At 34.8% G+C, this 67,443-nt stretch overlaps 8 protein-coding genes across 8 annotated transcripts; 1 reads left to right on the plus strand and 7 right to left on the minus strand.

The window, feature by feature from the left end:
- Window positions 1-3,937: 3,937 nt before the first annotated feature.
- LOC143615597 (pentatricopeptide repeat-containing protein At5g62370-like) lies at window positions 3,938-6,953 on the minus strand. The gene has a single exon (XM_077088698.1). The coding sequence runs from the start codon at window positions 6,951-6,953 to the stop codon at window positions 3,957-3,959; it is 2,997 nt and encodes a 998-aa protein (XP_076944813.1). The 3' UTR covers window positions 3,938-3,956.
- Window positions 6,954-12,452: 5,499 nt separating this feature from the next.
- On the minus strand, window positions 12,453-17,488 carry LOC143615618 (uncharacterized). Its single transcript, XM_077088707.1, has 15 exons — window positions 17,279-17,488; window positions 17,042-17,125; window positions 15,530-15,603; window positions 15,410-15,443; window positions 15,150-15,208; window positions 14,935-15,049; window positions 14,828-14,865; window positions 14,621-14,718; window positions 14,040-14,095; window positions 13,728-13,968; window positions 13,528-13,646; window positions 13,238-13,294; window positions 13,086-13,151; window positions 12,714-12,788; window positions 12,453-12,629 (listed from the first exon to the last, which is right to left on the minus strand). Exons 1-15 carry the CDS (start codon window positions 17,447-17,449, stop codon window positions 12,567-12,569), a joined length of 1,350 nt encoding a protein of 449 aa, XP_076944822.1. The 5' UTR covers window positions 17,450-17,488; the 3' UTR covers window positions 12,453-12,566.
- Window positions 17,489-21,881: 4,393 nt separating this feature from the next.
- Window positions 21,882-26,213, minus strand: LOC143614917 (uncharacterized). Its single transcript, XM_077088214.1, has 15 exons — window positions 26,114-26,213; window positions 25,917-25,996; window positions 25,217-25,311; window positions 24,816-24,976; window positions 24,571-24,722; window positions 24,372-24,490; window positions 24,083-24,237; window positions 23,859-23,933; window positions 23,683-23,754; window positions 23,444-23,581; window positions 23,199-23,354; window positions 22,989-23,041; window positions 22,740-22,921; window positions 22,534-22,616; window positions 21,882-22,202 (listed from the first exon to the last, which is right to left on the minus strand). The coding sequence occupies exons 1-14, from the start codon at window positions 26,211-26,213 to the stop codon at window positions 22,556-22,558; spliced, it is 1,599 nt and encodes a 532-aa protein (XP_076944329.1). The 3' UTR covers window positions 21,882-22,202; window positions 22,534-22,555.
- Window positions 26,214-28,604: 2,391 nt separating this feature from the next.
- On the minus strand, window positions 28,605-30,320 carry LOC143615627 (large ribosomal subunit protein eL15-like). The gene is made up of 4 exons (XM_077088713.1): window positions 30,232-30,320; window positions 29,944-30,110; window positions 29,042-29,239; window positions 28,605-28,966 (listed from the first exon to the last, which is right to left on the minus strand). Exons 1-4 carry the CDS (start codon window positions 30,233-30,235, stop codon window positions 28,721-28,723), a joined length of 615 nt encoding a protein of 204 aa, XP_076944828.1. The 5' UTR covers window positions 30,236-30,320; the 3' UTR covers window positions 28,605-28,720.
- A 4,882-nt stretch (window positions 30,321-35,202) lies between these two features.
- Window positions 35,203-38,485, plus strand: LOC143614926 (uncharacterized). The gene is made up of 4 exons (XM_077088222.1): window positions 35,203-35,600; window positions 37,541-37,778; window positions 37,988-38,081; window positions 38,165-38,485. The coding sequence occupies exons 1-4, from the start codon at window positions 35,203-35,205 to the stop codon at window positions 38,446-38,448; spliced, it is 1,014 nt and encodes a 337-aa protein (XP_076944337.1). The 3' UTR covers window positions 38,449-38,485.
- A 2,227-nt stretch (window positions 38,486-40,712) lies between these two features.
- Window positions 40,713-44,671, minus strand: LOC143614935 (protein DYAD-like). Its single transcript, XM_077088230.1, has 8 exons — window positions 44,618-44,671; window positions 44,196-44,295; window positions 43,938-44,044; window positions 43,193-43,821; window positions 42,674-43,090; window positions 42,435-42,579; window positions 42,308-42,352; window positions 40,713-41,246 (listed from the first exon to the last, which is right to left on the minus strand). Exons 1-8 carry the CDS (start codon window positions 44,669-44,671, stop codon window positions 40,713-40,715), a joined length of 2,031 nt encoding a protein of 676 aa, XP_076944345.1.
- Window positions 44,672-49,619: 4,948 nt separating this feature from the next.
- Window positions 49,620-52,631, minus strand: LOC143615638 (uncharacterized). Its single transcript, XM_077088719.1, has 5 exons — window positions 52,501-52,631; window positions 51,741-51,882; window positions 51,053-51,279; window positions 50,720-50,977; window positions 49,620-50,085 (listed from the first exon to the last, which is right to left on the minus strand). Exons 1-5 carry the CDS (start codon window positions 52,540-52,542, stop codon window positions 49,765-49,767), a joined length of 990 nt encoding a protein of 329 aa, XP_076944834.1. The 5' UTR covers window positions 52,543-52,631; the 3' UTR covers window positions 49,620-49,764.
- A 1,997-nt stretch (window positions 52,632-54,628) lies between these two features.
- On the minus strand, window positions 54,629-59,691 carry LOC143616359 (putative Rho GTPase-activating protein At5g61530). Its single transcript, XM_077089208.1, has 10 exons — window positions 59,598-59,691; window positions 58,531-58,751; window positions 58,179-58,441; window positions 57,689-57,751; window positions 57,589-57,607; window positions 57,378-57,476; window positions 57,039-57,116; window positions 56,697-56,941; window positions 55,781-55,949; window positions 54,629-54,954 (listed from the first exon to the last, which is right to left on the minus strand). The coding sequence occupies exons 2-10, from the start codon at window positions 58,589-58,591 to the stop codon at window positions 54,809-54,811; spliced, it is 1,143 nt and encodes a 380-aa protein (XP_076945323.1). The 5' UTR covers window positions 58,592-58,751; window positions 59,598-59,691; the 3' UTR covers window positions 54,629-54,808.
- Between the last annotated feature and the right edge of the window lie 7,752 nt (window positions 59,692-67,443).

A 67,443-nucleotide genomic window follows, 5' to 3' on the forward strand; every position in this document is an offset into this window, starting at 1 on the left:
GTTAGAAGCTTCTATCCAGCTAAGCTATTTTTACCGGTTTGGGTTTGTTAGAAGCTTCTATCCACCTACCTAAGCTATTTTTAACTTATGACTTATGACAAGTTAAAAAATAATATTAGGGTTTTCTTATTATTATGTGAGAGAAAATGTTGATAAGTTACACTTTTAAAACTTATGACTTCTCCTTATAAACCCCTAAGTCTGAAGATAATACAAGTTTATTTAAGTTTGAGTTGATTCGCGAGTCTATCATTTATACAAATTTTTATTTAATATATTAAATATGTATTTATACAAAAATAAAACGGTTATGTATAAAGTTATGATAACAATAACTAAATAATATATATTATGTTATATATAAAATTTATAAATAATTATAAGTGTAAGTAAATTGTATTTAATAAATAAGAAATGAGCTAAGCACTCACGAATCCAGTTTGAGTTTGAAAAAATACTTACGAGCAAAGCTCAATCTTTAAAAATGAAGCTCAAAACAAGTTGAGTTTGAGCACTTTGTAAGTGAAACAAGTTGAATTCAAGTTTAATCAAGCTCGCTGCTCAGACTTAACTAGTCTCCTTTACACCGTACTCTTATTGTTATTTCTATTGAATTTTTTTTACTCATTTAAAATATATTTTTTTGTATCTCTCGGCCATATTAATTTTTTCACCATCTTTCCTAAAATGATGGTATCCATTTTTTTAACTCCTCAAAACTAAAAATTAAATATCTAGTATTCATAGGTACTTAGGTAGTCAACTTGCGTGAATACATTCCATTAATGTCCACATGTTTCTCTGTTACGTTACGTAATGTCCAAATCTTAGTTGGTGTTTAACTTAATACAACACCAAACATGAATACTTATACAAACATATTTTATTGTTTATGTTTGTATTTTAGAAAGTATTTTTGCAATAAACAACCGTTAAGGAAAAACATAGAATTACACATATTCTAAAATATGTTGTTCAAAGTATATAGGCTTTTTGGTTGTAAATATAAAATATATCCTTCATGTGTTAAATATAATATGAAATTGTCCTTTTATAATAATTATTATTATATAAAAATTTATATTTTAAACAAAATGATTATGTTACTTAAACAATATAAAAATACATAAATAAACTGATAAATAATTAAAAGAACCAAACTTTCATTGACTTAAAAAAAAGTTAACTTCAGTTTGTTAATATAATTTTCTACAAAACACTTACATAAAGAATGTCATTCAAAGGTAATCTTACTATACTATTAAAGCAACATATACTTTTCACATGTCATTTAACTAGGTTATCCACATAGGATGTCAAGTATACAATTTCTATAAATAAATTATTCACCTAATAAACAATTTAATTTTAAACATTAACTTATAAGTTGAAGAATGTTTCAAAATAAATGGTTATAATCACTATTTATTAAGTAACAAAGGCAATTAATTGTTTTCATTGTTATTTATAAAATTTTGGGACTTAGCTGTTTTATTTTTTTTTTTGGATTTTTGGAAATTATTAACGTTTAGACTGTATGTATGGATGTTTCGATTGAAATGTTGGTTTAAGTCACGAAGTTTGGATTTTATTTTTGCTTTGTTAAACGGTTTAATCAAAATTATAATTGTTATATCTCGTTGTTATATTCATATTTGTAGCATTCTTTATGTTATGTACTTATATATTTTATAATTTCAATAAAAATAGTTTTTATAACGCACAACTTATGTTATAGCAATATAAATGTTTACGATTCATAGCTTACAACATATGATTTCAGTACATGATGAAGTTTTAATTAATATATCTTTTTTTTTTCTTGGTATAAGTTAGAAATATGTTTTAAATTGTTATTTATCTCTGTTTTTTTTGTATGTTAGATTTTTTTTTAATTAAAACAACAATGTGATACCTTATATTAATAATGTTAGATTATCTGCAGTTTAAAATTTATTAAAATGTATAACACACACACACATACATACATATATATATATGAAATTTTATATATTTCCATCATTGTGTAACACGGGATCTAACCTAGTTACCAATAATAAAAAGCAAAATATAGATATATGACGTTTTCTGTGATTTACTCAATATGTTTTTCTTTAATAAAAAGTGGGTCTAGCCTAAATGATTTTAATATTTTCTATTTATTTAACTCAAAGGTATAATGATAAATTTACACATAGTTAACGACTTTTTAACAACCTATACCAAAATCTAAGGGGGCGTTTGGTTCGCAGAACGTTTCAGAATTAAAATTGGAAATGTAATTTACATAGGAATTGGAATTGGAATTGGAATTGGAATTGGATGGATTCCTTTGAATTCCATAATGTGTTTGGTTATACACTCTGTGAATTGGATTAGAATGAGAAGATACAAAAACATGACAAAATTACTCTTCAAAAAAATTCACGACTTTTCAGTTTTAACCATCTCTAATGCTGGCGGCTACCATCACCATCAGCCACCACCTGTGTTCGACCATCAAAGGAGGCGTGCTTCAGTTGTCAATCGCCGACGACCACCAGTAATCCAAAGCCAGTGTCTGTTGAGACCTAAATTGATTGCCGACCACTACCGGCAATCAAAATATACGAAGAAAAAACATGGGCTTTCGTTGGTTCAGACTCGCCGGAAAACATGGTTCAGATCTCGTCGGAAAACACAGTTCAGACTCGCCTGAAAACACGATTCAGATCTCGTCAGAAAAGTTGGTTGAGATCTGGCCGGAATTATGTAGTGACGGTGGCCGGAGATAAATGCCCGTGATGTTGGAGAGGAGCATAATGAAGAACTGCTAGGGTTATTTAGGTATTTTTATAAACAATCCAGGGATTTTAAACTTTCCATAGATAAGTTGAAGGATTGTGAATTACATTAGTTGAAGGATTTAGCTGGAAATCAAATCAATTTCCAATTCCTTCTCTTAGCTAACCAAACACCATAAGGAATGGAATTTAAATTCCAATTCCCTTGAAATCCCATGAATTCCTGCCAACCAAACAAGCCCTAATAACTAGTTGTATGCTAACTATCAAGAATAAAATTCTTTTAAAATGTTCGTATACTATATTAATTCTACTCGATTACCCGTTTAACATTAGGAAAAAAAATCTAGGTGAGAAAGAAAAAAAACCCAAAACTAAATACAAACAGGCAGCATCTTACATACACGCAAACTTCCTTTCTTGACCATCAGCCTGCAAGGTGGAACCATGATCAATGTAGTCAGGAAACCATAATTATGTGAAGGATGAAAATACTAAACACAAGAACAATTAATGTTGGCCTAGTCTAATTTCCAACAACCATTTTCAAATTAAAACTTTGAGATAGATCTACTTACAAGAAAATGATTAATAAAGCGTGTTGGAGGCAATGCGTTCATCTCCCATAATAGTATTTTTGGTTCTTTAATGCAGTTCGTTTAAAAGGTAAGATTTCAACAACCTTCCAGCAACATTTTGACCACTTTGTTTACACAACTATACACGAATACAAAGTAATGTGTAAAATGAGCGAGATATATTTTTAAACAGCATTTAATAATACACTTTGCATACCTGATGCAGTTGCGGTGGTCAAGTGAAAAAAAGTCCCTCAGTCTGCATCCAATATTGTGATATATAACCTAGTCAATGTATATCCTTTATTGTAACTGTAAAATAAAAAAAAATGTCATTACTAAGCTTTAGGACATGCTACACGTGCACACACACACACAAAAAAACACCTGAAGTATATTAAAGCAATGCAGGCTTCATATTGCTCCACACTTGAAACTATACTTTTCCTGCATAACAAAAGATTATATTAGTACTCCTACATTGCATTAAATATTCATTGAAGTTAAAAGTAAAGAATGACCTGATGGAGTCCGTTGACCATTAGTTTGACCAAATCAGACGGCTGAGAATTTCCAATCCACAATATTAGATCTCTCATGACCCCATTAAATTTCTCTGTCTCATTGGATTTGATAACTTTCTTCCTTTTTCAAGCATCAAATCGTGTACCATTTGAGCTTCATTCACTTTGTTTTCGTTAACTAACATGTGAAGCAACCAACTACCATTATGTCGGCACGGTAGATAATTATGGGAAATCATATCTTCACATAAAGTCAACGCTTCGTTGACCAAACGAGAACTACAAAGACTAATAAGCATATACTCATAAGCGATTTTGCTAGGAACAAAGCCTCTTTTACACATTGCATGTGAAAGAGATAAGGCATCAAGCAACCGTCCGCTCTTACAAAACCCCTTTATCAAAATATTATATAATATTCTATCAGGAACGCATCCATCTGCATTCATTTTGTTAAACAGCCCAACCGCAGCATCAATCTCACCAATTTGAATATGTCCATTGATTAAATTTGTAAATGTCACCTGATTGGGACCCACACCATGTTTTTCCATCAAGTCTAGCTGAGCATATGCTTCTTCAAACTTTCCCATTCGACAAAAACCAGACAATATACTGTTAAATAAATACAAATTCGGCATATAGAAACTATCTTTAATTCCTCTAATTAGTTTCATTGCTAATAATTTCAAATCCACATGAGTTGTTATGGAAACTTTTGAATCTTTTTCCCTAAAAGATGAGTTTTGACGAAGAAGATGATACAAATGCTCCCTTTCTTTTTGTGATTTATTATGCGTATCGTACCATTTACCATTGTAACATTGAATATTCCTGCAAATGCCACTGATTAGCGTGATGTAGGTGACATGATCACACTCTATTTGACGTCTTTCCATTAAAGAAATTAATCTAAATGCAAATTTAAGCTCCCCTTTTCTTAAAAAGTGATCAATAAGAGATGTATATAGCACTTTATTTGGCATAAAACCATCTCTTAACATACTTCCAAGATAAATCACACTCTTATCCATCATATTTTTCTTTACAAATCCGCTAATAAGTGATGAGTAAACATGTGAATCGGGTTGTATTCCATGCTTCATCATTCGTTTAAACAATCGACCGGCTTTAATTGCTTGTCCATTTTTGGAATATGCATTTATCATTCTGAAATACAAGCCATCATCAGGATCTACACCACTTTCAAGCAATGTTTTGAACATACGATGCGCATCAAGAACTCGTTTCTCTCTGCCTAAACAACCGATAATGCAATCGTATATAGCAACGCTAGGCTTCATTCTCCTATCATTCATCAAATGAAGAACATTAAATGCAGACGCCAGGTCATTATATTTACAATGTTCACTAACCATTACCAAAAAAGTTGCGGAGTTAGGAATCATACCCATACCCTCCATGAGTTCAATTAGGGCACCCGTATGCTCAACAAATCCTTCTTGACTAAAACACTTTACCAATGAGTTATAAGCTGATATCAATGGTTGTAACCCAAGATTGATCATGAAAACCAAATAATGCAAAGCATCATCACTTTTCCCTCCAAAACATAATCCAATAATGTATATACTATAAGCCATACTAGCCAAGTGAGGACTAGTTTCCACTATTCTGCCTAAAAGATGATCAATTTGATTCTGAATGCTCTCAGTAGGTCCAAAAGAGGCTTTTGAATATAAAGGGTCAATGCCACAGCCATATTTAGCAATTGCATGCAAAAACTTGAGTGTAAGATGAAGCTCATACCCTTTCGGGCACTCTTTCATTAGTTTAAAAAACATAACTTGATCAGGAATCACACCAGAAGCAAGCATCTTTTGGTACACCTCATCAACTTCAACCCTGTTTTCTTTAAAAAGTGCAGGAACAATGGATGTATAACAATGCACATTGGGTATCAGGTCTCTACTAGACATGCTATTCAGAAGGGCCAAAGCACTGTCAACTTTATCTTCTTTACAAAACTTGTTGATCATAATTTGGTAAGTCCACACATCAGGTTCAAGTCCCAACTCAATCATCTGCCTGTGTAAAACCCACATTTTATCAAAAATCCCACAATTAACAAACCCTTGCATCAATGTATTGTAAGTATAAGTATCCGGCTGACAACCCATCTTGAGCATTTTGTAAAACACACCCATCCCCATTTTCACTTTCCGGTTCTTACAGTACCCATTAATAAGACTAGTATACATAACCTTATCGACAAAGAAACCATACGACTCCAGTTCCAAACTCAACAACTCAGCCTCTTCAACTCTCTCCATCTTACAAAAACCAAATACAAGCGACTTCCACAAGTGGCAAACAGGCGGTACGCCTCTCTCACCCATTATATCAAACACTTGGCGGGCTTCATCAGCGTACCCTCTAGAAGCCAACCCAGTGATCAACATATTATAACACGAAACCGAAAGCGACATCCTGGCGTCATTAATCCTAACACAGTAATCGTACGCATCAAGAAACCGATTCTGTTCAAACAGCTCCTTAATAAGCTCCGAAAAGACTCTTACGCTAGACGATGATTTCAACTCAACAAGCTTCTTAACATGATCGTTTTCTTCTTTAAGTTTCCCCAATTTACAATAGCAAATAATCATGGAACCTAGTAACGAAGCATCCGGCTTAATCCCACATTTCAGTATCCTATCGATATACAAATCTTCAGCTATCCGGAATTCACCGGCTTTCACTAGTCTAGTAATTAGGGCACAATAAGAGGGGAGTCCGAGCTCAACGCCTCGTGAGACGGCAAAATCGATGACGGAAATCTCGTCGGTGAGGGTCGGGGAGTGTAGAATAAGGCGTTGGATTAGTCGCTGGGCGGCCGATAAAAGGCCTCGGTTAATTAGGGTTTCAGCAAGCGAAAAGCATAAGGTTTTATGGTCAGAAGGTGTGATTATTGTTGAAAAAGAAGGTGGAATTGGGGCGTCTGGTAGTGCTAAAGGACTAGTGGCGAATGAGAATGATTTTATTATGGAATTGAATATGGATATGCACAAATCAGGTTTATGATGAATACGACTACGGCCAATCATGCTTCCATCTGGAAGTGACGTGATGAATTTGAATGTCAAGTAATAGGCATTCTCTGCTTTAAAATACAATCAAAACAAATGATAACATTGGAATGGAGAAGAATAAGGAAAAGAAATTATATATTTAAAAAATATTTTTGAGTTAAAATAAAATAATAGAAAAAAAAATGTTAATTATATTTTTGAGTTAGATAGGAAGAAAAATATAAGAAAAAAATTGTAACTTTACAATCATGTCCTTATTATTGAGTTAGATATGAAGGAAAAGTTAGAGTAAATTAGTAAATATTAAACATGAATATAAACTTTTCTTTCGAATCCGGCCATATTTGGCTGGAAAGTTTTGGAAGAAAAAAACCATAACTTTTCTTTTCATTCTCTTTCTTTTCTTTTAATGAAAAAAACTAAAGAATGAAAAAAATAAAAATTTTCTTATCTTTTCTTTTTAAAACCGTTAAATAAAAAACTCAATAATGCAGGGTAAAGGTTTTGACTTTTGACTAACCTTTCATGGTTAAGTTTTATATAACTTTTTGAATTTTATCTTACTGTTATTAAGGTGATTAAGGGTATCAATGTCATTGACATGGATGAAATGAAAAATAAATGAATTAATAATCCTATTGGAATGCCGAAACTCAATTCGTTAGGTTGTTCGGGTATAGCTTATGCGTTATAAGATATAAACTTCATTTTTGAGATATTATCATCATGAAGTTTAATGTTTTATATCAAATAATTATGATAATGATGGTAAATATGTAATGTATCATAGTTTAAATTTCTATACATGTTATAAATATAACATTATATAAACATTAGGAAAAAAAAGTATGCTTTAGAATTCGTAATGAGTATTTTAAAACAAATTAATGAGTATTTTTTTAACAAAAAGATCGTCCGAGTCCATTGGTGTGATTGTCAACTATCACGTAAAAGATGAACTCGAGGAAGATGATAAACAACATCCGTTGAATAAGTCAATTCAAGCATGACATACTTATTAAAAGATTTGATATATTAACTCAAAACCTAATTATTCTTGTGAAATTATTCTATCATACCATACCATAATAATAAAACGTTTCTCTGTAGTCTATACCAATGTTTACACTAAAAATGGTAAAACAGTAAAATCAAGTAGGGACCAGAAAGCCTTGATGTTGCATCCTGTCAAAATAACACACCGCCCAAACCACACTCGCCGGCATCAAAATAACCACCGTCCTCCACCACCACCTCCGCCGCCTCTTCTGCCTCTTAGAATCACACGCCGTCGTCTCTTCAACTTTCTCCGGCGGCACCATAACTTCGTTTTCATCATAATTCAAACACGACTCACACACCGATCCGTTTTCGCTGACGTCATCGTCATGATCAGCAATTGCGAACGTTGAATCGACATTCGACCGGTAAAATTCGGCTTCCAGATCTCGGAGTTTTGCTTCGATTTCGAGCAGATCGTCCGGTAACGAATCGTGAGTAACGGTTTCGGCGGTGAATTTGTTTCGTAAGACGACGAGCTTTTGCACGATGTTATCGGCGAGGATATGAAGGCCAGGCGTATCGGATGGTAGCTCGGTGAATTGAACGATTTGTGCCTCGACTTCGTTAAGTAATACTTGCAATCTCGTGTATGCGTTTGTGATCTTTGATGGCATTCGTTGGAGTGACTCCATTGTGATGATATGAGATGAACGAACGAACGAACGAACAAACTCACTCCCATTGTGTTATTAATTAATAAAACGGTTATGGTCAGTTCGTTGGTGGGGGTTGCAGTTGCCGGTTTTTATTTTATGCAGGGTTTTTATTTACCTAGACCGCCCGGTTTTATACATTTGAAATTTTAATCATATTAATATATGTGATGCAACTTCTTTTTTACATTTTTAGTTGTGGATGGCGAAAGGCATATCATACTGTAACTAAACCAAAAACACATTAGGGTCCTTGGGGCACCTTCCGGTACCCTATTCGAGTATTCGGTTTCATTTGGGTTCTCGGCAACACCTCCTCAACAAGTTCAGTTTGGTGATTTGGTTTTATATGTCGGTTTCTATTCCCTTATTAGCAATGGTTTCTGCTTGAAATGTGATTGGGTTGTGACACTCTCGTAGTTTTCAAACCGAAGGTAAATGATTAGACTGTAAGTTAATGGAATTGACTGATTCTTCTATTCACATTCAAAAAGTACATATACACGTTCTCTAATCAACTTCTATCTAAGTTAGGAAATTACAATCAAAATAATATGGAAATGAATAATACATAACTGCAATATAAATGCTAATATTATTTTCATAAATAGATGTTGACTAAGATAGACGACAATGATTAGATGGCTCGGTTTCATCGACATACATCCCTACCACCCTTACACTTCAAATTCTTGGGAATGTATACTTAAAAATTTGTGGGACCATTTGCTTGATCTATGCGCTAAATTTGAAATTTATATAAAATTATTATTTATCAAATTCAAAGAGTCTTTGGCCTAGTGGTACCAAGATGTTTTGATAAAATTTTATTTATTTTTTTCAAATGACAAGGGTAGTTGTCCGATTGAAGGCAACCATATTAGATTATTATCATCAACCTTGTATTGCTTAATTAGAAACCAAGTCCAGCTTTCACCTCTCTTTATATTTCTCACTCAGTAATTCAGCATGAAAAGGATTAATTTTCTAACGCGTACACACCACCAAGACATTGTTTTCATTAATTTATTTCTTTCTTAATTAATTGTGTGCAGTCGATTCATGAAACTTCACGTCTTAATCGACAGGTTTACAAATACTTGTATTAGTCAAAGAATACATTGAGAAAAGAATTAATCGCTTAGTCACACACTCAGACCAACGGTGACAATGCTTAACTCAAACCAACCCAAGATATAGGTATTGTTTGTTTTTTAAGAGGTAAAATGTCTGCAGTCTGCGGATCACGTCAGCAGACATCTGTAGCAGAAGAGGTGGACCAAACCTCTGTAGTCTGCAAAAAGAAGACTGTTTGTTTTTTAACACGTCTGCAAACTGTTAAAATTAACAGAAATTTAAATAAACCGAATTTTAAACATAAAAAAGGTCTTCAAACGACTTAAACTTTATGCAAACCTAATGTAAGAAGATCTTCGTTAAACCTAAACTTTCTACAAACTTTTTTAAAGAAAAAACTAATGATAATTGGACAATTATACAAACTAATAATTGAACAAAATCTAATAATAATTCAACAAATCAAATTCTACGAATCAATTTCTATAAAAAAAACTAATAAAAATTCAACAATAATTGAAAAATAACTCTCGAGCTCTCGTAAGTCAAAACGAGCCAAGTTCAAGCTCGTTTACACAAAATAAACCTAAATTGATATACACGACATCAATAATCACTCGACGAACATCAATTAAACCTGATTTCAACAAATTCCGATCTTATAAACTTTCAATAGTATAATCCAATACACAAATTCAAACCGATTACATCACAAATCATACAAATATAGGTAAAGTACACAAATCAACAAAACAATAATACCCGGACTGGAGTTGTGGATGTGTGGCAGTGGGCGGCAGAGACGGCGGACCTGTGGCAGTCGAAGGGCGGTGGAGATATGGGGTGGTCGGAGAGAGGGCGGCGGAGGCAGGGGAGGGGCGACGGAGGTGTAGGGTGGCTGGATAGGGGATAGCGGCAGCAGGGGTGTGGCGGCGGAAGTGTGGGGTGGCTGGAAAGGGGGGTGGCGGAGGTGTGGGGTGACCGGAAAGGGGGCGATGTTGGAGAAGAGATGAGAGGGGTGGAGGAGTTGCTAGGGTTGATGGAAGGGTTTGATGAGGAGATGTTAGAAGCTGATGGTCCTAGTCTTCTCTACGAAGAGGGCGAGCAGACGTTTTTTAATGAAATGTCTTTCGGAAAACAAACAGTCTTCAGACCATAACATCTGCGCGTGGTCTGCGCGGTGCAGACATAAGAGGCCAGGAAGATCTTCAGAGAAAAAACAAACACTACCATACATCACAACTTCAACTTCTACAAATTGTGTAAAGATGCAAAAGCTTTTGTTGTATTCGTGGACATGTATGGTGCGGTGGTCTTTCAAAATTCTAACTCGAAAAGTCCCACTTTTTAATTTTAAAGCTATGTAGCCCTAAGACCATTTCTATCGGTGAATATGTGACTAGGTTGTGCCACTGTTTAAAAAAAACATCAAATATGGGCGAACAACTCGCGACTACAAACCAGTTTGCCCACCACTTCGCAACACAATCATTGCCACATGCCACTAAATGAATGGCTCACATTTTAATTTATTTTTCCTTTCTTTTCATACTAATTAATTTTAACACTAAAAATGTTTTCCTCTAATAACTTTTAATAAATAAGTATTAAAAATATCTAAAAACACAGTCTTGTTTAGTATTTTTTTTTTGTGAACACACTGATATAAATTTTGTTAAAACCAATAAGATTGCAAAAAAAAATATTTTATATTAAAATAAATATTAATCATTCCTGATTTACATTATCCGACACTTGTCAACTCAGTATTGGTTCATAAGATTTTTCAGATAAAACTTATTATCTAAACAATCTAACATTATATGATTATATAATATGATAGTTGAGGATGAACGAGACACATACCTTAACTATTTTGACCCATCTGAATTTCTAAATGACAGACCTATTAACCGGCAACGAGGAAGCTCAAGTGAAGATGATGAACAACCTTCTCAATACTCTACTCAACGAATTGGAAGCTTATCTAGTTATATGACCAATAGGGAACAGCTTCGCAACAGAGCTCAGATCGCTTTAAATAAACGATTTGATTGAGCATAGTTGACAAAAATTTGGTGAATTATTAATTTATATCATTTGTAAGTGTAATTTTATATTTAATGCCACAATTGTAATTTTGTTATCTACTTTATTAAATATTTGGCGAATATAAATATTATTAAGTATTTTTAAATTAATTATATATATTGTTTATTTTTAAATAAAGAAATTATTTTTTATATTTATAAACATTTTTAATAAAAAACAACATATAAATTATATTTATTTAATAAAAAGTAGTGAAATTTGAGTCGCTAATAAGCTAATAAGTGTGAAAAGTTTTGATTTAACTGGATTGAATTGATAGAAGAGAGATAAATTAATTTTATAATAAAAATAAGATTGGTTAGTTTGTAAAGTGAATGGTCTAACGAATCTAATGCACAGGTCAGGAACACATGAAACCTCATCCACTGATCTGTCTAATTTTTATTCAAAACACACTTCCACACATTTCATCACTAGTTTCAATAGAGCTAAACTTTGTCTTTAAAGTATCACCCTTTACCTTCAGTAAACTACAAGATTTTAAAAATACAAAAAAAAAACCTTCATCTTGCAAATCTCATGACAAACCAGGGCATACTATTCGGGATCGGACCTCCATTAGTGGTCTTGATTTTATTGGTTTGTCTTGACGCGCATGCTGACATATTTAGTACAAGATCATGACACAACTGAATGATATTGTAAAATCTGATAATTCCCTCTTGATCATGATCTAGTATAATTTTCAATCCAAACTAAATGATGATATAATTAACACTTAATCTCAGCTTCCTCCTGTGTGACCATTGCTTCCCTTGGAGGCCGATGTTATACCTTGCTCGATACACTGAAAAAACACCAATAAACGTCAAATTTATCGCAAAAGAACCCCGAAAACTATTATCAACTCTAGACTGAAAACCCAATATACCTGAAGAAGATGATTGTGCAGACAATCAAGAGTTTGCGGGAACGTTGTAGTCGATATATTAGCAACTGTTAATCCCTGTACACAAATTAAAAAGAAAAAAAATCTTCCATGTCATACAAGGGGTGGCAATAGTTTCCGTTGATGGGGTTCGGGTTAATGGATTGGACTGATGAACCCAAAAACAACCAATTTAATTAAACTAGATAAACATGTCAACATGAACACGACATGCTAATTAAACAGTTAACATGACAACTCAAAACCAGATTATTTCTGTGTCGCTTTCGTGCCACGTCTCGAGCCGTGTTAGGAATTGCCAACCCGCAATACATAAAAGTTAAATCCAGAGAAGAAAAAATGATGTGTGTGTACCTGTGATTTGAATGAGCACAGATAGTCTTGAATGGTTTTTAAGTTGCTTATCAATTTATCTTTTTCCTGAGAATGTTTAAAAACAATATATATCATTACCTAAATTAACATTGTATAAAGACTAACATACAAAGCTAAGTAGATACTGATACCTGGACTGGATACTTGTCACTGAACTTCCGGCTAGATATCCACTCCTCCAGTAATGCCTGGAGATAAGGGGAAAAAATGACTTAATGAAATTTAAAAATAAATAAATAAATGAATAAAACTATAGAAATCGTTCACAAGTTATAGTGGTGTTCATAAACCATCAGAAACCAACTGAAGCAAAGCAAATTCAGTTTTGCATTATACACATAAATATTCAACTACATGCATGATTATTTTAATTTGTGCCAGCATTCAATAAAAGTTTTAAGGTGACATACAATCTCGTTACCTTATGATCGAACTCCGCCATCTTTAAAACTATAGGAATTATTACTGGCTCGGTGACCCCAGATTTTTCTCGTTCAAGAGTAGGTTTTTTATCTGCCACTTGATCTTTTGTAGTATCATCTGAATGGTCAAATAAGTAATTAAAAAGATAACAAATAAATAAATAAAGAACAAAATCAGAGGTTAGATTTAAGGGCTCACTTTGACCATGGTCAACAATATGAACCGACTTGAGGTCATCTGAAATTTTATCCAACTCTGGTTCTGACTTGGAATTCCCAGTATTATCATGATCATTAAAAGTGGAAGCGTTAATTTCCACATTTTTAACGTCATTTTCATCCGGTTTTGAAGCCTTTGATTCCTGTTCATTTACGGGTGCATTATGTGTTGACTTATTCTCTTCATCCATTAGGTATATACTAGGATCCACATGCATGCCCTGTGAGGAAAACTCAAGGGTAAAATGGTAAATATTGTATCTGCATTAGGTCTAATATGTAATAGTTGTACCTCAATGATGATTGGCTTCCCGTCTTTCATTGCTTTCTTCAAATCACCAGCTAAACCTATTATGACAAAACATTGATCAAAGAAAATCCTACTGTTTTTCTTCCAATTACAACCAGAAATTAGGCCTGCAAACGAACCGTTAACATGAATACAAGCTTTGGTCATTTGGTTAAATGAAGAAACAAGAACCCATGTGTCGTTCGTTCATTTATGTTCATTCTTTAAGCGCGCTTATGATTGTTTGTTTACTTTCATTTAGTTTTCGTTTGTTAATGCATTCATTTAAATCTTTAGGCCCGTTACAACTTAGTCTAGTTTTAAGCACTTTTTGGGCCCAACGCATTGTTGTTCACATTTACTTTTAATTTGTTTTAAGTCAGTTATGTCCGTTCAATTATACTGTCAACGAACGAACACGAGCATGTTCTTTTTCTCAATGAAGGAACAGAAACATACAAACCCTGTTCGTTTAATTGTCTGTGTTCGATTGTTCGTTTGCTTAAAGTTTAATGGACGATCACAAACATGCTCCATTTGTGTTATTCGGTTCATTTACAGGCCTACAAGAAATTGCAAATTACCTTTACGGACAATTCTGCATTCTCTGCAAAATTCAGTAATTAGCTCCTCTGAGGAGCTGAATTCTCGTGCCCAAATTGGTGATGATGTTAAAGGTGCACTGATGTATGTTAAAACACACACAAATAAAAATTAACATTTTTTATTGTATACTAATTTTCAATTAAATTTAAAAATACAGAGAACGTATTTATTAAGAAACGACATACTCTGTTGATGTCCTTAGTAATTCATAGACCATATCTGTCTGTAACATAAAAAAATGAATAAATTATGTGAAAAACAGAAAAGAGAGAAGAGATGAAAACAGATTCACCTGCAAAACATTTGGTAAGTTTAGCCTTTGCGCGAGTTGGGTAGCAATTGTAGACTTTCCAACACATGCGGTGCCACATACAAGAATAACCAACGGTACTCTTTGATGGTGAAATCTGCAAAGGGGACGAATGAAAGTGGAAAGACAAGCTAATTAATTTTTATAGTTAATAAATAAATAAATACATAAATTGATTGTTTTGTTCCTTTATTTACCTTGTCATCATCTTGTAACGATTTATGTACTCTTGTCCGTAGCCCCGTCGTTCCATGAGCTGCTTGCAAGAAAAATCACAACAATGAAAATCTATTAGCAAGAAAAATATAAATACCGTATTAGAAAAGTGCATTATAAGGAATATAAAACAGCCTTAGAAACCATACACTTGCAAGCATAGCTAAATCGCTTCAAAGAGATACAACTACAAGTAATAATTAAAGGAAATATATTTAAAAATTGACCCCCGCAGTATTACCTTAAACAAATTAGCTTCCAGATCAGACTGGGATCTGCAAAAATTTGATATATCAGAGCTTATAGATATATATTAAGAATAGCAGTAAAATGGTAGCAGTTGGAGGATGTAATGGCATACACGTCCAGAAGGCTATTATCTATGAGCAGCTTCTTGAGTTCAAGGGCAATTTTTAGAGCCACGTGATTAGGAATCTGAAAACAAAAACATTATGATTTTTAACTTTAAAAGTTATCTCATGTTATATGAAAAATATGTAATAAAAAATCTAATATTGAACTTTAGTAGTTTAATGTCAAGTTTTAGTAGAATCTAAATGACTTTTCACTTTTTTTCTCCTCGAATCAAAATTGTCTTCAAAGTCTTATTATGCCTTTAAAATTAAATTAGCATCTCCTTTCCAAAGTTACTCTCTCTAATGGATGCAAAAGAAATTTATCTGCCTTTTTTTATGACCATTTTTCTCATAAACATCATCTCATAATAATAAGTTCTCTATAATTTTGACAAAAAACTTTTTTATCTTTGCACATGAACAAGACACATTTTTTTATAAAATATAAACAGTGACATGAAATATTTTTGCCTCAAAGCAACACATAATGTGGAGCAAAGCACTCACCATTTGCCTAAATAAGATAAACTACATTGATGCCATTCTAGAACCCCTAATTGCACAGATATAACTCTCCCTGGTTATTTCTTCTCCAATCGGTATCAAGGAACAATAATATTCAAGAATCAAGGTCAGTTCTTCTCCCCTGATTCAAGTTCTGTTCTTCTTGTCACACACATTAAGGTCAGTTTTTTTTTTTATTTCCACACTAAAGTTCAGTTCGTTTTAGCCATACTCGAGTTTAAATAAGACACAGTTTTACATTAAGGCCAGTTTTTTTTTCATATTCAAATTCAGCTTTTATTTAGACATTTTCAAGTTCTGTTTATTGTTCAATGTTGTGTTTGTATTTACTAATTAGATTGATTTTATATTTATCTGTTCCCTGCTATGTTAACTGTCTGCAGTTATTAAACTTTTTTGTCTTTCTGACTGATATGTTCACTGCATTGATCATCCCTGCATTGTTTACTACTACACTGCACTTTATGTTCACAGTTCACTGTAAATTATGTTCACAGTTGCAGAATATGTTCATTGTCACTGTTATACACTTATTGTCTATAATTACAAATTAGATTGATTTCATGCTTAACTTTCCGCAGTTTATGTTCACTGTTCTGCATTTCTCAGTGTATCAGTTTTTGGCCACTGCTATTTCCCACATAACATAACTTCCGAACGTAATTCACTACGCATGCCAACAAACAATCAAGCTAAAAGTGACCAAAGAGGGGTTTTATATGTTACATATATGTTATATAGTAAATTATATTAGGAAGTTCCTTTGTATGTTACTACAGGGATAACCTTACATATACATTATATTATATAACACATTATAGGCTTCTTGCCGTCATTGCTCAACACAATAAGGCAAACTACTCACCAGAACCTCAAATCGACCTCTGCTAAACATGTAAACATTCTTCCTAAATGAAAGGCAAAACAAAACCAAAACCAACAATTCGAAACAAATTCATACAAATAGAATAAATATAGACAGAATGCCAAACCTTAGTAACAGTCAGCATTCTGCTAAGCAAAAACCTAGAGAGCACATAGTAGTGATCAGCATTATCACCTAACCAAACTTTCACCTGCACAAACAAAACAAAACAAATATAATCAATTATTCACATCCATAAGTCCATAACTAAGCACATTAAATAATAAACCTAATTGATAATAATACTAACTAACTATTTCAACAACAAAGTGTAACGAATTCATGCAATTGATATTAAATAAACCTTGACGAAATCGTATTTAGATGAACCGTTACGAGTGGCGGTACGCAAAGCGAAGTCATTATTAGTCTTCGATTCATCATCTTCGTCTAGTTTGTTTGATGAAGAAGATGATTTAGCTTCGGAAGCACCGCCAGGGTTTGCAGCAATTAGCACTGATTTATCTTTCTTCATCTTCGGAGAATCGAGTATTGATGATCATGAAACAGTGAGGAATCAATCAGTGATTAGTGATCGCTGATTTGCTTAATAATAATAATAATAATATCTGCCAACAAGCGCACAAGAAAGAAAATAAACGAGTAAGGGAGACGGTGAACAACACTTCTTAATTAAATTAACTGTTTTATAATTTTTAAAATTAATTTTGATTGCTACTTACTCAAATTTTTAAAAATATAAATGAGCATGACAAATTAACAAAATATTATAATACTAAATACACCTATTTTTTATACTTACTAGCTTTTATCCCAAGTATTACGGGAGTGGTCTTAAATTTTTCGTTTATTTGTTTATTTTTTTGAATTTTAAATTTATTTATTTTATAAAAGTTAATAATATACTTAGGGTTTGAGATGAAATGGTTTCATAAATAAATAAGATGTTATAACCCGTTTAAAAGTTATCTGGGTTTGGTAAGACGCATGACCCGGTTATTTTTTTTACTATAAAACTTTTTCTTGATTATAGATAATATTCTTTTAAAAAAAATTGGATATTAATTTTTAGTATATCCTTATCTTATAGAAATTTCATATCAAATATTTAGTAAGATTAATTTTTAGTTTAATGGGATGTTATAACCAGTTTAAGGGCTATCTAGGTTTGGTGAGAACCCATATCCGTGAATTCGGGTCAAATGCATGATAAGCCTCCATTTACAAATAAAACAATCTAATTGCTTGAGAGAATGTAGGGTAGTGGTGAGCAGAATACCGAATTAACCGAATCGAAACCGAACAAACCGAAAAGACCGAATCGAAAAAAACCGAACCGAAGCATTAACCTACGGTTAATTTTTTAGTTTTTTGAAAACCCGATATCTCGGTTTAGGTTCGGTTATCCATTTTAAAAAACCGAAAAAAACCGAACCGAACCGATTAACCCAACACGGTATGAACCAACGGATTTGCAAGATTCTAATGTGTATGTTCAACAATTAGAAACTTTGATTGAAAAGTTGGAGAACATAGAATTGGTAATAATGTTTATTTACGACGTGTTTTTACTTTTCAATATTTACTTAAATATTAATATAATTGTACGCGTACTTTTGTAGATGCTATGACCGGAAACAAAACTCCAAAAGAATCTACCATTGACGGTGATGAAGATTATGAAGATGATGACGATTGGGTCTAAACACTTTGAAGATGACTAAGATACTGAATGAAGATTCAAACCAAACTTTTAGTGTTTTTTTATTAAGAACTTTGTTTAATTTTAAATTCTACTACTCAATAAACTTTGTATTTGTTTGGTTCAACATAACATGCGCCTATTTTTGTATTTTGAATTCAATATATATGTGGTACTCTATTTTTGTGATTTTTTTTGCGATGTCTGCATGCAATAAAAAAACCGAAATTGAAACCGAAAATAATCGATAACCGAAGAACCGAAAACCGATTGATTGGTATTATAAAATAACCGATGGCTTCGGTTTTGGTTTGGGTTTCACCCAATAACCAAACCAAACCGAACCGTGCTCACCCCTAATGTAGAGAGCAACCAGAGAACTTTTAAAGGTACCTTTTATATATATACTAGATTTTATCCCCCGTATTACGGGGGTTGTTTTAAATTATTCGTTTTTAATATTTATATATGTATATGTATATTTGGATTTTAATTTTATTTATTCTAAGAAAGTTAATAATTAATATACTTGAGGTTTGATGATGAAATGGTTTCACAAATAAATGATATGTTATAATCCGGTTTAAAAACTATTTGAGTTTGGCGATACTCATTACCCGTTTATTTTCTTTATTATAAAATTGTTTCGTAATTATAAATAATATATTTTTTAAAAAATAAAATAGGATATTAATTTTTAGTATATTCTTATTTTATAAGATTTTCATATCAAATATTTGATGAGATTATTTTTTAATATAATGAGATGTTATAACCTGTTTAAGAGCTATCTGGGTTTGGTGAGACCTTTACCAGTGAACTCGGGTCAAATGCGTGAGAAGTCTTCATCTACAAATAAAGTAATCTGATGCTTGAGAGAATGGTTGTTTTACATTTTTCGTTTTTTAATATTTATTTTTTGGATTTTAATTTTTTATTGTAAGAAAGTTAATAATATACCTAGGGGTTGATGATGAAAGGGTTTCATAAATAAATGATATGTTATAACCCGTTTAAAAGATATCTGGATTTGGTGATCCATGGCCCGCTTATGTTTTTTACTATAAAATTGTTTATTAATTATAAATAATATATTTTTCTTTTTAAATTGGATATTAAATTTTAGTATATTCCTATTTTGTAGGATTTTTATATCAAATAATTGATAAGATTAATTTTTAATTTAATGAGATATTATAACCCGTTTAAGAGCTATCTTGTTTTGGTAAGACTCATACCCATGAATTTGGGTTAAATCAATGAGAGGTCTCCATTTAAAAATCAAGAAATCTGGTGGCTTCCATAAAAAGGGGGAGCAACCACATCGCGACACATATGATTTTTGGGTTTTCGTTTATATATATATTATTATAGATATAGATTTAAGATTATTTTGAGATATCAAACATCGAAATAATATTAATAATAATAATAATAAGGTGCTTAAAAAAGAGATTTTGATGCTGTCAACACGAGTTTCTTATCGATAAAAATAGGACGAAAGTTGATAGCATCAATTGGTTGAGTTGGTATAAATTAAATTCAACTTGTAAACGTTATGCCGTTTTTGATTGGGTCTAGTTCTTTCCTATTTCCAATTCTTGGTTGTTAATACAATCTTAAAAATAAATAAATAAGTAAACAACCATGTCTTATTGTCTTAGATTTAGATTACAAAAGTTTAAAATCTAGAAAGAGTAAAAGTTAGTTTCAGTTTTATCTTAAGGTTAAGCATAAACATATAAAATTTATAAATAGCTTTAACAAGAGATTCTCTCTCTAGTTTAAACAAAACTACACTCAAAATTCATGTAATGCACTTTAGTATGTATCTTGTTTCTTGGTTTTACTTGTGGGATTTAGGTTAATGAAGAAGGAAATTATTAGATATGGTTGGGTAACTCTAAAGCAACAGTCTCATGTTAGTTAACTCTACAAAACAGAACATTGTTAGTCTCGTCACAGAAAAGGGTTCTTCTAGTGACAGTTCTTTGAGAGAACTAATCGAAAAGTATTCGTCCAAGTATCAGTCTGTGTATGTGTATGTAAGAGAGAATGTATCTTCACTTGTCTTCCTCTGGCATTTATTACGAGTGTATTACGACAAAATGTCATCATAACGTATTACTGATGGTCCTAACCGTTTTTGAGAGTAATGTCCCCTCTCGCTACTGGTTTAGGGGAACATTCCTTTTGCCCCTTGTGATCCTCCTCTGCCATGGTGGTAAAGTGGAGTATTCGTATCCGGTTTTGCGTTATATGCGATTATGTCAAATCCAGGTCATACCGCTTCAGCTAATAAACTTAACATAGTTGTTAAATAGCCTATTTTATCATTATAAAACCAAATAATTTTGATCACCCAAACGTATAAGTAACTCCCCTTGTAATTCTTAAGCAAAAAAATTGTTTTCCTAACAAGTTATAGCAGATTTCATTAAGTTGTGTTTTAATTACTTATAAATACAGTTTATTAATCATAAACTACATATACATGCAGTTATAAGAATTATTGGGCATTTGAAGGATGACTGATATATAGTCATGGAGGCCAATACAGCTAAAGCAAGCCGTAGATGAAAACTTGAGGAAGTAAGGAAACAAAGAATAATTGGACAGTTAAAAGGATAATCGATGTACAATCCAGCTAGGGGTGCAAATGAGCCGAGTTACTCAAGATCAACTCATTAAAAAGCTCGATTGAGCCGAGCTTAATCGAGCCCGAGCCCGAGCCCAAGCTTCACTTATCGAGCTGGAGCCAGCTCGCGAGCCTAAACGAGCCTGCCATTTATATAAATTTTTAAGATATATATTTAATAATTATTAATTAATATATATAGTGTTATGAAAAAAATAAAGTAACTCAATAATATATATTATTTTATACATAAAATTATGATAGAAAAAAATATATAAAAATAATTATAATATATAAAAAAATAGTTGATATATAGTAAACGAGCCGAGCACGAGCCGAGCTCGAGCTTTGAAAATAGAGCTCGAAACGAGCCGAGCTCAAGCTCGAGCTCTGTGTAAGTTAAACGAGCCGAGCTTGAGCCTAGTCGAGCTCGGGCTCGGCTCGTTTGCACCCCTAAATCCAGCCATGAAGGTCAAGGTAACTCTTAACAAAAATATACATAGTCCAACTTCATATTGACCATGCCGTGGTATGATCATATTTTAATCATAAAAGAATGATGGTCAATCGACAACTCGATTATTACAGCCACTAAACATAACATAAAAACAGAGTCAGAGCGACCAATTGGTCCAACAAAATGATGTCAGATACTGCCTCATATAACTTAAAAAGTCTTACAACAACTTCATTGCATAGTTTAAAAGCAAAATTATAGTACTAACACTGGTTGTCAAATCTAATGAAATAACTGAAATGTTATATAGTTTTATACTCATGTTCACAAGTCACTCAAGGGTATCATGAGGCTTTTCTATACATGACTCACAAAGACAGTATGTTAGATTCTTCTCGATACCTGGAATAAAGTTGGATCAAGATTGAGCCACATCAGAAGACCGGTTTTTTCTTCATGTTCTTGCTTGCCTAAACATATAAACCAAATAAATTAACCACGGTGCTTGCAGTGTGTGTTTTGAAACTTTTAACTTTGACCAATTTTGACCCAGATGTGCATGAGGCGCCTGAGACGCACTTTTTAAAACCAAGAACCACAATATAACAATTGTAATAAAAAGGTTGTTACAATCAAATGTTTACCTGTTTGGCAAATTCTAATCATTTAAGATATTACAACACAAAATGAAAAAAAGGACATAAACTTGTCTTGTGAGAGTATAAAGTCTCAAATTTGGTGAAAATGGTAAATAAATCAGAATTCGGAAGCGGGTTTGTTTAGTCATAGATTTTTTCTCACCTGCCTTCGAAAACGCCTTGTTTCAGTCAGAATGTTCACGGAAGCGGACAACTTTGTTGATGAAAGATCTTTCCCTCCTGTAACTATTAGCAAACAAAAAAAAAACATTATTATTATTATTATTATTATTATTATTATTATTATTATTATTATTATTATTATTCACTTTGAGAATGTATATCAGGCAGGATAGCAAGACAGCTTACATTACAAATGATGCAAAACAGAAGCAAGTGAACCCTATAGAAAAGTGAATGCAAAATGTTGGCCAAAAGTTATCGCGGTCCAGAAATACTTTCTCAGAAACAAGAGTGACTGCACTTGAGAATAACAAGACCATCCAACCACCAGGTAAACAGCTGTGGAAGGAAAAGGATGAAGAATCCTGCTGCATTGTAATACAATAGGTTAAACCAAAAATATAGATTTAGTGTAATGATATAAAAGTTAAATACCTGAAAGTAACGTCTGATAAATGTGGCGGAGTAAATTATACGGAAAACCATATCTAACAAGCAGTCAAGAAAACATAACATCAAAGGTGTCCAGAGTGTAGTTTCTATTCATATGACTTAATCATTTGATATATAAGATTTATTGTTGTTATATAGTTTTTAAATCATATATATCCACAAAGGCCGCACAAAGACTAGAATAAAGGATACTCAAAGCATTTGCGAAAATCAATCCAACTGCACCAGCTGACCGAATGAGGAGAATATTAAGAGCTACATATATACATGAAAATAAAACCAAGGAATTGTTTGAACGCTTGAGTTGATCCTCTGTTGCTACTGCATGCAAAAAGGCTTCAGATGTTCCTACAAAAACAGAAAATAAACCAATTTGGTGCAAAACTTATATATTTATTAAAGTTATGTAAAATATTGCATAAATTATATTAACTTACCGTTCATAGCTAAAACAACTACATACATGCAGTAATATTTTAGAGCTGCAGAGGCTTCCCCATCACTCCATTTGTGACCGTATAATAATCTTATGAGAGTATAAGAGTAGCTAGGCCCAAATGCCATAAACACCAATCCTACAAAACATGTTACAGAAACATTAAACAATGTGACAGAAAACTTACACATACACACACACCATATATAACAAGTTAACTAGAATAGCATATTAGCATACCAACTAACATAACAAGCTTCAAAGCATCTCTTAGTGAAGTCTGTAACTTCCTTTTCTTCTGCACATCATCTCCTGTCAATATATAAATAAATATACAAGTTACAGATTATTGATTAGTTAAATGAGTAACTAAATCAGCATGAAACAACAAGATAAAGCCATGAAGAGAATTAAACCTGATGCAGACCTTGCAAATGTTGCATATGAACTTTCTTCAAAAGGAAGCAACACCAACCTCACAACTAAGCTACCTAAACCATAAAACATGACTCGTTAGAAAAATCAATATAACACATTTCTTGCCTCACTTCATCACATCAACAATGCAATGGTATCAAAATTCTTATTTGCGTACCTACATCTACATCCATATAAATAACATAATTGAGCATATACATACCTAGTTTGTCTACGAGCCCATATACAGCTTGATTATACGGTGTATCAAACCACACAAGGACCATCTTTTCTCCTTCTTGAAGAATCAATTTCTGGAATGACTGGAGAGTGAATAATGTACACATTTTTGAGAGTTGTTTATCGTAGTTTCCTACCCTGAACATATATTGTGTTATTTGCATGACAAAAATAGCATAGCAACAAAAAATAAATGATGATTATTGGTGCAAAAGTATCTCAAAATAAGCATTTTGAGGGCAAAAGTGAATTTGTTTCAAGAGAACTGATACCTGAAAGGAAAGAGAACAGAAACATTATATTCGTGTAAAAGTAAAAAATAGCCCCAATAGCAAAAGAAAATGCAAGCTCCGTATGCAGTCTGAGACAAAGCAAAAACAATAGATCTCTCCTGCAATACATATTAAACTTTTTATATTAATTCCAAAATATAAGTATTAAGCCACTATGGTGGATATCAACATAACTTACAGTGTCAATTTGCATGACAGTAAAGATGTAACTGGTTATGCATCGCAGAAGAGTTGCCAAAGTTTCAACCATCAATCTAAGTTTGAGAAGAAGCAAGTTCTGTGAAAGTATATATAAGGGCTCTGCCAAAAGCTCCAAAACACAAGCAAATGCTGCAAATTAATGTAAAATTCCCTTGAAAGGTTAGTTCCATAGCCTTTTTAGTAAAAACTTTTGAAATCATAAAAGCAGAATTCACATATTACCATTAATTAAGATGGCTTGACCATATGAGTTTGAGAAACTTAAAGCTTGTGTCCAGAAGACAAATACACATCCAACAATTGTAATAAACACTCCCCATGGGAGAGTTATCCAGGCTAATTTCATTAGTTGTGCTGCATTTTCACCCGTTAAAGCACCTTTGCTGCCAAAAAAAAGCACTTTTTTTATAATTAACATATTGCCATATTCAAAAGAAGTCAACAATGAAACAACTTGAGCCAAAAAGGGAAAATTGTAAGATACAATTAAAAAACTATTATGATTCAAACCGGCCATGACAATAAGGTACAATTTAATGATCATGTGTAATTAATAGATACACAAATACACAATAAAGCATTGCATTAGACATTTTACTTGTAATTAAGTAATATAATGATACCATCTAATGTCTGCCCTCATGCATGCTCTCCTGAAACCCTCTCGACTAAGGAACAAGACACATGTGACGAATAGATGAAACTGCACAGCATACAGCTGCATTTTCCAAAGAAAAACTATGAGACATACGGTAACAAATAACAAAAAAAATCAAGAAATAGATGCAAACTGAAGTCTCCTTGGTTCCTTATGATAATAAAACGGATACATGCCCAATTCGTGCATATGAAAAAAGAAAGAAAAAAAAATGAATGGCCCAACCTTATTCTTAACAAGAAACCAGTTATAGCATCAGATACTGACTTATAGCAACTTATGTCAGCTCAAAGGCTAGTTTTGCATACTTAGATGGCGAATAGTGAATACAACCTCGTATACATCAAGCAAATCTCCTATACATCGGGCATATAACATGATCCCGTTAATATTCTGGTTAAATTGGTAGTAAACAAAGGCTATGGTAGGCATGTCGACAAACACAAATTATTGCAGACTTCTAGGCATGGCATTATTAGACTAGTCATGTACCACCTATATGTAGTTATTGTATCTAGAAGGTATCCATGTGTAATATTGTTCAGTATATATACAGATCGGATCCAATATAACATTCTTCCTGGTCTATTTGGCACACAATCAATATAATTCAACATGATATTTTGATTTATATTTGCTGTGAGAGTGAATCTAACAATAGTTACCGCGTAATCTTCTTCGGTTAAGTGTCTGACAATCCATGAATTGAAGATGAACGGAATCCCCCTGGACAAAAACTGTGTGGCTATAGAGAAATTGGAATTATTATTATTATTATTATTATTATTATTATTATTATTATTATTATTATTATTATTATAACAATTGAAGATGATGAAGATCAAGTATGATAGTAACTAACCTAATAAGTACTTGAATGTGCGAGGAAGATTATCTCCATCTGCAGCAGCAGCAGCAGCAGCTCCAGCTGAACCCTCATCGTTGGAAGAAGAATCCGCCATTTTCAATATCTAATTTCACTGCTGCTGCATCAATCAATCAAAATGTTGTAACTGATTCAGATTCAGATTCTATCCATGGTAAAGTAAACCCTAGTCTTCTAATTTTTATGCATTATAATTATTACTACTTTCAACGACCTGCTTAATACTTAACCATCCAAGTCAAGCTCGTATTAATCATGTATTTTGAATTTTTATTTATATACAAGCATCGAACCAAAAAAGAAATTACACTATGACTATTCATTTCGGCTCGACGTGGCTCGGCGCGTCTGTCTTAGTTTAATTCCTTGTAAAAGATAAAGAACATTTAAGTTTTAATCCCCCTTAAGGACACCATGAGTTTATCCACGGCCTCACGATGGACGCCAATTTTGACGTGTCCGTCTTCTCAAGTTATGTATTTGATATGTATGAATCGGGGCTAGCCTTGTCCGAGCTTTAACCATACTTGTCAATTGTCATAGAAAGATACACGTTAGAAGGGGTGCCTCGGGGAGCACCCTCGAACACTCAACATTAGTATGATTATACATGTATTAAATGATGTATATATTACTAGGGGAAAGTTAACATACAAATTAAATTAACGTGTTAACCGTGAGAATAAATTAGTGTAATTATGTAATTACGTCATAGTATAATTAAACTGTGATGTAACTACGCTACACTATATTTTATTCTCACAGTTATCACGTTAATTAATTTGTATTTGATCTAAACCCTATATATATATATACACGCACACACGTATGTATGTATGTATGTATATTAGTGAATGTTTGATCTTTTCAATGATTAAGACTTGGATATTCGAACTGTCCAGTAAGAAGTGGAGTAAGTTGCTCCGGATTAGGCATATTGGGCCACACTATCTTTGGGCCGGCTCAAGAATTTTGACACATGTCATCATCTACCATCCTGCCAATATAATATCAACTATACAAATTTAATTTAGCGGGGTTAACATAAGCTTAAACTCTAATTAGATTGCTTATGCAACCAAGCTAGTTCGAGCGAACCAAGTTACACTAAATTACAAACTAGGTTTTATTCAGGAAGTTATGAGTCAAGAGTTAATTGTCATTTGCCTTATTAATTTCGTTGCAACATTATGTTAACTATCGTCACAAAAAACTCAAGAATATAGCAATGCCTGGTGTTATATCGTGGTATATATGTCTAATGATGTATTGGTGGTGTTTTGCATATAATGAGAACTTGTGTTAATCAACCTCACATGTCCTAACAAAGTTATAAATAACTTTAAATGTTGTATTAAATGAGGTTTTTATATATTTATAAATTATAAAATTTTATATATCTTAGAAATTCGTAAGGTATATTATTATACTTATTATTAAATTTGATCTTTTTGTTGTGTTTTTTTAACAATCCGTGTATTACACGAACTATATCCTACTTTTACAACTAAAGAGTACATAGAATAAATAATTAAAGATATGTTATTTGCTTCTTTAATCAAATTGTCACTCGTCTTAGGTGTTGTTTGTTTTTTAAGACAAAAGCTGTCTGCAATCTGATTTCACCTGAATTCATGTCTGCAACCAAAGATGTGATCTGAAGATCTGCAATATGAAATATAATACTGTTTATTTTATAAAATGTATATCATCTGCATAAATTGAAAATTATTAGGGGCTACTTTCTTTGGAACAAAAACGGGTTATCTTCTTTCAATATAAAACTCACCATATTTTCTTCTCCTTCTTTGCCAAATCTCATTCATTCTCAATTCAATAGTAATAATATTCATTCACGTATCCTTCAATTTCATTATGCATCAATACATCACTCATATCAATATGCAGTTCAATCACTTGCTTCTCGAGGAACCCATCAGAATCTAGGTTTGATTTGTTTTAATCTTGGATGGGGGTGGGTATGTGCAAAGTTTCTTTCCTGCGACGATGAAAATCGTTGGAGCGTTCGGTCTTGTGACGGGCGATGTCCAGTGACGATGCAGTGTTGTATGTTTTTGGGGCGGAGATCCGGTGACGGTGTCTATACCGTGAATATGTTTGTTTTCATTGGCGGTGTCCAGTGACGGGTGGAGATGCGGTGATGACCAGTGACGGTGCAACGGTATATGTTTTTAGGGCGGTGTTCGATGATGTGTAGTGGTGTATGTTTTATGGTTTGAAGATGACATGCAAAGAGAATAAGGAGATGTGAAAAAGTTAGATATTGTTTATTTTTAAAAGTTCTTTTTAAATCTTTAAAAGCAAAAGTCTTCATAAGCCTATGTTTGCGAAACATAGACCCCTTGCAAACATTTCCTTAGTCTTTTTATACTACTTTAAAGGCTACCAATCACTGATTAAGAAACTTTATAACCAAAAAACAGCAACAAAAAAGTTAAAACAAGCTAGTTCCCAAGTTTTAATCAAAACCAACACAAAAAACAGTCTCAATCCAAATTCTAAAACACGAAAATTTAGTATATCACCAAGTCCACAAAAAACAGAACGACACCGCATAAACAATTAACGGTAACGGCGGAGAGACAAAGTATTGTTCCTCTTCCACGTAGCTCTCCTTGATGGGCGCATCTTGTGGTTCAAATGTCCCCTTCCACGAAGCCCTCTGTACTTCTTACCAGCAGAAGTGAGTCCTCTAAGCTCCCTATGTTTATGCACAGGGTTGCAGAGCCAGTTGATCCTTGGATCATTGCGGATTGCAGCATGTGCGGGGTCCACCAAGATGACCTCAAAGTACTTGTATGTTGAGTCCTGCGTTCACAACTTGTATTCTCAGTCCAGAAATATATATGTACGTGTATAATAAGCAGATGCAAAGGCACATACCTGATTGAGCCAGTAAGAGTTGAGGACCTTAAGACCACCTAATTTCCTGCCAGCTCTTTCCTCAGCAACTGACCTTTTGCTACGTTGGAATTTGAGTTGGGTGACACCCTGGTTTGTTGGCTTTCCATACACGATACCTTTTGGAACCGGTCTCTTCCTTCCGCCACGCCTCACACGCACTCGATAGATCACGTAGCCCTGCAAGTTATTAGCATTTTACTGGTTCTGTAAACAGTATAAATAACATAACACAAAACCTAAACAAAAACTGTATGAAAATACATATTATCTAGCATCCTTCAATTAAAATATCTAACATCATGAACTTGCGCCTCCTTTAAAAAGTAAATATTCAAAAAACGTCACCTTTAGGTTTCAAGATACCAATAAGCATATGAGACCATATACACCAAGCAATGGTGATCAATCAAGCATAAAACACAAACAACTATATTACAAATCAACCGAAAATCAAGCATATAAGTTAAACTTCACCCAAAACCAATACTCGAGTCTTACTTAAAACTCTTATAATCAATATAAACCAGTAAACCATCAAATGCCAAAAATTTCAAATTATGCGTGTATTTATCAAAACAGGTACATTTTTTCAATGCAATTAATCGTCGTGCAACCGATTAATTATTCCATACAAAACTAGCTTAATAACATATCTCAAGAGCCCTCTATCAAACTCACCTAAACTTTCTTATAGTCATTTAAAACACAAGCAAACCCTAAAAACTGTGACTAATGAACAATTAAGCTAAAGTAATAGACACATCTAATCATCAAGTTGTAAATCAAGCATCAGTAATAAATCAATTAACTTTTGAACCTACAAAACAAACAAACGATAATAATAATAATAATAATAGTAATAATAATAAACAGAAGGCTACCTGTTTGGCTTTGTAACCCAACCGACGAGCCTTATCGGGTCGGGTCGGGTGAGTAACCCTAACAATGGAAGGAAGCTGACGGTACTCCCAGCACCTGACCCGCTGCATGAACCTCATGACATCCGACTGCTTCTTCCTCCATAGCTCCGACACGTAGGTATACGCACCTGTTCATCAAAATCACACGCCATTTCGAACTCAACAACTCAAAACACACAAATTTGAAGCACATTTTGTGAAATTGTAAACGGATATTCATGAAATTGAAAGAATATAGAGGTGTTTTACCCATTGCTGCAGCTTCTTCAGCCTCCGATCTGCAGAGAGTCGGCTGCTATTTCAGTATGATAATAATATGTAGTAGTTCAGGATTAGGGTTTTTGAGGCGAGGTATCTTCAGAAATTGTGAAACCAGTAGTGGCCCATTACCGAATGGGTTTTGGGCCTATTTGGACTTAACTGGATAAGTATACATAAAAGCCCATTGTGGATGATTCTTACTTCTTTTAGTCTTTAGAGGTGTAAGCAAACCGGTTAACCGGAAACCAAACTGGATCGGTTCGTTTATAAAACAAACCGAACTAAATCGTCGGTTCGTATAGTTGTTTGGTTATTTTACAATTAAAATCGGTTTTTTTTGTCTTAGACCAATTAAAACGGTTTAGAACCAAACTGAGCCCGTTAGGATTAGTTTGACTGGTTTCATGCTTAAACCGGTTTCTAAACTACACCGGTTTAGATCAAACCGGTTTTGAACATGCAAAACTCAAACCGGCTCACTGGCTAGATTTGGAAAAAAAATGATTTTGTACATCTTTCTATTTTTTATTATTATTATTTTTTTTGCTTCCTTCTTCTGAAGAGCATTTGGAAAAAAAATGATTTTGTACAGCTAGATTTTGTACATCTTTCTATATATGAGTGAGCATTGCTGGGGCGGAACTCTAGGCCTGACTTACCAAAAAAATTATTCATTTTTTTGTAATTACTTTAGTTTAAATATGTAGAGTAATAATAATTACTATGTTATTTATACGTTTAGTAGGTTAATTTTATTTATACCGTATGCTACTCCATAGAAAATATTCATTTTGACTCTTTATTCTTGTTATTTTATAATCTTTAACTTTGTTTGTATTTGAATCTTGGGCTTATTGTTAAGCAATATTCACGTAATAGAACTACGAAACCATGACTAACACACTTTTTATGCTCATTAACAATTGTGTTTTTCTTATTATTTTAAGTGGTTAGGGAGTCCATACTTGTTGATATTGCACGTGCATAAGAATTTGGAGTAAATTTTGTAAGTGGATATGTTACTACTTTTATATCGTCAACCATGTACAATTTGACATGCTATGTTCTTGTTGAACGAGATTTATAATACACATTTGTTTGTGAGGCAAATATTAGTCAGGGTTGTAGTGAAGCATAAAGATCGAAATGAATTACATAAATTTTAGGCAAAGATAGAGATTGGTAACGAACTTAGGGAGGAAAACCCATGAGGAAATGCATACTCTATTGGAGATTGGTAAAGAACTTAGCCAATGAGGAGATGCATACTCTATTGGATACGAAGGAATGGGAGCATGACATGCTTACGATTGCCAAAATTAGGGAGCAAAACCCATGAGTCATGTTCATAAAGGATGATGATGGATGAGTTTTGGTGAAAAGGATTTCTATGATCTTTTCAACAATGCTAATAGTCATCAATTATAAAGTGATAACTACACTGATCAAAGTCGACGAGAAAATAGCTCTTATGATCATATTATCGTTACAAAAGATGCAGAGGAGCTTTTGGGAAGATGAGAAGGGACAACATTTAAATCGAGGTGTGGAAGTGTATGGCAAATGAAGGAGTTCATTGGCTACTAAAATTGTTCAATGGTATATTCGAACACATAAGGGGCTAGATCAGTCATTAGTCTATTACAACGTTGATACACATTCTAAGAAGATTGATGGAAAAGTATAAGGAGAAGAAACAATATTTGCATATGATGTTTATCAATTTTGAAAACACTTTTGAAGGTATATCGAGATGATTCCATATGGTGTTTATCGACCTTGAAATGCTTACGATGGAACCGATCGTGGATCGGCCGTCGGACATAAACCTTGTTTTATGTGTTGGACTATAAATAGGTGTCTAATTTAACTGATTTCCATACTCGTTCTACTCAACAATTTCATATACACATTTAAGTAACACCTCTCTTCATTCTTCGTACTTTTCACATTAATTACATTATATATCATATAAATAGATAAAAAAATCAATGCTTCGTGTCGCATATGTTATTTTTTGTATATTAATGTTTTTTAAGGCTGTTATTTTGGCCTTTTATATAGTTACACTTTCAATTAAAATTCAAGCTGCTTACTTGGTTCCATCATCCATGACTGGAGTTACCATTCCCGACTCTTTAGATTAGGGATGAGCGTTTTCGATATTGGTACTAATTTGGTACCGTTGGCACCATATCGGTACCAAGCTGAGTTTTCAGTACCTGCATGATTCGATACGGTATATGTATTTCCCGAATTTTTCATGGAATACCGGTGTCGAATCGAATATTTTGGTACCGATACGGGTACCAAATATTTCCGAATTTCGGAATTAGGATTTTCAGGATCCTGAGCTCAACCCTACTCTATAGATTATTATAGATTATGTTCTTTTCTAATTGTGTCCCGAGTCTCCATGGCAATATCTTTTGCTCTTTTCTCCTTATGTACCGAGTCTCATGGCAATATTTTTTCTTTTGTCGGTAATCTCTCAATGTATGATGTATAGAGTTTTTTTATGTTTTATTTATTTATTTTGTTTTAAATATGATAATCTTATGAAATTACATTTTAGATTTAGTATCGCACCCGTAATGAATCCAATTGATACTGATTAAATTCGTATCAATTCGTCACAACAACACCTATGTTTTTGTTTTAAATATGTTAACAGATCTATATTTTGGGGTTAGTTCCAAACCATAACAAACGTAGTCAATGCTGACCAAATTTGGGTCAACATGCCGTAGCAACGATCTTGTTTTACCAACCGAGTGTTGTTTTAAATATGTAAATTTTTTGTATCATATGTCATACGAGTGTTACTACTAGTTTGCTATTATGGGTTTTCATTAACTTGTGTTTTGGGGTTAACATCGGTACCGGTTCAAACCTAACCGATACCAACTGAGTCTGTGCCCCTCGTCGCAACGCGACGGATTCTCTACCTTGTTAAGATTATAAAAGAGCAAAAACTAGAAGGGTACTACATCTTTTGTGTGTCGTTTTCAGAAACTGTAACTGGCAGGTTTTTTTTTTAACGGTGACTTTCTTGTATGTTAGCCCACTACACTCTCAAAATTTTGGAAGCCTTGTTGCCCCCACTTTGTTCAGACTATGTTGTCTTAACCGACCGATGCTGGTTTTAGAGTTTGGCTTGGGCGTTCCTTCGGGAAACCATAACGGTCATTTGCCATTTAACAATCGTTGTGTCACTACAAGAGCAAAACTCTCTAACGTAACACATATAGGGACGAAAACCAAGATGGGATCAGAATTCAAATTGATAACCTCACAAAACTTAACTCAAATCCTTCGTTGCCACAATCAAATTTGAGTCTATATTGAAAAACTCAAAGTCTCCTACCATTAATAAGTTACAAGTGATGATTTACTGTAATTGGTAGTTACTTTTTTTTTCCAAGACCACCGAATTAGACTGTAAAAGAAATATATATTTTTTAAAAAACGTACCAAAAATGCAGAAGGAATCCGAGGTCAAGTAGTTTATAGTTACACATACATTGGGCTGGACCTTTATGGGCTAGCTGTACAAGCTGACGTACACGTCAGCACGTGTCATTGGGATGAGATTATGCATGACACACGTGGCAGAGAAAGAAACACGGCCTGGTTGTTACGAAGAAACCTCAAATCGAATAATTTCAATCACCCACCGACGTTATCGTTTTTATTTAGCCTTTCAATGCTTTGCAAAATACTTTCCCCTTTTTAAATATCAACATCTATAAATATCCAACTTTCTTGTTTTTTCCTTTTGTAGCCTTTTTACACATTTTTATTAATAATAATTGTTTGTATTCAGAAAAACTTATGTCATGGTTTGAAAAATACAAAGTTTAAGATGGATTGAATTATTATCTTTTTTGCATACCAAATGACAATAATATCCTCTTAAAAATAGGTTCATCAATATGTTTATTAATGATGGTTGTGTACGTTTAAGAGTAAACTTAGAAAGTGGCTAATAAACTTTAAAAATAGACATTTTTAATAGGACAAATAAAAAAAGAAATATAGACACTTTTAATTAGACGGAGAGAGTATTAATTAAAAAAATTAAAATATCAATAGCTTTCGTTTTTAAACATAAAATATTAATACTCATACACATACCTTTTTTTGTTTTACTTTTTGTAACCCTTCATATAAATTTTATTAAACTAATAGTTAGTTTTATTAAAATATAATCAAGAAGAGTAAACTTACTATATCTTTTTTAAACGCTATAAGTCATTAAAGAATCAAATCATATCCTAAATAAACTTCTAAAAAGAGAATTTTGAGAGCAACTCGTCATGTACATCACCTTTAAGGCTTTAAAACCTAATCTTTTATCTACTTTCAAAACCTACTTAACTAAAACTTAAAAGCTATCATAATTAAACATTCTCATTTACAACTATTATAAGCACGATCTCTCTCGTGCTTGACTCATTGACAAACCCGAACCAAGCCGATATATCAATTCATTTACAACTAACCTAAAATTAAACGAGTATTTTTCAATCATTTGTGGTTGACTCATTTACAAACCCGAACCAAGCCGATCAGTTCATTTACAAACTAAACCAAAATCAAACAAGTAATTTTTAATCATTTTTTAGCAAGCGTCTATAAGTTTAGAAAACCCTAAACTTACCATAAAGTTGTTATACACACTATATAAATTAATAAAGAATCAAATCACACCCTAAATAAAAAAGATAACCTTCTTGAGAGCAACTCGTGTACATCATTTTAAAAAATCTTATCTTTTATTAGCATTAACAACTTACTTTAAAACCATTAAAAACATTCTCATTCTCATAAATCATCACTCACAAAATATAATATAATAATAACCGCATATCCACTTTACACGGCCTCATTAACATACCTATCTACACCTCTACATCTCCCACAACCTCCCAACAACACCATCACATCACACACACAATGAGACGATCATACGGCCCACGAATGGGCGTCGGCGGAGGCATGCTCAAAACCGTTCACAGGGCCATGAGGTTCGGCATCGGTGGCAACACGCCACAAGAATCATATGCCACAAGAAGTAATAATAATAATAATAACCAACACTTAAACCCCACCTTGACTCTTAATAATATTAATAGTACCTCTCCGCCACGTTCTTATCTTAACCACCCTGTGCCGGAGCCGCATAACTGGTTTACCACGTCTCCAGCTGGCGGTGAGGAGTATGATTGGGAGTATGTTGGTGGTGGTGGTGGTATGAGTGATGGTGATAGTGTGCATGGGTTTTATGATGATTATGGGTTTGGTGGTGTGCCTACGGAACAAGAAGTCCAACATGCAGTTTCTTCTCTTCATGAGTAAAGTTTTATATATGTTTTGTATTTATAGTTTTATTATACTTTTATTGTTTGTGATTTTTTTTTTGAAATAATGGTGTTTGGTGAGAAATTGTTTATGAATTCATATGGTTTTTGGGACGTTTTCACATCTAGTGAATTCGGTGGTTTAAAATTAATTAGCTAGGGCTTGGAATTTCTGACACGGTTTGGGTTTAATCTTAACATGTTTTATGCTTCAAAAAGATAAATATATTTTATTAAAGTATTTTCACATATAATGTTTTTAGTGGTTTAAAATTAATTAGTTAGGGCTTGCAATTTCTGACACGGTTTGGGTTAATCTTAACATGTTTTTGTGCTTCAAAAAAATAAATATATTTTATTAAAGTAATTTCACATCTAATGTTTATGGTGGTTTAAAATAAATTAGCTACGTCTTACAATTTCTGACACAGTTTGGGTTTAATTTTAACATGTTTTTTGCTTCAAAAAAATAAATATATTTTATTAAAGTATTTTCACATCTAATGTTTCTAGTAGTTTAAAATTAATTAGTTAAGGCTTGCAATTTCTGACACGGTTTGGGTTAATCTTAACATGGTTTTTTGCTTCAAAAAAATAAATATATTTTATTAAAGTAATTTCACATCTAATGTTTCTGGTGGTTTAAAATAAATTAGCTAGGTCTTACAATTTCTGACAGAGTTTGGGTTTAATCTTAACATGTTTTTTGCTTCAAAAAAATAAATATATTTTATTAAAGTATTTTCACATCTAATGTTTCTAGTGGTTTAAAATTAATTAGTTAAGGCTTGTAATTTCTGACACGGTTTGGGTTAATCTTAACATGTTTTTTTGCTTCAAAAAAATAAATATATTTTATTAAAGTAATTTCACATCTAATGTTTCTGGTGGTTTAAAATAAATTAGTTAGGTCTTACAATTTCTGACACAGTTTGGGTTTAATCTTAATATGTTTTTTGCTTCAAAAAAATAAATATATTTTATTAAAGTATTTTCACATCTAAAGTTTCTGGTGGTTTAAAATAAATTAGTTAAGGCTTACAATTTCTGACATGGTTTGGGTTAATCTTAACATGTTTTTTTGCTTCAAAAAAATAAATATATTTTATTAAAGTAATTTCACATCTAATGTTTCTGGTGGTATAAAATAAATTAGTTAGGGCTTACAATTTCTGACACGGTTTGGGTTAATCTTAACATGTTTTTTTGCTTCAAAAAAATAAATATATTTTATTAAAGTATTTTAACATCTAATGTTTCTGGTGGTTTAAAATAAATTAGTTAGGGCTTACAATTTCTGACACGGTTTGGGTTTAATCTTAACATGTTTTTTGCTTCAAAAAAATAAATATATTTTATTAACGTATTTTCACATCTAATGTTTCCAGTGGTTTAAAATTAATTAGTTAGGGCTTGCAATTTCTGACACGGTTTGGGTTTAATCTTAGCATGTTTTTAACAAGTAAATATATAGTATTTTATGTGTTAATGTAGATGAAGACTTTGTGGATTTTGGTTTCAAATGCTTTATGGATTATTATGTTATACAGTAATTAAAACTTTTATAAACTTTATGTAATTTTTGTTTCAATGCATGTATTATATATCATGATTGGCGTATTGTTAATTTGTTTGGAGAAGATGACACGATTAGCTATTGTGTCATGTTTGTGTCTAACACTATATATAATCGTGTCTTATTGTATCCGTATCATGTTTGATATGTTATGCCAGTAATAAAATCGAGATTTGTTGGGAATTGAACATGGCTTGTTGAGATTGTGACAAACGGTGCTTTCAAACCACGAAAACGATAGATGCGAAAATGTGTTAAAAATCACACCAAAAATGAAAAGACTTCTCACAAAACACGATTTTTTTAAAAAATATTCAAATATTTGTGTGTTAAATTGAGTTGGATTGATGAATGTTAGGGTTCTTGAGCCGATTGCGTTAGCCCAATTGACGAGGAACCGGGATACGTGTCAGACCGATGATGATTCTAATTATGATGAGGTTGAAAAGATTTCAAGTCCAACCAGTCTTCGGAGATCAGGATCGGGGTTAGACTGGAGTGAACCGTCGATGCAGCTATGTTACTCAACAAGTGCATTGCAAAAGGATAACGTTCTTAATGCTTTTCATCTGTTGCAAACCGAGCCTTCAGTTCAGGTATACTCATACATATGTTTGCAACTTAGAAACATATATTTCTAGATTCTTGTTTTGGATATTCACCAAAATAATCATTGAAACTTACGAATTAAAATATACATTGTTTTTGTTTTGTTTTGGTTTTTGCTAATAAACATTAATTAAAAACAACCAATGGTTAATTGATAGCTTGAATTGGTTAACTGGTTTCAATTTTCATCATCTAGAGAATGGTCGCATCCTTATCAAAAGACCCGGCCGTTTGGGGCGCCATTTGGAACAATGAAGTGGTACGCAAGCTTCGTGAATCCATACGTGAAGGTTTGTATATGTTTAAGGGTAGTGTTTTTGTTTTCTTTTTCTTTCTTTTTTTGTATTTTGCTAATAATGCATACTTGCAACAGATCAAAGTGTTTATGATGAAGGTGAGGCTCGCGTTGATGACTCAAATCCGGTTTCACAGGTTCTACGTTGGATATTTGCAAATACAAAGGATAAAGTGATTGAAATGTTGGAGAAAATCTCAAAGGTTGTGAATGAGTTGGTTCAGCCTATGATGAAGGATGAAAAGGTGAAAAAAGGTGCCAATGCTGGCCTCGAGTCGTTTGAAGAGAAGCTTAGAAACTCGTTCTTTCTTTCGATTGTGGTGCTCTTGATTGTGGTTGTGAGTCGTTCCGGGAAGCATTGATCATGGTCTCTGTCTGTGAGCCGGACCCACGGGTATTGATCATGATCTTCGTTTTGAGTTACACGTGTAAGCATGATCATGATCATGATCATGTTTATATGTTTGACTTGCTACTTTGACATATCATGATTTTACTTGGTCATGTTTCCGTCTCATAGACGCATAATTTGCTGACATGACACCATTGAAACTTTTTTCCTTGAATATTTGTTTTTGGATGTAGTGTTTTTGGACTAGAAGGTAGAAGGCTATGACTGATATGGTCTTGTTTAAGTGACTTTTACAGTTTTACGTTTATTTATATATCCATGTGTTATTTTTTGGGTAGGAGTCGTAGGACAGTATACACAGTGTACTTTTATGAACTTGTAATAGATGACTCGGTCTAGTGACTATCAAACACAACTCTAAGAGCAACTACAATGCACTTCAAGGCTCAAGGTTTGAATACATTATGGACTGAGCTAGGTAAGGCGTTGATGTGGAGATTTGTTATAAAATTTGATTAAATATAAATTAATTGTAGAGGTAGGTGATGATGTTGTGCCGTGACGGTTTGTGGAGGTCTGTTGTTGTGAAAGAAAGTGAAGGTTTTTAAGAAAAGTTTAAAATCTGATATGGTGTTTGTGAATGTTTGTTGTGGACTAGATTTCAAACTTTTCTTAAAAATCTACACTTTTCTTATGAACGTTTGAGACAAGCCCAAGCCTCAAATAAAGCTTGTATGGACGTTTGAGGCCCAAGTCTAAAAAAGTTTGAAATCTGATGTGACGCAAGCAGATCGTCTGCACCCCTATGCAAATTGCGGTGAAAGTACCGATTAAATGGGCATTTGATTTTTTATTACTAACCGTCACCGAATATTAGCCAAACGGGGAAATGAGGACACGTTATAGTTCTTGCAATGACTTTGAGGAGGAACACATTACATGTCTTGCAATATATTGTCTGACATTAGAAATAAATTGAACTTCATGAAAAAATTGGGGTTTCTATTTGTATCTAGCATTAACAACAGGTTTGTTTTGTTTGCCATTTGATCCTTAGGCTTAAGAAACTTTGGAATTGTTTGCGTTTTTGAGAGCTAGAGAAGAAGTGTAATCAAACCTAACACCTAACACGCACTAACTGGAGAAGGGGGGGGGGGGGTTTAAAATGGTCAACCAATTTATAATGACTAGAAACGTCTACATTGCCGTCAAAAAATCCGGTTACTAATAGCAATAGCAATACTTCGTAGGGTCACTATAAGCTTAATAGTCCATTATCATGTAAAACATATGTTCCAAAGGCCCAAACTATCCTTCATAGGCTTTATCATGTGAAATTGTGAACCATACTGTTTCAAAGGCCCAAATTATACCAACCATGTTTTGGGCCTACCAGTAATCCATTGATATATCCTAACCCAATACCCAAATCATCACAAAAATAGTGCCCAATATATGCCCGATTTTTTTACAGGAAATTATATTTAACTATTGTAGTTTTTGAATTTATTTTTAACTTTTGGATTTTATAACCTATTTTTTTTTCAAGTAGTATATAGTTTATTTTATTTTCCCAAAACTTTGAAAAAAATATTAGTTTTCTAAAAAGTACAGTTAACAATTCGTCGATAATTGCGTTTATATTTATGCCTCTGCTCCCCATTAATATAATGTAAAATTTGAAACGGCTTTATACATTTTGAACTTTTACCATGCATGTTTAATGGAGTTCAAATTAACAATGCTAAGAATTTGGAGATTGAATAAGTGGGTGCATGGTGCCATTTTCTATCAATCATATGAATGGATCAATGTGCTTAACAAGACAGACAGTTGCCACTAAAGTGTTAGGATCCAAAAACCAAAACTGATCAAGTTCTTTAGACAAGCATTCAGCTAGCTAGTCAGTTGGCTTTAAGCCATAACAAGAAACAAAATTACCATGTTGCACCTGAGCTAGCTCCTTCTCTTCTTGTATCCTACTTCAAAATTGGCTCCTTATTCTCCAACAGATCATTCAACTCTTCACCAAATTAGAATCAAAATTTAAACCAAATACAAAACATATAACTTTTAAGGGAAAATGCCCTTTTGATCGGTTAATGTCGACAAGATGTCCATTTGACCAATTTCGGATATCCACTTAAAACTCGGTCATCAGATCACTTTTTTTTAACCAACCATATTCTATCACTTATCCAAAAAAAAAAAACTTTGTCGTCATTGACCGGTCAAACGGGCATTTTGGTCATAATCCCGAATCTTAATAAACCATTAATTGTTATAGATGCACTCACAGTAGGTAAGAGTCCTCTGTGAAGAAGGGTTAGTGGGGATGTCATTTAGATTGATGGTGGAACTAGTGGTGGTGGAGGGGTATGGTTGTGATGGTATGATGGTGAGTGGGCGTCTTTGTGGGACAGGCTTGACAGGTGGCACACGGCAAAGGGTAAGGTGGTGGTGGTGTTGTGCTGGGGTGGATGAGTTAACGGAGGGTGGAGTAGGGACCACCAGCAGATCCTCAACCTGAGAAGACAGAGAGGATGTTGTCTTAGTCACCATATTTGGCCACAGAAAGGTGCCTTGTGGTTTAACCAGTCTGAACCCACTCTCTATCTTGGCTGCTTTTTCTGATTTCCGACCACTTTGATCAGTTGCAGCTGGTAGTGCCACAGCTTCATTCTTGCCTGCTGCAACTTTTGGCTTATCTAACTCTTTTTGTGCATTGGAGACTGGGTTGGTAATTAATTCTGTGCTGGCTGTGTCCATCTGAGTTGTCTGTTTACCAACCTCGGTCTGCATCCATGCCTGCATTGTATACATGTATTAATTAATTTCATGATACAGATCATGTACCCTGCCGTACACAGACATATACGTATGTTGTTTTCTAGTCTATATATATACAAGCCACATTAGGAGCCACATTAGGAGTCAACTGTAATTAAATTCAAATTTTAACAAGTTTATTGTTGAAATAATATGAACTTTTATATAAAAATTTCAACTTTCAAATGTAATTTAAGAAACTTTTTGTTACCAAGTTGAAGAATGTTAACAGTAGAAAAACATATAACCCTAACTTTAAATCTTGTATAATCTATCTTGTAAGTTCTTTGAAAAAAATGCAATATTGATTAGTGACAATGTTTGTATCCATTTCTGGCAAATTTAAATTGTTAGCTAAATTAATATATTAAACACCCCATAAAACAGAATGCATCAACTTTGAAATATTCTATGTAACTTTTTATGATCTACAGGCTAGACTATGCATATAGCTTGGCATCATGGGCTACTTAACACATGATAATTATGAATATTGCATATATATGCTAAAAATTGTGACTAAGCCAAAAGTTGTCCCTGTTTCATGCTCTTTAATTTAAAAATTATTGATGGTCACTAAACCAAAAAGTTGTTGTAAGAGCAAAGTCATGAGAGACACTAACACACAAAACTTTATAGTCATATATCTGTCATAATTCCTAGCTGTGAGCCTGTGATAAAATAAAAGGTTGTTTTGTCTAAAATTCCTTAATTACTATTTTTCTAGTTAGAATTTTGAAAGTTTATAAATATCACATACTAAAACATTTACATCTTAAACTAATTACTTGCAATCTTCTAATCATCTAAACATGCATGGATCACTTACATATATACAAGCAGCCAAACACTAATCAATATAAATTTTAAACCCCTTTATAATTCAACAATTAAATGCTTAACTATATGCAAAGGCTCCAAACAAAATTTTACTGGCACATAATTTAACTATGTCATGTTAAATAAGCAACTTCTAAGGCATATTAAAATTCATTGACAGGTACATCATGTCATCATTTCACATTAATAAGAAGACTTACCTGTAAGTTCTTCAGGAAATCTGAAATGACCTTGTTGCGTGATTCCTGAAATACAAATGAAGGCATATACATTAATAAGGAATCATTTCAACAAAAGATTGAAAAAAGAAATTGTAATCAATCCAACCTTATGCGCATCACTTGTTTCAGAGCTTGAATTAAGCATAAGACTAAAGACATCAGTTAGTTGTATTGAACATGGGTCAACTTGTTCAGATACTACAATAGCTTTACTTTCATCTTTCTTTGAAGTTGTCAACTCTTGAATCTCTATGTTTAATCATACACATAACCAACTATTAACTAAATGTCTAAATGAACACATTATCAGTTTATCATTTTATATATAATTAAGAAATTAATTACCTTTTTAATCTTCCCAATTCCTCCTCATGATCCTTTTTAATACTTGAAATTTCTTCTTTGAGATGATTAATTTCTTTTGCAACAATAGGATCCTGGATGGGTGAATCACCAACTTTCCAACCAGGTGGTGGGACCCAGAAAGGGTCTTTAACACAAGCATCCTTCCTGATTTTAAGAAGATCTGCATTTTCAAGCCAGTATTCCATTGCACCATCAGCATTGTGTGATCTTCTAAACCGCAATGTGCCGCAAGGTGCGACCTTGTTGGCCACATGTTTCAACAAATGGTCCAAAAGCCCGGTGTCTCCAATCCTTTTACGAGCTTCAACTCTAAGCTCAAGCCTTGTAATTGGATTCCCTATCATTGCTTTCTTTTCCTTCATTGCTTCTAGTAGACTTAACTCAGCAGCCTTATACCTTTTATATTCATAAGGTGCATTCAGTTAACATGTTTCTTAATTATTAATTCATTAATGCATAATAAATGAGTTTCAAGAAAAGGGTTTTTTTATGCTTTACCTTTCTTTTGACCATCTGTCAGTTGGATCTCTAATTACTAACTTCCTGCATTTCTTCATAGGCTTCTTACTAACTTTCCATAAGTGGTTAACTTGCTTACCCTTTCTTTTTCTCAAAATTCTTGTACTTTTATGATCAGATTCATCATCATTCTCCTCTTGATCTTCAACTTCATCTTCTTGTTCTTGGCTTTCATCATTCTTAATTTGTTCAACTTTCACATCTTCTTCTTCACCTTGAACAAAGCTTGAAGATGACTGAGTATTATTATTGCTAGACTCTTTATGTCTCCCAATGAACATAACTTGCCTTCTAACACCCCATCTTATCATATTATTCTTCAATTCTTTTGCAACTCCACTATCCTCGTGATTTTTCAAAACCACACGTGAAGTCCCAAATTGTTGAGGGTTTGGGTTCACCAGCCAGAAATCCTTCAAATGCTTCTTTTCTGCAAATTCTTGAGATGGGACTTGCCTTAAAAGCACCTTTCTTGCAAGCTTAACTCCCATCACAAACTTTTCATCTAATGCAGGATACATCTCTGTGACCCCATTGCCAAAATAAGTGCGCAATGATAGAAGGCTTGGAAACCTAATAGCTACATTCAAATCAGTCTTCTCACTCACCTGAAATTAGTCATCAACAATTAACAAACTCATGATCAGTGAATCATTAATGATCAATCAAGTTAAGGTCTTTCTTTAAAACAAAAAGTTAAAAGTAATAAATATATATTAACTACCATGACAACACGAGTGGATCTCAGCTGAAAAGGAGTTGTAACAGGCAGATTTCTGTGAAATATCTCGTACACAGAGCCTAGCTCAATCTCTTCATCTTGGACTTCATCTGCACCAAACATAAAGCGTTGACCACCCATTAATGATATACAATAACAAGAAACAAAGAAATAGTTTGAATCTTGAAAATGGTGATCATAAATAAAGATGTATATGAAGTTATAAAAAGGAGTATTAAAGTAAACATGAGTTGTACGTACAATCTGATTCTAGCAGAAGTTGTCTAGCCAAAGGTGGTGAGTGTCTTTGTGCGCTGTCTAGTACACTGCTTGTTTCTTGCCGTTTTAAGCTTATCATTTCCTGCATCCACTAATGCTTTTCAATACACAAACTTGCACACCCATATACACTATAAGAATAACATACAAACAAAAGCTTTTATTTGATCATGATCAGTAGAATGTTTTTGTTTGGAGGAGTACAAGAACATAACATGAAATGGCGCGTGGATGACATGCGCGTGGGTTAGAGTCTAGAGAGAGAAAAAAACATTTTGTCTCACTGTAGCTGTAAAAGCAAAATTCTGATTGTATGCAATGGCAATATTGCAATGCCCTAATGGTATCATGACAGGTGTATGTATATATATATATGTATGTATAGAGAAAGAAAGAAAGCTTACATTGCCACCATTAACGGCGGATCTTCTTGAACGTTTGCGATGATATGTTTCCATTTTCACTTAATTTGAGCTCTAATTTGTGAAACCTAAAATGAAGATTATAAATTTAGAAAATAATATTAAAAAGAAAATTAATTAATGAGAAAATCATCATAACTTTGGTTATTGAATAGATTTATGCGGATTTATTACAACAAAACATATATCTAGAATTTAGGGTTTTGGTTTTACATCACACAATAAAGAAGTCCTTCAATCAATTTAATAATCAAACAACTTCCATATTATTTAATATATATATATATATACCTACAGGCTACACATTTTATCAATTACTACGCTCATACTACACACAGACAGACACATGAATACGTGTAAAACCCTAAATAACCGCCGATTTTCTTCATACAAACCCTAGATTTACGGATTTACGGATTTAACCAGCTAATTCATAACTCCGTGAGCTTAATTATACTCAGATCTATCCAATCATGAAAGCTAGATTCAATACTGAGCTAAATATACATCAAATAAATCCATTACAACAGAAAATATTAACTCAAACTAAGAAGCTAGCTTGAAGAAGAAGAACATAAAAGACAGAAACTAGGACGGAAATGAAAATGAGATCTACGAGTAAAAGCAAAAGCTGAGTTGGTATATATACCTTGAAACCCTAGCTAGGTAGGTAATTGATTTAAGAGAGATTCAGTGTAGAGTGAATGGAGTAATGAATGAGCTAGGAATGAATAATGGCCGCCATGAACGTGAAAATGAAGCTTTTATTGAAGATATATATATATATATATATATATATATATATATAGTACGTTCTATATATATATAGAGAGAGAGAGAGAACTGAGAGAATGTTGGTTGAAAATTTGTTAGAGAGAGAAAATGCATACGTGCTGCACCTCACGTGCTAAGAATATATATATATTTGTGTAATATAAGAAGAAGAAGCACGGATGGTGAAATCAAATGGTTCCCTGATTTGTAAGATTATTACACACACTCGTGCTCCCTTTGTTTGCTACACACCTTTTTATTTGTTATTTTACATGCATGTACATATATTTATTAAGAGCAATATTGTAGATGAATTTAGCGTTATGTCAGAAAGATTTGAGCCAGACTTTTTGCAAGGCTGTCAGTTTGAATTTTGAGCTCATTTGGGTTTTCGTCTCACCGTGTGTTACACAAAAGAGTTTTGCTCTTGTGGCAGCACAACGACTGTCAAATGCTAGCTGATGGTATGGTTTCTCAGGGGAACGCTATCCAGTTAAGACAACATAATCAGAGCGGGCCAACGAGGCTCTCTTGTTTAGAGAGTGCAATGGTCTTTAACAGAATAAAAAAAGGTATCGTTTAAAAAAAATACTATTATTTTCTTATTTTTGAAAGGTCAATGTATTGAAAGAAAAAAAAAAAGAGGCACTCATAAAAAGCAAGAAGCTTGATAGTAAGAAGTACATGAAATTTAAAAATTGGCAACCAAACTAAAACTAAATACAACAACCAACAATGAAAAATTAACAAAGTTAAATTTGTATAATCTTTTCCACTCAAATTAGGATCTTTTACTCTGGCTTTCCACCCATAAGAATGAAGTTATTTTAAGTTAGTAATATGGCCAAACACGTGAGAATTTTTTATCATGTTGGCAAAAATTTATCATATATGTTGGGATTTGTATCTTATGCACCGTGCATTTGATTTTGAAACATACTTTTTTAACTGTAGTACGGTACGCGCGTGACTAAGGTTTTGCTACTTATGTGGCTAAAAAAACTTTATTAAATATTCATGATGCGTGACTATATGCATGAGCAATAAAAACACCTCATATAGTTTTCAAAAAGTACAGGTGATTAACAAAAAAAATGTGTAGTAAAAGAAGTATCATGAAAATAAACTGATAACTAAAATGATGCATAATCATGCATAATTAACACATATAATATTGTGTATGATAAAAGTTAATCATTAAAATGATACGAGTATACAAATGAATTTTTTTAAAAAAACAACGATAACTTTTATTTAAAAAAAAGTTGGTTTGTAATAATGAATTTTTATATGAAGGGTTTTTTTATTTGATTTTTACAAAAAGAAATGATAACAATAGTTTTCAGAAATAAATGAATTTTTATTAAAATAGATACTCTATTACAGAAGTCGCAAATATAAAAAAAAGTGTTAAAAAATAAAATTATTTTTCATTAACTAGAAGTCATTACCATTTTTTCTTTGTAAATTTGGCCAATAACTAAAAAGGATTATTGTATTTTTCTTGTATTTTCTTTCTAGCAAGAAGACAAAAGTAATTAATTACTATACATTTTTCCTTTATTTCTCTCAATATCAGATAGTCGATGTGTAATTAAAAGAAAGTCACTAGTCTCGTTGATAGAAGAGATTAAGTATGCGTATGAGATGCGTCGAAGAGATCAAATTACTAATAAGGTTAAGTTTTTTGACGTTATAAAAGTATCGAATCACATGATCAGAAACTGTAGAACACAAATAAAATGGTTTACTTCAGTTTAACTTTTTAATTTCAAACATTAGTAAGTTATCAAACTATAAGTTTTGGTAGTTCATGTACATGTTCATTAGAAAAAATATTATACCAACTATTTACGACGGTATTATATACAGAAAAGGATTTCAGTGACAGACTATTGACAACATTGATTGGGTTGAAACTATGGCATTTCACCGGTCAATTATCAATTAATATCCTATCAACGAACAATCGAGGCCCTTTTACCAAAGAATAATAAATTTTAGGAATACAAGACATTAGGATATCTACATTGATTTTTGTTATTGTTCTAATTCATTAAGAGATCTGACAGATTAAAATGTAGTCTCCAAATTATTTAGGATGTCTCTGAAACTTAATCATTAAAAGGCTCTATAAACCATCAAGAGGTGCATTTTTTTAACGAATCAAACGCACTCTGTCTCTGACTGATTCAGAGGTAACATCTTAACAAAATCATTAATAGGCTAGCAAACAGCTTAGGGACTGTTTGGCAACCTCTAGGCCAGCAAGTGCTGAATTAAAAGAGGTTTGAATGATTAAGAGACTTCAAGCCAGTATGTGCTAAGTACACTGATGTGGTGGTCATTGATGGTGGAGGAGGTGGTGGTTGGTCAAGGTTGTGGTGCATAAGAGCAAACTGAGAATTATGAACACATATGAAGGGATAAATGAACAAAATATTCGTTCAACATCATTTTAAAGCTTATTTGGTAGGAGGTTTGCTAACTAATTCATAGGTATGAACCAAACACAATTAATTCTGACTTATTCAAAGTTAGTCTCTTAATAAAATCATTAAGAGAATACCAAAAGGTGTTATTCTACTAGCATTATGTGATTCAAAAACTTAGAAGAAAACTTTAGTTCATATTCATGTCCTAGACTCCTAGGTGAACAATAAAAACACTTTCACAGCTTTTAAAAGTTCAATTTAACAAAAAGGAAATTAAATAAAACAAAACTAACATTTACATTATTCATAATTACAAATATTGTATGGTATATAAAAACCAAATTAACCGTAATTAATAAATAATGTGACACAACACAACTAAAATGGTAAACAAAATAGGTGTTCGGAAATGGTCGAAGTAGTTGAATAGGAGGGCGAAGGAAGGCTGGAATGCCAACAGACGTCTATTATTGAATTCACCTGACCCGACAGTACCCACTACAACCAGGCCATAAATTGTTAAAACTTTTAGATGATGTAGAGTTATCGTTTTGTCGTTTGAAAAAAAAGGTAATAATATCATTCTTAACTTAAAGATTCCATATGAAATGAATTTATATCGAAAAAGAAACTTTTTTTAAAGAGTCAAGTGTCATTTAGTATCTGTGGTTTGTCCAATTACGCAATTTGAGTACCGTGTTTGAATTTATTGCAAATGGCTAAATTATTTTTCTAAAACTTGCAATTTTAGTACTTTTTTAACCTCATCTATTTTGTCCGTTAAGTTAGAGGCAAATTAGTAATTTAGATTATTTTATTTATTTTCTCTTTTGAGCTAAGTGTCATTATCCTACCTGTGGTTTGTTCAATTACGCAACTTTAGTACCTTTTTTTGAATTTATTGCAACTGGATACTTTGAATAAGTTTTGGATAGATAGACAAACCAAGAGAGACATTACATATTACAATTAAAAGATCATCTCTAATGCTAAATCCACATAAAGAAAATGCAAGAAAAATGGCCAAGATGAACTCAGATCTTAAGCTACTAGAAGTAAATTGGCAATCAAGAACAAAAGGCTAAAAATATGTTATTTACATATTGCAATATGTAATGCCTTTTTTGATTTTTCTATCAATCTAAAACTAATCAAAGTATCCAGTTGCAATAAATTTAAAAAAAAAGGTACTAAAGTTGCATAATTAAACAAATCACGGGTGTGAAAATGTCACTTAGCTCAAAAGTGAAAATAAATAAAATAATTAAAATTACTAATTTGCCCTAGACTTAACAGACAAAATAAATGAAGTTAGAAAAGTACTAAAATTGCAAGTTTTATAAAAAAGAGATAGCCATTTACAATAAATTCAAAAACGATACTAAAGTTGCGTGATTGAGCAAACCACATGTACTAAAATGACGCCTTAACTCTTTTTTAAAAGTTGTTTATATAACAAGTAGTTTGACATTGGTTTTTATTAAAAAAAATAAATATATAATTTTTTATAAAAAGTGGAGGCTTTAAATTTTAAAACAAAATTTATATTTTTATCGAAGTTAAACTTGGTAAAAGTAGAAAAGTTTTGATAGTCGGCGTCTAAGTCCGTCCGGCATGTAAAGCTTACGCCGGACTTGTTTATTAAATAGCATTGGCTTGCTTAAGCACGTCCTCATACAAAGTTTTTAGCTAGCTGATCTCAAATATCTCACGAGCAACTCAGCACACAGCCAACCTAGAAACAAAATGTCACACCTAGTTGCACATTTTTCAGATGCCCATAAACAAAAGTCATCAAATTAAAGATGGTCTAGATCAAATTACAATTCACCAACAGTGCCTTTAGGACAAGAAAAGCTAAAAATAAACACTCCCATAACCGGAATACTAACAGGTTATTAAACCACATTATGAACTCACTCACAGGTCAACCCCATCAGGTATCAACACAACCGACCCTGTGGTCTTTCGGTTCTCAAGGTCCGAATGGGCTTGAGCCGCTTGAGACAAAGGGTATTTATGGTTGACCCGAACTTGTAAAACCCCACTTGAAATGTTGGCAAGTACTTCACCAGCAGTTTCTAGAAGCTCGTCTCGTGTGGCAGTGTATTGCATGAGAGACGGTCGGGTCAAGAACAGTGACTTTGATGCAAGTGCAGACAATGGCACGGGCTCTGGTGAACCGGATGACTGCCCAAAGCTCACCATGTATCCTCGGGTTTTTAAGCATGCTAATGACCCCTGAAAGCAGCAATTGAAAATCATATTCCACGAACCAAAAGTAGGCATGTAAACGAATCGAGCGTTCAGTGAACCGTTTGGTAGGAAGTTCGTTTACTCGTTTAGAATGAACATGAACAAAAAGTTTTGTTCATTTAGTTAAACGAATGAGCATGACATGTACTGTTCATTCATTTACATTTAAGCTTGCTCATTTATGTTTGTGGGTTTTAAGTTCGTTCGTTAATAAATTCATTTAAATATTTTAGGCCTGTTACAATTTACTATAATCGTTCTTTTACTGTAACAAGACATTTTCTTAACGAATGAACATGAACAAGAAAACCCAGTTCGTTTATTGTTCATGTTCGAACTTCAAACGTTTGTTTGGCTAAAGTTAAACGAACGAACACGAAGATGCTCAGTTCAGTTCGTTTACAAGCCTCTCATTTCAAATTCAATTTAATATTGTTAAGAAAAAAAGACTGAATGAATGTTTATCGAAAAGTGTTTCACGTTGGGCGGGCAGAGTAACTGCGCATCTTAAGTTCAGGCCAAAATGGGCTGTTTCAGAAAATGATTGTTTTGGTTCTGGTCAAAACGGCCCATTTAAAGTTTTAAACGAGTACTCAGTCTTATCAAAAGCTCAAAATACCTCAAAGGTGTCTTTCCCAACAGAGTCATAGACTACTTCAACCCCGTGGCCTGATGTGATGTCAGCAACGCGCTCAACAAAATTTTCTTGTTTGGTAATAATGACGTGGTGGCACCCATCTTCCTTGGCTTGTGCCGCCTTTTCATTGGTTGAAACGGTTCCAATAACAACAGCTCCAAGTGCATTGGCCCATTGACACAATAATGATCCAACTCCACCCGCTGCTGCATGCACAAGAATTGTATGTCCTCGTTCTACCTGTATATTAGTATTACAATAATGCTCTAATTTTTAAACAAGTATATGCATAAATGCATTATCAGGAAATTTGACCTTAAACGCACGGCGTAGCAAGAATTGAGCAGTCATTCCCTTGAGCATAACAGAAGCTGCCACAATGGGGTTCACAGAAGACGGAACGGGTACAACTTTTTCTGCAGGTAGCACCTGCTCTTCAGCATATGCTCCCATTGGCAGCCCGGCATACGCCACCACATCTCCAACTTGTCGCCCAGTTAGCCCTGGCCCAACAGCTGTCACCACTCCCACCGCCTCCATACCTTTACATAAAAAGATATATATAAATTTGTACACTTTAATACATAATGAAGGTCCAAAAATCACTCTGTTAACAGATCCACATATATATATGGTTCATGAGAAAACAGGAAAGTTACGAAAACTACTACCAACCAATCAAACTTTTTAAAAAAAATTTTTGTTTTCATTTCTTTTAGTTTGAAGGTTAATATTTAAAAAAAATGTAAATTACAAAGTTAAATTTATGTATCTCATACAAGACACGTATATGTAGGTTACGAGTTACATATATGTAACTTGCTAACTACACATAGTTTTCTTATTTTTTTGATTTTTTGGCAAAGATTAATAAGATATTAAAAAATGTAAAAATTAAAAAAAAAATGATCGGTTGATAGTAATTTTCTTGGTTTTCTCATGATCTCTGGTAGAATTTGATATGATTATATAATAACAAATAACATAATATCAAGATTCAAACCTGGTGTAAATGGAAGTGTAGCTGCCTTGTAAACACCCTTACGGAAATAAATATCTATAAAGTTTAAGCCAATGGCCTTGTTCTTAACCCTGATCTCTCCATCTTTCGGTTCGCCTATTTCAATATCCTCCCATTTCAGGACCTGAAAAGATTTTATTTATGTTTCATCTTTCAACCACCAACTTGTTGTAGAACCAAGGCTGTCACTTTTACCCAAAACCCGACCCAAATCCGAAGCTACCCGAACCCAAATTAGAGAAAACCCAAAAAAACCCAAACGACCCCACCGAAAAAACCTGAAATCCAAAAAAAACAAACATTTTTTTAATGCGTTTTGGTTTGGAGTTTTTGATATTCGGGATGTTATGTTTTGGGCTTGAATTTTGATGATATTTTTTTTAGTAGCATGATGAAGTAAAAACATTTTTTTTTCCATTTTACATCTAAACCCGAAAACCGAACAATCGGACCCGAACAACCCGACCGGAAGAACACCCCTATCTAGAACTGAATAACTCGCCAAAATGTAAGCCAGATTATACAAAATTCTAAGTATCATATGTTCACATAACCATAAGTAAATTATTCAATTAAACAGTTACAACTCCATTTAGATGAACCCAATTTAATATAAATAAAACGATAAATTAAGGCAACTGGATCACAATTGATGTTACAGCAAAAGGTTAACTGCGTTTGATGAGATAAAATAATAATCAGTAAAGGTTGAGTAAGATAAGAATTAAGAAATGAGAGCGACCTCAGGACCACCGATTTCATGAACCCTAATAGCTTTGACCATGGCGGATGATGTACAAGTAGAAATCGCGCCAACTGTTGCGAATTTTGATCTGTGTTTATTGAAATTGAGGTGATTTTGTTGTTGAATACCAAGAAGATTAGTGACAAGTGGGGTTGGTGTAACGTTGATTGAATACGAATAAATCCCATTTGGTAACCATCACAAACTAAAGTTTAACTTATGGTGTTTTTACAACACTATAATGCTGGTATTATTATAGGTATTGTATGACTGACAAATATACAAAGGAAACTAGATATCAGTCTTTTGCAATCTATATGGGTCGTATAGGCTTCGTGACTTGTATAGCCCCTATATGACTCATATAAGTAGTTTTTTTTAATTAAAAAAACTTTAGAAAATAACAATCGACATGGTTATAAAATAGAAACACGTAATTTAAAAGTACTAATTAAATAGCCTACGAACAACAAGAGTGTTCGGGGATACCAACGTTTTGAGAGACATGTATCGAAATAAAGCCGGTACTTCGAAACGCTCATGTTGTTCATAGGTTGTTTTCGTAGGTAACAAAATACGTACTTTCACATTATGTGTTTTTATCTTAATACCATGTCAGCTATTATTTTCTATATTTTGTATTTTTTAAGTAAAATAAAATGAAAAAAATATGCATATATGAGTCATTTAGGGGCTTATACGAGTCAGGAAGCCTATACGCCTCGTGTATGGGCTATACGAGACAATGAAATAGAATCTGACATTCTCCGACAAAAACTGACATAATTATGTACTTATATGACTTGTATAGCCTCTATACGAATCGTATAGGTTGACCTGGTATCCAAATAACCAATTTGGTGTGGTGTATAACCCAAACCTATATTTATTACGCGTGTTTCCGTTAAATTTATTAGTGTTTCTGCTCTACTACGTGTGACGCCCCAAGTTAGCATCAGGGTAAGTAATCCATCCTGCTTATGATTAGGGTCTACTCCTCTTGTCTTGGACTCATCAGACGAGTGGTAACACCACGCAACCTCATTGTGCAAGCACAACTAGGCATGTTCGTCTTCTTTCCTGGTGAGGCCATGCCTCGTGAAGTCCAGGACTAGCAGACAAACCCATGCTTTCAAGCACAATCTTAGCAAAATGATCATGAGACGGTTGGTCTGCGAAATTAGATTGCCTTTCCACATAAAAAAGATCTTGTGTTAAATTCGTGAACTAGAGTTAAAGTTGTTTTATATTTTATATTTGTAAGATCAAATATAAACTAACTACACTAACACCCCCTTTGATATCAGTTATTAGTCTCGTATTTTAATGATATCAGTAGAGTTAGAATAGAGTTTTCTTGTAGTAATAGGATTGGATACGAGACTCAACACATGATAATGCAAATTTCAAGTTATAATTCTCTATTAATATTAATATTATATAGTGGAGTTTACACCACAACAACTACTTCATTCTTGTCTTGAAGTCCTATCATCTTCTCAAACATGAGCTTAGAAGGTTAGGCTTTGCTTTGTCTTAATCTATTTATTTTTGTCGATGACTAACAGGGCTGGCTCTACCTAACGAACTCCAAAACTAGGCCATTTTAGGACCACCTAAGCATAGCAAAACAGTTGGATCAGATCTGCGGGTTAACATCAAAGAGATTCAAACTTATCATAAATTTGTGAACTAGTCATTAACAAAGGTCATATATTCTTAGTCTATCAACAACATAAATAGTCATTGGATTAACATTGTCATAATCCTACATAAAAGCGCATTCCTGATAACTATATAGCGATGCTCTGACACTAATAGAAAAATATTCAAAAAAGTAGATCAAATCTCTCTTCTTACTAAATACTTGTTTAGAAAAATATTCAAGCGATGCACTGGCACTATTAGAACAGAGCCTATTTTCATATGAAAAATTCTACTGTACTAATTTCCTACAAATGCATCTCCAGCAAGTTTCCAATGAACCAATAAATTTCCCTCACATCACACATTTGCAAACCTTATATAACCCTAGAACTAATGTTTAGAAATGTTTGAAAAATATATAAAAAATATTGGTGGGTCATTGTACACTTATAGAGAAAAAGCCATAATATACACACCATTAAATCAATCCTTTGCATACCATTTCTAACAAACCTAAACATACAGAATTTACAGCACATCAAACCAAATGAAGTATAAAAAAATCATCAAGCTGTATGGTAAGTTGATTGTTTCAGATTTATTTGTCAGAAAGTTGAATCAATTTAGAAGAAAAATGGTGGAAGATATGAGTGACCGGTCACCTCCAAACGGTCTCATTTGCATCCGTGAAAATGGCATTGTGATGCTCAATTAAGCACCGTAAAACCTCTATGCCACTCAAGTCTATTGTCACACCATCATCCAAGGGTATTGCGGAAGATACATCCATATCTTCACTCTCATCTGAAATCAACACTTCAACAATATTTCATCACATACATGTATACAGCGAGAGAGAAAGCCGTTCGATACATAACCAATTTTTAGTAGGAACCAATGTGTTTAACCACTTATCGTAATAATGTTTATATATGGCAGATAAAAGCAATTCGTTAAAGGCAAAATATCATGTAGCCCAGATCCTATCCCATACTTCCTTTGGTTCATAAAATATTTGATAATGGATTTCTTTTTGGAACTTCAATCTCTAGAATATTTATGCTTATATAATGTTATTGTACTTTATAAGGTGGGATAATTTATTTCCAATTTTCCTTTATATATTATACAAAACAGAGTAAATAAGGTTAATTTTGAAGACTTAAAAGTAGACGTGGAAAGTGGAAAGCCCCGAACAGTTTGGTAGGAAACCAAATACCACGGGTTAAAAAAAACACTTTTTGTATGATTTAAAACAGACAGGCTTGACCACTAGACATGTATGACCCGTTTTCAAAATATTACCGTTTCCAAGTAAATACAATCCGAATTGACTGAATTAAATACCGGAAGTTAATTATAATTGGTTCATATGTGAAAGTTGAAGGGCTAAACCGTAAGTTTGAAACATAGGTTTAGTTTATCAGTTATGTTTATTGGTTAAATGGTTTGTGTGCAAGTTTATTCATTAAATGAAAAGAGTCGTGACCTGAGTTTTGATCACAAAATTCGTTTGTTCCTGTGGGTGTTATCAAGTCCAGGCAACCATTAAGGACCAGTTTGCACAATCAACAGTTCAACACTACCAAATCAACCATAGGCAAAAGAATACATGCATCTGAAGACAAACCTGCAAGCATATCAAATTCGCTATAGGTTTGTACGGGATCAGCGGCAGCATTTGTGTTGGATTGGGTTGTTGATGGCTGATTCCAATACTGCTTATAAGTTTCTGGCACCTGTCCTTTCTGCCACATAATAATAGGAGCCATCTCCATCGCAAGGCTTCCAGCATCCATCTAAACCACAAAGAACATCTATCTCATTAGATTATGTTGTATTAGCAACAACAAATGCTCTGCAAATATCTTATAGAAAAAAACAAGAACATCTATCTCATTAGATTATGTTGAGTTAGCAACAACAAATGCTCAGAAAAATATCTTATAGGAAAACAAGCGGAGTTGGAAATCATACATCTAATACTAATACATCATATAATATATAGATCATCCATTAGAGGTGGAAAAATGGTCAGCATTGGGTAGAATAAAATGGTTTCTGGTTTGAAAATGGTCATTTTGGTATGAGTTGAAATGGTCCAGTTCAGGTTGGGCAGACCACTTTGTTAAAAGTTCATAAATAAGATCACTAATGTGTTAACTATGATCACAAAATCAATATTGTGACAATTTATGAGGTAATATGCATTTGGTATAAACTTTGGGGGACCATCGCCCATTGTTTTATTGACCCGTTTGAGATAGAACACAACCTAGATTCATTCATTCATAGGTAATTTGGGTCAAAACCGTCACATCAAGCACCAATAGTTAAGTGAGTCCAATCTCACCAAAGTCCCTACCAACACTAAACCTAAAAATTTCCTTATTTTGGCTAGAAAAAGATATAATTCAGAATGCATATATGCATATATAGAAAGACACACACACAAACACACACACACATATATATACATATATCTATATATATGTGTGTGTATGGAGAGAGAGAGAGAGAGAGAGAGAGAGGGATTGAAAGAGTGCCTTGTTGAGAAGCGATTTCTGGCTAACACGGAGCAATAATGCAGTAACGAGTTCCAATGTCATGTAGTTGACAGCAGGAAGTTTCTTCAAAATGTTTCTCATTACTGGTATGCTTGAACGTGCACCTCGGATTTCATTGTGTAGTTCAAAAGTGATCAACGGCTGAGGAAGGCTGGCCAGGTAACACTTGACAAGAGCCGCAACATCGATTGGGTTCACACCTTCAGGGAGTGGTGCATTCAAGTCTGTAACACAAATCAAAAAGTAGTAAACAAAACAGTTAATCACAACAAATGAAATAAATATTAAAGAACTTAAAACAAGCTGGACTAGAATTACTACCTTGGTTGTATAAAGACACAAGTTGCTGGATTGCCCTCTTGTTTCCTTCAGACTTGAATAAATCAGGCAAGTTCAGTCCTGAAATAAACTCATCAGCAGAACACATTGCAAAACAGAAACAGATTCTCTTTATTATACAGCTATATTATATAATAATAACAACAATCTAAACCAGTTTTAAATAGAGCAATTTAGAATGTTTTGTGCATATGAGTACATTTTGGATGACTTTCAAGTTTCAACTGTTTCCTTTTTAGTAGATATTTTAACTTCTGAGCTGCTAAATATATAACATAAATTAAGTAGGCCAATTTATATATAAGTGGGATGTAATCATACCCGATAATACGAGATAATCTGCACATTTGACCAACAGAAAAGGAATAGGTTTGCTCGATTCTTGGCGCTGAACTGTAACCTCTATCGGCACACCAAACACTGAAAAAAGCAATAGGACATCTCAGCTACAAACCAAAAATAAAGTTGAATGACACATCACATCTTTTTTTTTGTTCTTGCGCCAAAAAAGAATAGACATAAGGGAACTTACCATCAGTGCTAGCAACACCCTATAAATTAAAGAAAAAGTCAAGTTAATATATCTTTAACCAATAGAGTAAACAAAACATGATGTCATGAAAAGCAAATACCTTCTGCCACCGCTCAATATCAGTCAATATAGTTTTGCTTTTCTGTGCAGTTTTCTTTGCCACCTAAACAGAAGTTATTATATCACAGATGTACATGATCAGGTTAATCAATACAAAAATAAAGCACTCGCATACAAAAAAGATTCACACATTTAAGACAAACAGAGAAGTACTTAGATCAAATTAATGAATACACAATAGTATGCGTATAGTTACAACCCTCTACTGTAATCCTGCCTCTCTATGTGAGGTGGCTAAAAATGAATAAATGAAATCATACAAAACCTCAGTTTTAATGCAATTGACTTTATTTGAGAGTATATCTTAATCATTACTTGATATTAAGTTACTGGCACTTCATTTCAAGAACCATATACAAATTACACATATATTTGTTTATTTAAAGATGTTATACACACATATTTAGAATTGTAGATGACAAAAATGTTGTGACCATACAATCTAGTTAGAATGTTAGATTAGCATTTACCTCTTCGACTTTAGTTTTCCCAACAACAACCTTCTCTTTAGTCTCTGAAACACCCCTCCGAAGAAAATAACTTGTAGTAGCAGCAGCAGATACAAGACGTTCCTGCATTGCTTGTCTTGTAGATGGTTGCTGAAATAATGACCATCGGTTTTTGACCACCGACCCAACCCGTTCTGCTACTCCAGAAACATTGCCTTTTGCATCTTTAGCAACCTCACCCACGAATGATCCTGCAGACTGTCCAGCTTCCTTTAGCTTTGTCCCTGCATCGTTCAATAAAGTTAATATTAATAAAACTAAAATTGCAAAGTCAAATAGATCATAAGTTTTGTGGCATTGATAGATTAGTTACCTGAAGAGGAAAAGAAACCACTGGCTTTCTCCTGCCACTGAGGTGAAACGGCTGAAGGCATTAGACTGGTTTCACACGCCGATGACGAAACTCGCAATGAATAAATGAGGTATTTTTAAGTAATTGGCAAGAATAGTCCTTCCGGGGCTCAATTAGATGAGTTATCACGTGGACTAAGCCAACAACAAAGAACCTGACTTGGAGTCACACAAGCAGCCTTTCTACAAAATGAAAACAAATGATTCGTGTAAAAATCTCCTTCCCAACTTTGCAGATCCAATGAAACAAATGAACAAAAACAGCAACATCTTTTTTAGTCACTAAATTCTAAACACATACATAAATGCTAGTTTGATTGTACAACGTATTCTAGTAGAGAACTTCCATTCAAATATCTAATCAGTATTTCACTTACGACAAATGGAGAATCAAAATATATGACAAGATAACTCTCTCTTTCTGCCTTGCATTACAACTTACAAGAGCATCTCAGTTTATTATTTGCAACCAGCTTGATCTTACCTGTATCATCATTTTACCAAACACATAAATCCAGAATCATTGAGCTAACCACATGTGATACTGATAGTTAATCGCAATCACTTCAATCGTAATCAAAATGTGAGCAAGAAGACCTAACACTAAATTGATAAACTAAAATTCTTCATAATCTCTTTACTTTCATATTTCCAAGCAAATTCAACCAAGCACCAGGTAGTTTTCACTTTTCACCAAATTTACAAACCACATATATACACAAATTCAGCATAAAACACACATAATCACATCAATTACCTCCAAAAAACTTCAAAGTCAGCACAAATATTCAACAAAAACAATAATCGATTTTAACGATCAAATTACCTGTGCATAACGAATAAACTAACCGCAAACAATCATCATAAACAACACGTATCGGCAAGCACATACACAAACACATACACATACACATATACATACACACATCATATCATCATCAGAAGCATATCAACCAGCAAACGTTCAATCGATTCAAATACGAAACCCTAGCGAACGAGCAAAACAGAATGAACGATATGACGTTATACCTTTGGAATTGTAGCGGTTAACTGAAACACGGATTTGTGGGAGCGAATCTCGAACAACAGCTAACAATCAAAAACACAATAATATTATGCAGAGAGAGAAAGTGAAAGAGAAAGAGATGATCCTTCGACTTTTGTGGGCGAAGAAAGTGACAGTAGGCAGACCATTCACCATCTCACGATGTGTCGTCACGTCAGCTGAATCAACGGGTGGATTTAGGCCAATTAGGCTGCTGGTGTAGGGATTTCGGTGGGGTGGAATGTAGGGTAACATTAGACCTCAATTTCTGGATTTTTCTAACGGACTAACGATAGAAATTAATTTTTATTTATTTTATTTTAGATTATAGTCAACTATACTATTATTGTAGTTGCTTAATTGATATTAGTTACATCACATCGTTAGCCAGTTCAAACTCTTGTTTATGAGATAAGATCATAAGTAGCATAACATTTATGGCGTTCTAAGAAAAGATATTTGTTTTAAGATGTAAAAGAAGATTGACATAAATAGTAAATTTTGATGTAATATATTTGGAGAGGACGGATATACAGTAGAAGAAACTGCAGATATGGAAACAAAAGTTAGAAGATACAACACAAGCTCATAAACATAGCATACACTTACCTGTGGGCTGACGCACAAAAGCCCGGCTCTTGACCCGGTCCTAAAGCCGAGTCAGCTTGATTTTCTTCGGGGGTGGTTCCTCACCCCCAACTTTGGAAGCCTCCCCACCGGCGGGATCATGGGCGTTCCTGGGTGCTTCCCCACCAGCGGGATCATCAGCACCCTTAGAGGCCTCTCCACCAGCGGGATCATTGGCCCTTGATAATATCCCTGTCAGCGGGATCCTCATCCACATCAACCTCCCCACTAGCGGGTTCATCGGCGTCGGAATCCTGGTTCAAGCCGGATACACTAGCCATTTCAGCCCTCTTCTTGCGGCGGGCAATATCTGCAATAGCACGCAACATGCCAGCGTAAATACTCCTTGGAGTACTAGGCGGGGAATCCTCACTAGCTGAATCTTCACTGGAAGAGTCATCGCTAGAAGAGAGAGGAGTACGAGCGAAGAGTGAGGCGTGATCAGGTCCAAGCCAGGACGCTGACATACGACTCACCATCTCCGTCTCAACCACCAGTACGACGCACTCGGGATCTAGAGTTGGAAGACAACTCCCGATCAGCTGGTCGTTCACTGGCTAAGAGCCGCGAAAGAAGCTATCACACCCAGCGTACTCTATCCCACTAAACTCCACGGGATACTTGACAGAAGGAAACGTTTCAAGAAGAAGATTACGCGAGTGATGGTAGTTGGGAATACGGTAGGGAAACCTCCAGCCGTCCCAAGCCGTTAGTCAAGCATGCTGAGTATTTCAGTGACGTGGAAGAAGACTTCACCAAACCATACCGTCCCGCTGCATTCGCGGAAAAAGCAAAGTTCATTCTGCGGATAGCAACCGCCCCCTTCCCAACTAACATCAAGATCCCGAGCAATCTGGGAAAGTACAATAGGATGACCGATCCACAGGATCACCTGTTGAACTTCACAGCGGTTGGGGGTGTAAGCGGATGGACCCTGCCCTATTGGTGTCACATGTTCGCATTGACACTAACAGGAGCAGCCAGAGAATGGTTTGAAAAACTACCAGACAGTCAAATCAGCAACTGGAATAACCTGGTAGCAAAGTTCTCACAGCATTTCAGTCAGCAGCGTAAACATACCAGAGATCTAACAGAAATCCTGAGTGTTATCCGACGAGACAATGAATCACTGGAGAACTTCATCACCAGGTTCAACAATGAAAGCTTGAACATTGGTGGAATTAGTGAAGACATGCTGCGGGGAGCGTTCCAAGTAAACGCAAGAAGCCCAGAAATGGTCAGATGCTTAACAGGCCGGGATGGCATGCCCCTGACTTGGGACGCGATCATGTCCGCGGCTAAAGTCTTCGCAGCCACAGAAAAGTTGCTGGGGCAAGAAGCGCCAAAACAGCAAGCAAGAAACGAGCCGTGGAACACCCAGTCGAAAAAAGAAGAGAATGGTTCAATATGGTCAAGGATACAACCCCCAGAAATCTCTTCCAAACAATTTGATGCCAGATCGCTGATCGGGCAGAAGCAGAATGATAGAGCAGTGGGCAAGTCCGACCGACAACATTGGACACCCTTAAAGAAGGCCCCGTCTGAGGTCTTAACAACAGAAAATATCGAGTTCAGGAAACCTCAACCACTGGTCAAGCGGGTAAACCTGAATCCGAACAAGCATTGCATGTTCCACGAGGACATCGGCCATGACACGAATGAGTGCATAAGCTTGAAAAATGAGATTGAGTCTGCTATCAAGTCTGGGAAGCTTGATCATCTGCTTAAAAATGTGCGACAGGGTCCACGAAAGAATGCAGCTCCCGCTGATAAGGGTCCCCCACGAAAACAGATCAAAGACTTGAATGTACACATGATCCAAGGAGGACCCTCTCGGAAGTTCAAGTGGAGGGAGGCAGATGAAGACGAATGGAAAAGCGAGCCCGTAATTTTTCCAAAAATGAGAGGAGGACCATGCATGAAGCAACCTCTAATTGTTACGGCTTTGTTCGGTTATTACCGATCTCAGTACGTTTTCTTCGACACTGGAAGTACATCTGACATAATGTATAAGCAATGTTTTGAGTAGTTACACGAAGAAGACAAGGCTAAGTTGAAACCTATGCACGCCCCAGTTTCTGGATTTGGTTACGAGGTTATGCACCCTAGAGGGGTCATAACATTCCCTGTCACGCTGAGTGACGGGATCCACTCAAGGACCGAGGATGTCAAATTCCTCGTCCTACCCGCAAGATCCAAACATGATATAATCTTGGGGCGGGAAGCGATCGGTGACTTCAACGCCAATCCTTCCACAGCACATGGTGCAGTGGGTGTCCCCACAAGAACAGGAATGGCAATCATCCGAATCAACAAACATTGCTACGCTACAGAGGGATCAAAGCCCACGAAGGTACCCAAGAAAGCACCGCAGACATAACCCGAAAAATGTGTCTTTAACCCAGAATATCCAGAACAAACCGTTACAATCGGGACCACCGTTTCAGAAACGGTGCGCATTTTTCTGAAGCAGTTGCTAATCAAGAATGCAGATATCTTCGCCTGGACGCCGTCAGACATAACGGGCATCCCGCGAGACATCTCAGGACATCGGCTGCGGGTAAACCCGGCATATACACCGATCGTTCAGAAAAAAAAGGAAGATGGGTCCAGAGCAGACAAAAGCCATGAATGAGCAAGTACAAGATCTATTGAACGCAGGGATCATCCGCGAAATTCAATATCAAACTTGGGTCGCGAATCCAGTGATGGTCCCCAAAAGCAACGGCTCATGGCGGATGTGCATTGATTTTAAGGACCTGAACAAGGCCTGCCCCAGGGATTGTTACCCGCTTCCAGAGATTGACCACAAGGTAGACGCAGTGGCACCCTTCAAGTTCAAGTGTTTCCTGGATGCTTACAAGGGTTACCACCAGATACGTATGGCGGCCCACGATGAAGATAAAACCGCTTTTCAGACCGACCAAGGCACATTCTGTTACAAGATGATGTCGTTCGGTCTAAAAAACGCGGGAGCCACGTATCAGCGGTTGATGAACAACACCTTCCGAGGTCAGATCGGAAAGAATCTGGAGGTATACATGGATGACCTGGTCATCAAGAGTGTGGAGGAAGACCAAATGCTTCGAGACATCGAAGACGTCTTCTCCACACTCAGGAAAATCAATATGAAACTTAACCCTTCAAAGTGCCCCTTCGGCATGGAAGAAGTAAAGTTTTTGGGGGTAATTGTCACCGGGGAGGGATTCAAAGCAAACCCGGAGAAGGTGCAAGCCATTGCCCAGATGCCCTCCCCGTCTTCACTAAAAGAAGTCCAAACATTGAATGGAAGATTGGTGGCCCTAAACAGATTTTTGGCAAATCATGCGGCTAAATCTTACCCATTCGTGTCAACATTGCGAAATTGCCTGAAAAAGGCACATTTCAAATGGACACCGGAAGCAGAGGCGGTGTTCCTCGAAGTAAAAAAGTGCCTCATGGAGCTTCCAACACTGACCACACCCCGAGATGGAAAACCTCTCATTTTGTATCTATCCGCTTCGGATATTGCAATTGGAGCAGTCCTCCTAACAGATCGAAAAGCCGTCCAAACACCGATATACTACGTTAGCAGAACGCTAGCGGATGCTGAAACTCGGTACTCAATGCTTGAAAAGCTGGTACTAGCGCTAGTATATGTGGCACGGAGGCTAAAAAGGTACTTTCAAGGTCACCCAATACAAGTGTTGACAGACTACAAGCTGAAGAATGTATTGGCCAAACCTGAGTTATCCGGAAGATTGGCCAAATGGGCAATCGAATTAGGCAAACACTCCATCGAATACAAGCCTAGACCCGCGATCAAAGGCCAAATTTTGGCAGATTTCATCATAGAAGTACCCGCAGGAAAAGTCCAGGAATGCCTGCTGGAACAACAACCCCCGTTCCCTTTTGATGAAAATCAACAGTGGACTCTATTTACGGATGGAGCTTCAAGCGGGGAGGGATTAGGTGCGGGTCTGAAACTGATTAACCCAGATGGCCAAGAATTCACTTATGCCATCAAGTTAAACTTCAAAAGTACAAACAATGAAGCAGAATACGAGGCATTCCTGGCCGGATTGCGGATTGCAAAGAAGCTGGGCGTGAAATTTCTAGAAGCCCTGGTTGACTCTATGCTTATTGCAGGACAGATCTCGGGGACTTACGAGGCAAAGAACGAGGTCATGGCCTCGTATCTGTCCCAAGCCAAAGACCTTATGCAGCAGTTCACTGCATGTAAAGTGGTGCACATCAAAAGAAGTGAGAATCGACCCGCGGATGCCTTGAGCAAACTGGCATCCACCAGCTTCGAACACATGGGTAGAGACGTCAGAATTGAAGTTTTGGATGCTCCATCTGTCCCTCAGTATCAAGTTTTGATCATCCAAGCCGGAACGACATCCTGGATGGAACTAATCCGGGCCTACCTGTCTTCCGGCATCCTCCCGGAATATAAGGCGGAAGCCCGAAAGATTCGCCACAAGGCATTATGCTATCAAGTTCACGACGGAATCCTATTCCGAAAATCTTTCCTTGGTCCGTTGCTCAGGTGTGTAGACGCCGAAGACGCCAATTATGTAATCAGAGAAATCCACGAGGGCATCTGCAGATTGCACGATGGGCCAAGGATGGTAGTGGCGAAAGACGCAGGGTACTACTGGCCAGGCATGCATATGGACGCACTCAAAGTGATCCAAAAATGCGATGCCTATCAAAGGCATGCACCACGAACATTGCGACCCTAGAACAAACTCATCCCAGTCACCGGAGCTTGGCTTTTCCAAAAGTGGGCCATAGACATCATGAGACCATTCCCTGAGGCTCTAGGATGAGTAAAGTTCTTACTGGTCGCTATAGATTACTTCACAAAGTGGGTGGAAGCTAAGCCGTTGGCCAATATAACAGCAACGAATGTAAAGAAGTTCCTATTGGAATACATCATTTGCCGGTTCGGCCTCCCCCAGACATTGGTCAGCGACAACGGTACTCAGTTCGCTGATAAACACCTCCAAGAATGGTTATCTGAGTTGCAAGTCAAACAAGTGTTCACATCGGTTGCCCACCCCCAGGCTAATGGGTAAATGGAGCAAGGCAATCGCAGCATCAAAGAAGGCATCAAACCCAGATTGGGAACCAAAAGAACAGGATGGGTCGATGAGTTGCCTCATGTACTATGGGCGCATCGTACCAGTAAAAAAACCAGCAACTCAGAAACACCATTCAGCCTGACATATGGGCCAAAAGAACAGGATGGGTCGATAAAATTGGCCTCCCATCCGCACGAATCCCCTTAATAGAGGACAACGAAAGAGAACTCAGGAAGAACTTAGACCTCCTGGAGGAAAGACGTGAGCTGGCAGCTATACGTGAAAGTAAATACAAAAGCCAGCTCCAGAAATACGATGATGCGCGGGTCAAAATTTGCGCATTCCATAAAGGAGACTACGTCTTCCGGAACATTGAGGCATCCAATACCAAGCTACCCGGAAAATTAGCTCCCACATGGGAAGATCCCTACGAAGTGGACGGAATTCTGGGGAAGGGTGCCTACAAGCTCAAAAAGTTAGATGGGACGCCCATTCCAAGAACTTGGAACATCGCACAATTGAGAATATGCTACGTTTAAACTACATAATCTTTTCTTAAGCCTGCGTGCCTCTATATTGGCCTGCGTGCCTTGTTTTCTTTTGGTCTGCGTACCAAATTTAGTTTCGAATTAACAATTAATGCAAACAAAGTTATACATAGTTATTTTTAAAATTTTTTAAGATGGTTATTCCTGTGCGGATAGGCTTGTGTGCCAAACTTATCCTAATCCTATATTTTGGATACATGACGGATTTAGCTCACACACATTTATATTGTAATACAAGATAAAATGTAAAATCCATGTCATATATACATTCAAAAAAGGGATTACATGAATAAGAGAAATTATATACAAGGAAACTATTCTTCACGAAGATAGTCACGGAGTTGTTGGACACCATCCGATGCTTTAGCAAAATCTTGGATAGCGTCCTGCAGGGAAAAATGCAGTTGATCGAAAGCATCCATTCGCGCATCATACTGCCCACCCACATCCACCCCGTGAAGGTCAAAATCTTCAATTTTACGGCCTTCCTGAGCAAAGGTTATTCCCTCCTGGAAACCCGCCTTGCGACCCGAGTCACTTGATGCGCATAGAAGATCAACAAGGCAGTCTCCTAGTTCATTTCCCCTACGAATACAGGAAATACCCTGTGAAAATAATTCAAAAGTCAGCAATGCAAATTCACAAGTCATAACAAGGGCGGAGAAACCCATACCTTGGGAAGACCTTCCCGCATCAACCAGTCACAGTCAGAGGAAGCTCCTTCAGCACTCAACTTCAGAGCACCCCGCTCACCAATATACTTAGAGTTTTCCCTGATCAAATCTTCAATCAGTTGATCCCTTTCAGCAGTTGTAGCTCGGAGGGTATTAATAGTTTCTTCCTGAGCTGCGAGGCAAGCTTCAATATCTTGCTTAGTTTCCTCCGCCATAGCAAGCTCAGCTTCCCGCGCCCGGGTCAGAGTGCGCGCGGCCTCAAGTGCAGCATTTTGCCGCCAGCACGCCTCTTCCCAATCCTTGGCAGCAGCAGCTTTCCGCTCCCTCACTTGTTCAAGAGCCCGCTCAGAATCTCTCAAATGCCATTTCAAGGTGTTAGCCTCGATCCGGTATATTTCCTTTTCAGCCCGGAGCTCTTCCAACACGTTCTCCTGAGAACCCCAGTTCTGCCCAATGAAGTTCCAGTCCCGGTATATCTCCTGGGTTGTAGAAACCAGGTTGGCCAAATGATATACATATACGAATTGCCAACAGTTACCCGGGACCGGTTCCGCTGGTACGCGTGTTCCGCAGGAGGCACACCCTCATGAAGGAAATCAAAACACACTTCCTCGTCAGAAAACCGCGAGGAAGGGTTCAGATTCCATTCAGGGACGTACCAAGTAACACCACCCGGCGTAACGCGGACCCCCTCTTCCCTCTTAGATTCATGAGGAGGCGGAGAGGGTACTACCGCCCGCTCGGCAAGTTCCTCGTGGGCAAGAGGCAAAGGCGGTGACTCCAACCCTTGGACTCTAACAGAGGTTGAATCCTCCTTATTCTTCTCCTTACCCGCAACATACCGTGGACCAGAATCATCCTTAGAGGGGGGAGAGTCCAAGAGAATGACAGGGGCTGCACAAGAATAAACAA

Source organism: Bidens hawaiensis, unplaced genomic scaffold (genome assembly GCF_021521415.1).
Source record: "Bidens hawaiensis isolate Kalapana, Puna unplaced genomic scaffold, B.hawaiensis_p1.1 tig00002306_1, whole genome shotgun sequence".
NCBI classification, from domain to species: Eukaryota; Viridiplantae; Streptophyta; class Magnoliopsida; order Asterales; family Asteraceae; genus Bidens; species Bidens hawaiensis.

Bases quoted from the DNA above. Each gene is read 5' to 3' on its own strand.
- LOC143615597 (XM_077088698.1), bottom strand. From the start codon at position 6,953: ATGATTGGCCGTAGTCGTATTCATCATAAACCTGATTTGTGCATATCC.
- LOC143615618 (XM_077088707.1), bottom strand. From the start codon at position 17,449: ATGAAGAAAGATAAATCAGTGCTAATTGCTGCAAACCCTGGCGGTGCT. The intron at 15,209-15,409 runs GTAATACTGCGG...TCTTGCAAGCAG, and splicing joins TGGAAGCTAATTTGTTTAAG to CTCATGGAACGACGGGGCTA. The intron at 14,866-14,934 runs GTGAATCTGTTT...TTTATGTTACAG, and splicing joins ACTTACCAAATGTTTTGCAG to ACAGATATGGTCTATGAATT.
- LOC143614917 (XM_077088214.1), bottom strand. From the start codon at position 26,213: ATGGCGGATTCTTCTTCCAACGATGAGGGTTCAGCTGGAGCTGCTGCT. The intron at 24,491-24,570 runs GTAAGTTATGTT...TATGTATTGCAG, and splicing joins CTGTCATGCAAATTGACACT to GAGAGATCTATTGTTTTTGC. The intron at 22,922-22,988 runs GTATTTAACTTT...ATTACAATGCAG, and splicing joins TTATCAGACGTTACTTTCAG to CAGGATTCTTCATCCTTTTC.
- LOC143615627 (XM_077088713.1), bottom strand. The intron at 29,240-29,943 runs GTAGCCTTCTGT...AATAACTTGCAG, and splicing joins TGGGTTACAAAGCCAAACAG to GGCTACGTGATCTATCGAGT. The intron at 28,967-29,041 runs GTATGTGCCTTT...TTGTGAACGCAG, and splicing joins ACTCTTACTGGCTCAATCAG to GACTCAACATACAAGTACTT.
- LOC143614926 (XM_077088222.1), top strand. From the start codon at position 35,203: ATGAGACGATCATACGGCCCACGAATGGGCGTCGGCGGAGGCATGCTC. The intron at 35,601-37,540 runs GTAAAGTTTTAT...GATGAATGTTAG, and splicing joins GCAGTTTCTTCTCTTCATGA to GGTTCTTGAGCCGATTGCGT. The intron at 38,082-38,164 runs GTTTGTATATGT...TACTTGCAACAG, and splicing joins TCGTGAATCCATACGTGAAG to ATCAAAGTGTTTATGATGAA.
- LOC143614935 (XM_077088230.1), bottom strand. From the start codon at position 44,671: ATGGAAACATATCATCGCAAACGTTCAAGAAGATCCGCCGTTAATGGT. The intron at 43,822-43,937 runs GTAGTTAATATA...GACTAATTTCAG, and splicing joins GATCCACTCGTGTTGTCATG to GTGAGTGAGAAGACTGATTT. The intron at 42,353-42,434 runs GTTGGATTGATT...TTTGTATTTCAG, and splicing joins AAACAAGTGATGCGCATAAG to GAATCACGCAACAAGGTCAT.
- LOC143615638 (XM_077088719.1), bottom strand. From the start codon at position 52,542: ATGGTCAAAGCTATTAGGGTTCATGAAATCGGTGGTCCTGAG. The intron at 51,280-51,740 runs GTTTGAATCTTG...TTTTATGTAAAG, and splicing joins TACACTTCCATTTACACCAG to GTATGGAGGCGGTGGGAGTG. The intron at 50,086-50,719 runs GTATTTTGAGCT...TGCTGCTTTCAG, and splicing joins TTGGGAAAGACACCTTTGAG to GGGTCATTAGCATGCTTAAA.
- LOC143616359 (XM_077089208.1), bottom strand. From the start codon at position 58,591: ATGCCTTCAGCCGTTTCACCTCAGTGGCAGGAGAAAGCCAGTGGTTTC. The intron at 57,752-58,178 runs GTAAATGCTAAT...ACTTCTGTTTAG, and splicing joins GGAAAACTAAAGTCGAAGAG to GTGGCAAAGAAAACTGCACA. The intron at 57,117-57,377 runs GTATGATTACAT...AGTTTATTTCAG, and splicing joins AGATTATCTCGTATTATCGG to GACTGAACTTGCCTGATTTA.